Below are 72089 nucleotides of genomic sequence, written 5' to 3'. Positions count from 1 at the left end.
TTTTCCAATCTGGGCATTATATCAGACTTTGCCCTGAGCAGTTCTTGTCATTCTTTATAATACCTAGACATTTTATGTAATGGCTAACTTTCCCTATCTGGGCACCTAGACATTTTATGTAATGGCTAACTTTCCCTATCTGGGCACCTAGACATTTTATGTAATGGCTAACTTTTCCAATCTGGGCACCTAGACATTTTATGTAATGGCTAACTTTCCCTATCTGGGCACCTAGACATTTTATGTAATGGCTAACTTTTCCAATCTGGGTACCTAGACATTTTATGTAATGGCTAACTTTTAAAATCTGGGCATTATATCAGACTTTGCCTAAGCTGTTCTTGTAATTCTTTATAATATCTAGACATTTTATATAATGCCTAGGAAAAGTATAGAACAACGCAGATATTTCATACCTTGCCTGAAAATGACAGGGATTGTATACATTGCCTAGGTATTCTATAGCATGCCGGTTTTCATACAGTGCCTGTAACATATATATTTGTTGAAATCATATGCTATATGTGAATGTTCCTTCCAAATTTTAACAGGAGCCTTTATTTTCGACACAACAATACCAGGCCACATATAGCTCATGCTACGGTGAGCAGCCAATGTGGCCTTTATGTGCTAACATGGCTTGCAGAGTATCAGGACTTTCTCACATTGAGCACCAGTGGGACTTCATTGGATGGTAATTGCTAAAGGAGCTGCCAGCAGCAGATCTTGATGATTTGCATACCCAAGTGCATCCAGCGTGGCAGATCATTCCTCAGGCAATGATTTATAATCTGATTGATAGTATGCCAAATTGTGTTAGTGTGCATATTTCAGTGCGTGGCGATCATACTTGATACTGAACAAATCTAATTGTTTTGAAAATATTGTTTCCAATTGTTGCAGATCATTAAAATGGCTGACGATGCTGTGATTTCCATAACCCCATGACTTTTCCAACTTGGTGTTGAATGTATTTTTGGTGAAAAAGACAATAATGTAAAGTAAATCTTTTTGAATCAAACTGAGATGAATAAAAGCTAAATTTAAATAAGTAGAAAACAGAATGTTTATGTGCCCTTAATCTGGGAACACATGGTTTTGAAATAACATTCTCTCAACCACTTCTGGATGCACTGCCACATATTTTTAAGAAACAGGTAACGGCACCTTGTCTTGACACCTGCACTAAGAGGAAGAAAAACCTGCTTGGGTAAGTAGACGATTATGCATGGAGACATATTTTGCAGCAGCAGCTGTGCTAATCGAAATAAGGTAGTTATAAATACTCCACAAATAAACCCTTATTGCTGCAAATGCACTGAGTTTAGCTGGAAAAAGTATGTGCCATTGTAATAAATGCGCCACTGCAGGCAAAGTTAAAAATAATTGAGACTTGAATATACTGAGACATTTCTTAAATTTATATTGTAACAGTAAGGTTTTCAAATATTCACCACATCTGAGCATAGCCTAGAAACAGCATTGTGATATTTAGTATTTGCAATTGTGCCGTGACTATTTTTCTCCAGACTGTTTCTGATGTGTCTAATTTCAGTGACAAAAGCAGACAGAACAGTAACCTGATGATATTCATTTACACGTTGTCAACAGAACTCCTGTGGTGTATTGATTTCTTCCAGCAGTTTATATTATACTGCATTTTATTTATATTTCTCAGTTGCATTGTGTTATTTTCTATACTAGTGGCATGGGACAATAGCTGAAATGGAAGGAATCGAGTCATTTAATTAAGCAATTGTCTATAAAATATTGGAAGTTGTCATTGGGGAAATAAACCTTAGATACTGGCTCCTATAGTCATTTTTTCTGGTCAAACCTATTCCCTCTTTTTCATTCAGTAGCGCTAGAGCGGTATCATATCACAGCATGCAAGCAGCTGTCTAACTCCAAAATGATACTTTGTTCCTTACTGTACTTACTGTTTGAGTGTGTCTTCTATACTTGTTTTTACATTTAACTTATATATATATATATATATATATATATATATATATATACAGTCAGGGTCAGAAATATTTGGACAGTGACACAAGTTTTGTTATTTTAGCTGTTTACAAAAACATGTTCAGAAATACAATTATATATATAATATGGGCTGAAAGTGCACACTCCCAGCTACAATATGAGAGTTTTCACATCCAAATCGGAGAAAGGGTTTAGGAATCATAGCTCTGTAATGCATAGCCTCCTCTTTTTCAAGGGACCAAAAGTAATTGGACAAGGGACTCTAAGGGCTGCAATTAACTCTGAAGGCGTCTCCCTCGTTAACCTGTAATCAATGAAGTAGTTAAAAGGTCTGGGGTTGATTACAGGTGTGTGGTTTTGCATTTGGAAGCTGTTGCTGTGACCAGACAACATGCGGTCTAAGGAACTCTCAATTGAGGTGTAGCAGAACATCCTGAGGCTGAAAAAAAAGAAAAAAACCAGACATGCTTGGAGTAGCAAAATCAACAGTCGGGTACATTCTGAGAAAAAAGGAATTGACTGGTGATCTTGGGAACTCAAAAAGGCCTGGGCGTCCACGGATGACAACAGTGGTGGATGATCGCCGCATACTTTCTTTGGTGAAGAAGAACCCGTTCACAACATCAACTGAAGTCCAGAACACTCTCAGTGAAGTAGGTGTATCTGTCTCTAAGTCAACAGTAAAGAGAAGACTCCATGAAAGAAAATACAAAGGGTTCACATCTAGATGCAAACCATTCATCAATTCCAAAAATAGACAGGCCAGAGTTAAATTTGCTGAAAAACACCTCATGAAGCCAGCTCAGTTCTGGAAAAGTATTCTATGGACAGATGAGACAAAGATCAACCTGTACCAGAATGATGGGAAGAAAAAAGTTTGGAGAAGAAAGGGAACGGCACATGATCCAAGGCACACCACATCCTCTGTAAAACATGGTGGAGGCAACGTGATGGCATGGGCATGCATGGCTTTCAATGGCACTGGGTCACTTGTGTTTATTGATGACATAACAGCAGACAAGAGTAGCCGGATGAATTCTGAAGTGTACCGGGATATACTTTCAGCCCAGATTCAGCCAAATGCCGCAAAGTTGATCGGACGGCGCTTCATAGTACAGATGGACAATGACCCCAAGCATACAGCCAAAGCTACCCAGGAGTTCATGAGTGCAAAAAAGTGGAACATTCTGCAATGGCCAAGTCAATCACCAGATCTTAACCCAATTGAGCATGCATTTAACTTGCTCAAATCCAGACTTAAGACGGAAAGACCCACAAACAAGCAAGACCTGAAGGTTGCGGCTGTAAAGGCCTGGAAAAGCATTAAGAAGGAGGAAACCCAGCGTTTGGTGATGTCCATGGGTTCCAGACTTAAGGCAGTGATTGCCTCCAAAGGATTCGCAACAAAATATTGAAAATAAAAATATTTTGTTTGGGTTTGGTTTATTTGTCCAATTACTTTTGACCTCCTAAAATGTGGAGTGTTTGTAAAGAAATGTGTACAATTCCTACAATTTCTATCAGATATTTTTGTTCAAACATTCAAATTAAACGTTACAATCTGCACTTGAATTCTGTTGTAGAGGTTTCATTTCAAATCAAATGTGGTGGCATGCAGAGCCCAACTTGCGAAAATTGTGTCACTGTCCAAATATTTCTGGACCTAACTGTATATATATAAATATATATAGACTCTCAGCTTTAATTTGAGCATATTCACATCCTAATTGGAGTAAGGATTTCGGAATTACAGCTGTTATGATTCAGGGACCGAGGAGGATCAAAAAATGCGGAATCCCAAAAAGGTAACAGAGTGGCTGGAACCTTAATGGACTGGGGACCTAATCCTGACACACAACTAGAAGTAGCCATGGGATGAGCCTACGACACAGCCGGAGAACTAAATATTCTCACAGATAGAGATAAAAGAAAGCTAATCTGCCTTGGAGCAGTCCCTAAAGATAGATAGATAGTCCCCCACATGTAAAGGGTACGGTGATATAGAAAAACACAATACAAAGCTAGAAAAGACAGATTCAACAAAGGTGAGGCCCAAACTATCTTTATAGGAAAGGATAGAAAGGAGCACTGTATGCAACTGTAAAAAACGCTAATATATACCAGCACTTCTCATATGGAAAAATCCTGAGGTCACACAACCTCTCCCCCACTGTATCAGTACTCTGATGTTACTGGGATCCAAAAACACTAATACAGATGAGGGACTGAATTAATACCAAGCATGAAAAACACAATACCTTGCAGAATCATTGAGCTAAGTATATAGACACTGCCAGTAGGGAATGATCCCATTCCACCAAGAACTCCACACAGACAAAATAGGAATCAAGCATTAGTATCAAAGCAGAAAAAGCAGCAAGAAAGTGGAAAACAAATAGCAGAGGTACAAAGACCACTTATCTGAGAGGAGTTCTGGCAGTGAGCAGAGCTGGTTAAAGAATGTCCTTAACACACAGGAGACCATTGAGCACCGGCAAGTAACAAGAGAAAACTACTCAGTTAAATAGCCCAATCTGACCCTGATTGCCAGTCTTTCACAGGTGTGTGGCTTTTATTCCACAAATCAACTACACCACCAGCACTAACCACAAGAGGGACCCCCAAACTGGAAAACATATTCACAACATACAGCTCTACAGTATGTAGCTGCCTTTTTTTTCAATGGGGCAAGAGTAGTTGGACAATTACCTCAAAATATATTTAATGGGTTGCATAGGCTATTCTCTTGATAATCCATCATTAATTAAGCAGGTAAAAGGTCTGGAACTGATTCCAGGTGTGGAATGTGCATTTGGAAGCTGTGAACCCACAACATGAGGTCAAAAGAGTTCTCAGTAGAAGAGAATCAGACAAGCATTAGGCTGAAAAAAGAAGAAATACATCAGAGATATAGCAGAAATGTTAAAAGTGTGTAAATCGACAGTTTGGTATATTCTGAAAAAGAAAAAAAAAGACCACGCTGATGAGCTTGGGAACTCAAAAAGCCCTTTACGGTCACAGAAGAGAACAGTGGTGGATGATCGCAGAATTTTTTCCATGGGGAAAAAAAAACTATCACAACATCCCCCCAAGTGACAGATACTCTCCAGGAAGTAGGTATTTAAGCATCTAAATCTACCATAAAGTAAAATCTTCATGAGAACAAATACAGACGTGCACAATGAGGTATATACCATTAATCAGCCTTAAATATAGAAAGGCCAGATTAGACTTTGCCAAAAAAAAAAACCTAAAAAAATCAGCCCAGTTCTGGAAAAGCATTCTTTGTACAGGTGAAACTAACATCAACCTGTACCACATTCTCTGTAAAACATGGTGGAGGCAATGTGATGGCCAGGCATGCATGGCTTCCAATGGTCTTGGATCACTAGTGATTAATGATGATATGACTGAAGTCTTCACTTCAATTGCATCTCAGATGTTTCATTTTAAATAAGAAATAGTGGCCTGCAGACACAAATCACAAAGATCCAGTCACTGTCCAAATATTTGTGGGCCTAAAGGGGGCTTTACACGCAGCGACATCGTTAGCGATGTCGCTCGTGAAAGCACCCGGCCCCGTCGTTTGTGTGCCACGGGCAAATCACTGCCCGTGGCGCACTATATCGCTAGGAGCCGTCACACGGACTTACCCTCCCAGTGACGTTGCTATGGGCAGTGAACAGTCTCCTTTCTAAGGGGGCGGTTCGTGCAGCGTCACAGCGACGTCACTCGGCAGGTGTCCAATCAAAGCGGAGAGGCAGAGAGCAGCCGCATGAGAGTCAGGCCCACCCCGTTGCTGGAGGATGCAGGTACGGTGTTGTTCATTGTTCCTGGGGTGTTACATGTAGCGATGTGTGCTGCCTCAGGAACGATGAACAACCTGCGTCCTGCACGAGCAATGACATTTGGGAAATGAACGACGTGTCAACAATCAACGATTTGGTGAGCAATTTACATCGTTAGCGGTCGCTCTTACGTGTCACATGCAACGATGTCGCTAACGAGGCCGCATGTGCGTCACGAATTCCGTGACCCCAACGACATCTCGTTAGCGATGTCGTTGCGTGTAACGGGGCCTTAACTGTATATTTGAAGCACTGCATTGGACCCAGATATGAAAATATGAAAATATCCAGAGGTGCGATGGGTGGTTCTGTAAATTAGACTACATTATGTACAAAATTACCAGCAGCTTTCGTCCAACAATCACTAAATGAATATATCTTTTCATTTTTATTCCCAAAAGCACTAAACTCACACAAAAATAAACTGCTAAAAATATTCCATTTTCTTCCTTGTATTCTCCATCAGCCAGACAACCACTCTACCCTCTAAATTATTGCACATGTGTAGTGAGACAGGCTTAAAATGTTTCATTGAGATCACTATCTAACTTGATTATTGATCACTTATTTATTACTTATGGGGTTTTCACACCACATTTATAATCTTGAATATAGGTACGCTTGCCCAGGAGATAATCACATTTTCTATGTATGCACTGTGCGCCACATTTCATTCATAAAAACACACATATTAGACTAAGTAAGCCAGTTAAAGGCACTCACTATATTTACATTATATTTTAATTGGTAATTCCTGCAGAGATTTAGTCACAACATTCACAGGAGCAATAATATTGCTCAATAAAATAGTATTTTAGACCTCTTCACACCTCCATGTCTCCCGTTTGTCTGGTGTCCGTTATGACACATGCCAGCGGCATGTTCACTTACATATTAATTAAAGTCAATAGAGATCTTCACTCCTCAGTGTTTTCACCCAGCCTTGTGTCTCCCTGAAACACCTGTGTGTCCGGGTGAGTCACATGCAAACAAGTCAGGTTTTTTCCACCAGCACAGGTAAAATACAGAAATCACAGGGATGGCATCCATGTGACATCCATGTGGCACGTACCAGAAAAAAACGGATCTTACTATAATAATTTTTTTTTATGTGTAAAAGATGTGCAAAGCTAGAAAAATTATAGATAGATAGATAGAATACATAGGATACATAGAGTAGATAGATGTATAGATAGAGAGATACCTAGAGAGCTTGTACAGCTATTTAGCAGAATTGATGACTAATTTTAGAAAAAAATGACTTGGGGTTCCCCCAAATTTTCATATCCAGCACAGATACTGCTGTATCTGTGCTGGATATGAAAATTTGGGGGAACCCCAAGTCATTTTTTTCTAAAATTAGTCATTAATTCTGCTAAATTGCGGGCTGCAATTCTGTCAGCTGTCCCTTGGCTGGTTTTGAAAAATAGAGAGGATCCTACTGTCACTATAGTGATAACGTGACTGGGAATCAGAACTTCTAAACTGACCCTCAGGCTAGGGGAGCCCCTATCTGTCCCTTATCCCAGAGGTACGCCTGATGGTGGTGAGGTCTGGACCCCCAGTGTAACCCTAACTCCTGAGAAGCCCTGGTCTTATACTCCCTCACTCCCAGCCCGGGAGGGGGCTGGGACTGGAATGATAAATCCCCACACAAATAAACAGGTAGGAGCTAAAACTCTAACTCACAGCAGTCACTTACAGTGGCAAAGACAATATGTGCATAGGGGGAAAATAAGTAAAAGGAAGGAAATACACAACAAGGGTATCTCCAAATCACACCAAGATAGCATACAGCAGTGCTCCAAAAGCTGAATCACCATGCACCAAGAATGGTATTGCTTTTGCTATATTTGGCACGAAGGAACAGGATCAGAGGTGCAGAGGTGGCTGTGATATGTCTTCAGTAACCTGTGACCCCAGCAGAAACTCACATTCAAGCAGGAATTAACTCCTGCCAGACTGATCACCAGTGAGTAAACACTGTTTGACACCCAGCTCTGATTAACCAACACAGAAGCATCAGGTGGCATGTCCAACTCTGTAGTGTGAACTGAGTCCAAAGTCGTAATGACACCTGGTGCACACTGCATGACACTACATGACTCCCACTTAGATTTTTTTAAATTACTTGAGCAAAAAATTTAAAACAACAGCAGAGGGGCCCCCATTTTTAAAACCATCCAAGGGACAGCAAATAATTGGTGGCTGATACTTTTTGGGTGGTAAGGGCCATAGTTCTATGTTCCTTCCCAGCCTAAAAAATAGCAGCCTGCAGTTGCCCCAGACGTGGTACATCTATTAGATGCACCAAATCTGGCGCTGTACTCAGTTTTTCTTATTGCTCTGGTGCAGCTGCAAATGAGGTAATGCATAGGGTTGAGGAAATCTGTGAACTGCCAGCTGGCATCAAGCCATGGTATTAGTATTGGGTGGGCATCTATCAATCACCTCCATTACTAATCCAGTGGCAAATAAAAAAAAATGTTTTGAACAAACACTCCCCAACTACAGCCTTCCTTCACCAATCTATTAAAATGTATTTTTTTTAAAAAGTCTGCCATAATCCATTGTGATCTCCCACAACGTTCCCATGTCACTGCAGCATGTCAAGCAGTAGTGTGAGTAGCCGTGGGCAGGGACGAGCGGTGACAGCATGAGTTCACCACAGGTTGGTGCCCACGGCTCTTAATGTGAGAACAGCCATGGGAATTGAACTGAGTTGATCTCATGAGTCGGCCAAAGTTCATTGCTTTGGACTCACAGATGCCAGACGGATATCACACAGATGTGTCACATGCACATACGGACAGCACACAGATGTCACAGGGATGACACATGGATGGCACACATGGATGGTCATACAAATTTCCAAAACAGACAGTGCAAAAAGTACTCTTTTTTTACATGGATACATGAAGCAGGCCTTACACATATTCCCAGAGTACTGTACCTGTTTTCGACACAAGTCTTTTTCAGTGGGAGTGGGACAATAGCAGCAATATGGCTGCTGTGAGTGTTGAGATTCGTAAATAAGTAATTTATAAGCCAGGTGAATAGTGATTTCAATTATATATTTTAAGTCCATCCCACTACAGAGGTGAGAAAGTTGCATATCTTTACCTTATTTATTTTGGTGAGAGTTTACAAGATAGTATTTTTACAAATGATACTAAAAGTTATTTATTAATTAATACAATTTGTGGTTGATCTAAGATAGATACTTTTTTCTCCCCATTGTGGTGACACTGTCTTTTATATGGGGCTGTATGAGTGGCGCTGGTATCAGAGGGCTACATTTTGTTGATGGTATCATGAATTCTCATTTGTACTGTTCTATACTGAAAGAGACTAGATGTCCTTGGTAGACAAGCACATTTCTAACATAACATTGATTCAAAACACATATCTATTGTATTTCTGAAGAAGAACAGAGTGAAAGTGATTCATCTACCAAGTATGTCTCCTGATCTGAACTCAGAAAGACCCCTTTAGGGACTTAGGAAGAGACAAGTTTTCATCACTCTTCATCCAGCATCAAGCCTCTAAAAGCAGAAGAATGGAAAAAGATAGATGTTGCGATATGTCACCAATTTGTTCATTCAATGGCTAGAAGACTTTGTGCTGTTCTTAATGAAAAATCAGAGAGGTCATACAAAATACTTAGGGGTGGACATATCATTGGTGCAAAGCAACCTGTGCGTCCACACAGTGGCCCAAGAGGTAAGTATTACTATTTACCTAAGGCAACTAAACCCCTAAACTAAAGACTTATATATAAAATTCGATAAATTAATAATTACATAAAGTGTACTATACACACATTTAAAAACACAGTGCAGGAACAGCTCATCTAATCTCTTTATGGAGATACACAATCTTATCTCTCCTACTGTGATTATTTAATGGTCGCATAGTCTTTCTTGTAAGCAACCTTTATTAGTAAATGCTGTCCTAGCACTAGATGTTAAAATCCTAAATGTAAAGCCTCCCCAACATGTTTCAGCTATGCAGGCTTCATCAAGGGGAAATGTAAGGCTCACATGTCCCTTTGATGAAGCCTGTATAGGTGAAACATGGTAGGTTAAATTTTATTTATAGGTCTTTAGTTTAGGGGTTTAGTTGCCTTTGGCAAATAGTAATCTAGATTATCACTACGATGACTTATGAACTATCTGATAAGTCAAGAGATAAGGGGGCCCATTTGAACCTCTAAAGGAAGTGAAATTGTGCATGGGGATTAGGTATTGCACTGAAAAAGTCCCATATAATGTTTTTGTACAGGGGCCCTTTACTGTCTGTGTCCACTAGTGAAAATACTAGATGTAGTCATATTTATTGTGGGGTTTATTCATTATTGCATAACTAATTTGAGTAAAACTGATGATTTTCTATTGAAAGTTATACCTTTACTTTCATGTAATGGGATGCAAAAATGTTCTATGAAGCTCAATCTTGTCCAAATTTTAAAAAATGTTCTTAGGTTCAGCAAGATATTGAATAAATCATACCTTTCAAAGGGGGTGTACTCATTTATGCTGAGAACTATACATATAATTGAACAAATAAATATTCAAAGTTGCAAATATATTTAAAGGGGTAGTGCAGGCTTTTCACAAAACTCTGCGGTCACTCTATGTTTCACTCTATGTGAGTGCAGACTTTTGAACTCTCGCATAGCACCAGTGAGCGGTGAGAGGATTCTCCAGTACCGGCAACAAGACAAAGCGGTCATGTGACCACAAGACTGCGATATGCATACTTCCAATGAAAAAAAGAAGAAAAGTAGTATACAGATACAAGGGGATCACACCATAAATAACCATGAAATGATTTATTAACAAATATGTCAAACACAGATAATTAAAAACATTTAAAAAAAGCCAAATGGCCATAACAACATATATACCGGCCAAATTGTCTATAATAAAAATTAAGTTAAGGTGGCCCTAAATGCCTGAGCAGAGTAATTCATGTAACAGAAATATGCAAAATACAGTCAAATCAAATGCAATAAGGTGCAATAAATGTGTACAATGAAAACCAACACAGGGTATGAATGAATATGTAGACTCCATGTGGGTTTGTGATCCAATAAGCATATAATCATATACCAATGCAAACGCATATTAAACAGACAGATCTACCAGCACAGCAAAATAGGGGGGAAAAAGTAAATGGTAGGGACATGAGGAACCTATAAAATAGTGAAACAGTAAAGGGCACTTTACACACAGCGACATTGCTAGCGATGTCGCTGGTGACAGCACCTGCCCCCGTCGGTTGTGCGTCACGGGCAAATCGCTGTCCATGGCGCACAACATAGTTAACACTCATCACACATACGTCGCTGTGGCTGGCGAACCGCCTCCTTTCTAAGGGGGCGGTTCATGCGGCGTCACAGTGGCGTCACTAAGAGGCCGCCCTATAGAAGTGGAGGGCCGGAGATGAGCGGGCAAAACATCCCGCCCACCTCCTTCCTTCCTCATTGGCGAAGGCCGCAGGTACGATGTTGCTCCTTGTTCCTGTGGTGTCACACATAGCGATGTGTGCTGCCGCAGGAACGACGAACAACATCGTACTTGCTGCAGCAACGATATTTGAGATTAGAACAACGTGTTAACGATCAATGATATGGTGAGTATTTTTGATCGTTAATGGTCGTTCCTGTGTTTCACACGCAACGACATCGCTAACGAGGCCAGATGTGCATCACAAATTCCGTGACCACAACGACATGTCGTTGCATGTAAAGTGGCCTTTAGGATATAGAGGCACACCCAATGCGAGTTGCCATTACAAGAGAGGCTTCATCAGGGGCTAGGTGCTTGGTCCCAGCCAGATTCCGACTAGACGTGCACAGCCTCACTCTATTCACTTATATTGAATAGGTTAGATTGTGGCCAGAAATATGAGTATTACATTCTTGCTATTAAATGACCACATATATACCGTATGCATATATACAGCATGTCACAAAAGTGAGTACACCTCTCCCATTTTTGTAAATATTTTATTATATCTTTTCAGGGCAGTGAACGTCTTTGAGATGTATTTGGGGTTGTTATCATGTTGGAATACTGACCTGCAAAACAGTTTCTGAAGGGAGGGGCTCATATTCTGCTTCAGTATGTCACAATACAGGTTGGCTTTCATGGTTCCCTGAATGAACTGTAGCTCTCCACAGCCGGCCGCCAAACCATGACACTCCCACCACCATGCTTGATTATAAGCAAGAAACACTCGTCTTTGCACTCCTCACCTCGTTGCCCCGACACGTGCTTGTCACCATCTGAACCAAATAAGTTTATCTTGGTCTCATCATAACACAGGACATGGCGCCAGTAATCCATGGCCTTAGTTTCTTTGTCTTCAGCAAACTGTTTGCTGACTTTCTTGTGTATTATCTTTTGAAGAGGCTTCTTTCTGGGATGACAGGCATGCAGACCAATTTGTTGAGTTGCGTGGCGTATGGGCTAAAAACTGACAGGCTCACCCCCTGAACTTTTAATCTTTTCAGTAAACATAGTTGCACTCATATGGTCTACCAAGGTGGAGACTCTTCTGTGTGGAACTTGTGGTGTCTGTATGTTCTTGGCCACAATGCTTACCTTTCACAGGCCGAGTGCCCAAACTGTAGCCCTAAACCCAACTTTTTTTCCAAAGTGCCAACCAACCTTTTCATTGTGTAGTTATGTCCCCCTTCCTGGGCCCCTTCCTGGTAAACATGTCCCCCATCCTGATATATATTTACTATATTTTGGTATATTTGTCCCCATCATGGCCCCATCCTGGTAAATGTCCCCATCCTGGTAAATGTACCCCATCCTGGCATGTTCCCCATCCTGGTAAATGTACCCAATCCTGGTAAATGTACCCCATCCTGGCATGTTTCTCCATCCTTCTATGTTTATGTACCCCCATCCTGCCATGTCTCCCCCATCCTGCCATGTTTCCCCCATCCTGCCATGTTTCCCCCCATCCTGGCATGTGTCCCGCATCCTGGCATGTTTCCCACATCCTGCCATGTTTCCCCCATACTGCCATGTTTCCCCCATGCTCAGGGCCGTATTTACCATTAGGCACCTGTGGTCCCGTGCCTGGGGCGGCAGGATGCCGGGGGGCGGCACCTTCTAGCAGTAAAAAAAAAAAAATTCTTTTTTTTTTTACATATTCATTAAATCCGCTGTATTTTCGGAGGGGGGAGGGGGGAGAGGCGCACCTCCATTTATTTGTATCCGCATCAATTAAGACGCAAATGCAGACAAACTGCGGCGGCCGGGCACAGAGAGCTGATTGACCCCGGAACTGCCGGCGCCTGCACTTCCGGGGTCACAGGCGCGCCAATCAGCTCCTTCCTCTGTGCTGCGCCCAATGCTGTGTGGATTTCACATGCAGAGCTCACAGCAGGACGCCGCAGAGGACGCCGCTATGGAAGCCGGTGTCAGAAGAGGATATTCACATGAGCCAGGAAGATGACAGCGGGCCCTGGAGCAGGTAAGTGCTCGCAGAGCTGAAGATTCATAAGGAGCGTGGGGGTGTCTCTAATGCAGACTGGAGATCTGCGCATGTGGTGGGGGAGAGAGGCTGATATTGGGGGAGACTTGTGGGAAGAGAAGCTGATACTGGGGGAGGCTGGGAGGAGAGAGTCTGATGCTGGGGGAGGCTGGGAGGGGGAGGCTGATGCTGGGGGAGGCTAGGAGGGGAGAGGCTGATGCTGGGGGAGGCTGACGCTGGGGGAGGCTGGGAGGAGGGAGGCTGATGCTGGGGGAGGCTGGGAGGAGAGAGGCTGATGCTGGGGGAGGCTGATGCTGGGGAAGGCTAGGAGGAAAGAGGCTGATGCTGGGGGAGGCTGATGCTGGGGGAGGCTAAGAAGAGGGAGGCTGATTCTGGGGGAGGCTGGGAGGAGGGAGGCTGATGCTGGGGGAGGCTGGGAGGAGGGAGGCTGATGCTGTGGGAGGCTGATGCTGGGGGAGGCTGGAAGAAGAGAGGCTGATGCTGGGGGAGGCTGGGAGGAGAGAGGCTGATGCTGGGGAGGCTGGGAGGAGAGAGGCTGGGAGGAGGGAGGCTGATGCTGGGGGAGGCTGGGAGAAGAGAGGCTGATGCTGGGGGAGGCTGATGCTGGGGGAGGCTGGGAGGACAGAGGCTGATGCTGGGAGAGGCTCGGAGGGGAGAGGCTGATGCTGGGGGAGGCTGGGAGGGGGGAGGCTGGGAGGAGAGAGGCTGATGCTGGGGGAGGCTGGGTGAAGAGAGGCTGATGCTGGGGGAAGAGAGGCTGATGCTGGGGGCAGAGAGGCTGATGCTGGGGGAAGCTGGGGGAGAGAGGCTGATGCTGGGGGAAGCTGGGGGAGAGAGGCTGATGCTGGGGAAAGCTGGGGGAGAGAGGCTGAAACTGGGGGAGGCTGGGGGGAGAGAGGCTGATGCTGGGGGACGCTGGGCGGAGAGAGGTTGATGCTGGGCGGGCTGGGGAAGAGAGGCTAATGCTGGGGGAATGGGAGAGAGGGGCCAATGCTAGAGACAGAGGACAAGGGTTGAGGGATAGCGCAATGACAAAATCGATGGGGGGAGTGTAAGGACTCAGAATGAGAGGGGGGCAGCATTGGGAGCTCATTATGGAGAAGGGGCAGCATGTGTGGGCTCAGTATGGAGTGGAGCAATGTAGGGGAGTCAATATCAAGAGTGGGGTAGTGTGTGTGTGTGGGGGGGTGTCTCAGCATAAGCGTTAGTGTGGTGGTCTTAGTATGATGAATGGGGCAGCATTGAGGTGTCATTATGGAAAAGAGGAAGGCAGCATTAGGAGCTCATGGAGAGAGGCAGCATGCATGGGACATTGTGAGGAGGGGGCAGCATGCATGGGACATTGTGAGGAGGGGGCAGCATGCATGGGACATTGTGAGGAGGGGGCAGCATGCATGGGACACTGTGAGGAGGGGGCAGCATGCATGGGACATTGTGAGGAGGGGGAAGCATGCATGGGACATTGTGAGGGGAGGGCAGCATGCATGGGACATTGTGAGGAGGGGGCAGCATGCATGGGACACTGTGAGGAGGGGGCAACATGCATGGGACACTGTGAGGAGGAGGCAGCATGCATGGGACATTGTGAGGAGGGGGCAGCATGCATGGGACATTGTGAGGAGAGGGCAGCATGCATGGGACATTGTGAGAAGGGGGCAGCATGCATGGGACATTGTGAGGAGGGAGCAGCATGCATGGGACATTGTGAGGAGGGGGCAGCATGCATGGGAAACTGTGAGGAGGGGGCAGCATGCATGGGACATTGTGAGGAGGGGGCAGCATGCATGGGACATTGTGAGGAGGGGGCAGCATGCATGGGACATTGTGAGGATGGAGCAGCATGCATGGGACATTGTGAGGAGGGGGCAGCATGCATGGGACACTGTGAGGAGGGGGCAGCATGCATGGGACATTGTGAGGAGGGGGCAGCATGCATGGGACATTGTGAGGATGGAGCAGCATGCATGGGACATTGTGAGGAGGGGGCAGCATGCATGGGACATTGTGAGGAGGGGGCAGCATGCATGGGACTTTGTGAGGATGGAGCAGCATGCATGGGACATTGTGAGGAGGGGGCAGCATGCATGGGACATTGTGAGGAGGGGGCAGTATGCATGGGACATTGTGAGGAGGGGGAAGCATGCATGGGACATTGTGAGGAGGGGGCAGCATGCATAGTACATTGGGAGGAGGGGGCAGCATGCATGGGACATTGTGAGGAGGGGGCAGCATGCATGGAACATTGTGAGGAGGGGGCAGTATGCATGGGACATTGTGAGGAGGGGGCAGCATGCATGGGACATTGTGAGGAGGGGGCAGCATGCATGGGACATTGTGAGGAGGGGGCAGCATGCATGGGATATTGTGAGGAGGGGGCAACATGATGTGAGGTCAATGTGCAGATCATATTTCATAATTGAGGAAGGTGTGGTGGGTATAATTTATAAGGGAGGGCAGTGTGTAGTTTATTAGGGGCAGTGTGACAGTCACAGTATATAAGTGGGGACGGTGTGGTGGGAATATTTTATACTCATGCTATGTTTTGATGTGCCTGTGGTGATCCCCATTGGGGGGGTTAGTGCCCTTCGTTTCTCATTGATACTTTTTCAAGTGTTTTACAGAGTAGATCTGCCTTAAACAGATGTCGTGTGCGAAAACTCATAGTGTTACGTTGTCACTAAGGGGTGCGACCACTTAAAGTGCCTAGGGCAGCACGAAGGCAAGATACAGCCCTGCCCATGCTGCCATGTTTTCTACATCCTGGCATGTTCCCCCATGCTGCCATGTTTCCCCCATGGTGGCCACGTTTCCCCCATGCTGCCACGTTTCCCCCATGCTGCCATGTTTCCCCATGCTACCATGTTTCCTTCATCCTTGCATGTTTCCCCCATGCTGCGATGTTTTCCCTCATCCTTGCATGTTTTCCCTATGCTGCCATGTTTCCCCCATCCTTGCATGTTTCCCCCATGCTGCCATGATTTTATCCCATGCTGCCATGTTTTCCGCATGCTGCCATGTTTCCCCCATCTTTGCATGTTTCCCACCATCCTTGCATGTTTCTCCCATGCTGCCATGGTTTCATGCCCCACCCCCCACCTTGACAAAGCTGCACACAGCCTGCGGCCTAGGAGAGGAGTGTGACGGGGTATGCGACAGAGCAGTAAGGGACACCAGGCCGAGAAACAATCCAAAGGGCTTTATTGGAACCACAAAGACAAAGCACCAAACATGAATATAAATCCTTAAAGTCTTCAAGGAGTCCACAACAAAACAACAGATCCGGGGCGCCTCCCGGTATTCCGACGCCAGGGAAAATATGGCATTGGTCCTTACATGACTTCCTTGAGTCCAACAGAGTGAACAACAAAACACAATCCCACGTGGCCACTGATCTCCAATCTGTAACAGTCCATACACAGGCACTAGGATTTAGCCTTAGCTATAGATCCTAGTCTTTCTCCAGCCAAGATCCAACTAACTGACTAACATGGGTCTCATTATTCTCCTCTCCTGGGATCAGCCCCTTAGGTGGGCAGAAGGGCCCACCTCCCCTGGACATTTGATACATGAAAGGATGCTAGACATTCTGGCTCTATTCTGTCTACCAAGTTGTGGATTGGAGGAGCCCCATGCTGAAAGAACAAACAATCTCCCACCAGAAGCAGTACGGTCATGGCCAAAAGTTTTGAGAATGCTACAAATATTAATTTTTACAAAGTCTACTGCTTAAGTTTTTCTAATGGCAACTTCCATATACTCCAGAATGTCATAAAGAATGATCAGCTTAACAGCAATTACTTGCAAAGTCAATATTGGCTAAGAAAATGAACTTTAACCCCCAAAACACATTTCAACAGCATTGCATTCCTGCCTTAAAAGGAGCAGCTAACATTGTTTTAGTGATTGTACCATTAAGGCCCGTTTCACATGTCAGTGAAAAACACAGACGTTTTTCAATGGCGTGTAAAACACGCACATGTCCCTGCGTGTGCCGTGATTCACGGCACACGTGGGTTGTCTAAGTGTAATCCGGGCTCCGTTCTCCGTGGCCCGTGATTGCACTTAGAAAACAACTCACCTGTGCGCGCTCCTGCTGTCCATGGTGCTGATCGCTCTCGCGGTGAAGCATCCGGCCGGCGGTGACCCCCGCAGCAGCTGCTTCCGGGTCGGCTGTGTCGCGCATAATGAATATGCGCGACAATAATGAGCCGGCTCAGAAGCAGCAGGCTGCACGGGCTGCAGAGGGCATCACTGAAGCCGGGTGAGTAAAAATGATTTTTATTTTAAAAGCACGTTTTTTTCTGGCACATGTTTCACGGACCACACCACTGCGTGGTCCGTGGAACATCAGTGATGCCAGAAAAAAATGGACATGTCTCCGTGCGGCAATCACGCACACGCGGGTACGCCGCACGGAGACACGTGCAGTGAAAAATCACTGACGTGTGAGCAGACCCATTCATTATAATGGGTCTGTGTATGTCATTGATTCTGGTACGTTTTAAAAAAAGCACAAACGTACCAGAATCACTGACGTGTGAAAGGGGCCTTACACAGGTGAGGGTGTTGATGAGGACAGGGCTGGCGATCAATCAGTCATGAGTAAGTAAGAATTACACCACTGGACACTTTAAAGGGAGGATGGTGCTTGGTATCATTGTTTCTCTTCAGTTAACTATGGTTATCTCTAAAGAAACACGTGCAGCCATCATTGCTCTGCACAAAAATGGCCTAACAGGGAAGAGTATTGCAGCTACAAAGATTGCACCTCAGTCAACAATCTATCGCATCCTCAAGAACTTCAAGGAGAGAGCTTCCATTGTTGCCAAAAAGGCTCCAGGGCGACCAAGAAGGACCAGCAAACGCCAGGACCGTATCTTAAAACTGTTTCAGCTGCGGGATCGGACTACCAGCAGTGCCGAGCTAGCTCAGCAATGGCAGCAGGCTGGTGTGAGTGCTTCTGCACGCACTGTGAGGCGGAGACTCTTCGAGCAAGGCCTGTTTTCAAGGAGGGCAGCAAAGAAGCCACTTCTCTCCAGAAAAAACAGCAGGGACCGACTGATATTCTGCAAAAGGTACAGGGAGTGGACTGCTGAGGACTGGGGTAAAGTCATTTTCTCAGATTAATCTCCTTTTCGATTGTTTGGTACATCTGGAAAAAAGCTTATTAGGAGAAGAAGAGGTGAGCGCTACCACCAGTCTTGTCTCATGCCAACTGTTAAGCATCCTAAAACGATTCATGTGTGGGGTTGCTTCTCAGCCAAGGGAATCGGCTCACTCACAGTCTTGCCTAAAAACACAGCCATGAATAAAGAATGGTACCAGAATGTCCTCCAAGAGCAACTTCTCCCAACTGTCCAAGAGCAGTTTGGCGCCCAACAATGCCTTTTCCAGCATAATGGAGCACCTTGCCAAAAAGCAAAGGTGATCACTAAATGGCTCATGGAACAAAACATAGAGATTTTGGGTCCATGGCCTGGAAACTCCCCAGATCTTAACCCCATTGAGAACTTGTGGGCAATCATCAAGAGACGGGTGGACAAACAAAAACCAACAAATTCTGGCAAAATGCAAGCATTGCTTATGCAAGAATGGACAGCTATCAGTCAAGATTTGGTCCAGAAGTTGATTGAGAGCATGCCACGGAGAGTTGCAGAGGTCCTGAAGAAGAAGGGTCAACACTGCAAATATTGACTTGCTGCATTAACTCATTCTAACTGTCAATATAACCTTTTGGTACTCATAATATGATTGCAATTATATTTCTGTATGTGATGTAAACATCAGACAAACACAATTAAAAAACAGAGGGCAACAGATCATGTGAAAAAATAATTTTGGTGTCATTCTCAAAACTTTTGGCCATGACTGTACATATAGGACAATAGCTACTGATGGAGCCTGATTACAATATGGTACAGGCTGGGGGATATAATGTTACAACCAAAGAACAAAGACAGCCAAGAAACCTACATGACCCTATATAGCATAGAGTACATGAATTAAGGTCGGGGGTTGGGGAGGGACACATCGTCACAACCAGGAGAACCAGAGCGAGGAGAGCTGTCTCCTCTACTCCAACATAACTTTGAACTGCTGATGCAATCACACCAGCAGTTCAAAGTGGCTGGATGAGGCGACAGCGAGCGTGCCGACAAAAAGGGACGCGTGCCATAGGTTCGCCATCACCGGCCTAGGCTATCTATATATACAAATTATTTATTTCAGATCCTCAGAGAATTCTTTGCCATGAGGTGCCATGTTGAACTTCCAGTGACCAGTATGAGAGAATGTGAGAGCGATAACACCAAATGTAACACACCTGCTCCCCATTCACACCTGAGACCTTGTAATACTAATAAGTCACATGATACTGGGGATGGAGGATTAACCAAGGTCTTAAATTACAAACCTGGAAGGAGACCTGAATGTTTAAACATTTCCAAATGTGTTAAAAGTTTATCAAGATCAGATACTGAACTGTGAGTAAAGGTCCAGTCACACTAAGCAACTTACCAGCGATCCCAACAACGATAGGGATCGCTGGTAAGTTGCTAGGAGGTTGCTGGTGAGCTGTCACACTGCGACGCTCCAGCGATCCCACCAGCAACCTGACCTGGCAGGGATCGCTGGAGCGTGGCTACACGAGTTGCTGGTGAGCTCACCAGCAACCAGTGACCAGCCCCCAGTCTCCTAGTTACAGCACACATCAGGTTAATTAACCCGATGTGTGCTGCAGCTAAATGTGCACAGAGCAGGGAGCAGCGCACAATGCTTAGCGCTGGCTCCTTGCTCTCCTAGTTACAGCACACATCGGGTTAATTACCTGATGTGTGCTGCAGCTACATGTGCACAGAGCAGGAGCCGGCACTGACAGTGAGAGCGGAGGAGGCTGGTATCAAAGGTAAATATCGGGTAACCAAGGACAAGGCTTCTTGGTTACCCGATGTTTACATTGGTTACCAGCCTCCGCAGAAGCCGGCTCCTGCTCACTGCACATTAGTTGTTGCTGTCTCGCTGTCACACACAGCGATCTGTGCTTCACAGCGGGACAGCAACAACTAAAAAATGGCCCAGGACATTCAGCAACAACCAACGACCTCACAGCAGGGGCCAGGTTGTTGCTGGATGTCACACACAGCAACATCGCTAGCAACGTCACAAAAGTTGTTCGTTACCAGCGATGTTGCTAGCGATGTTGCTTAGTGTGACGGGGCCTTAAAGTTCAGGTATCATAAAAAACATTGCTATTCCCTCTCACTGTATAATTCAAGTATCAGTGGCTATCTAGGACATATCCAGCAATAAATGCAACACAGTGCTGCTTAAGGGCTGCCTGAGGGCCTTGTCAACTAATGGGAGCGCCGTCTACCTGGTTCATTTCACCATTTTCTTCTAAATAAAGTGCAGGTTTAAAGACACGGTTACAAACATCTCTCACTATATACTGACCAGTGACTGAATCTGCACCGTCGCCAGATATATAACTGGAAGCCGAATGCTGCCAGGAGGAATAAAGTTTGTTTACTCCCAGCAGCGGAGCTCTAAGTGCAGGTAACGGGAAGGTTTATAATGCTATTAAACTGCAGATTACTAGCGTTATTTTATATGACAGGTTCCCTTTACATAGACCAAGTGCTGCTTCATCTTTATTGATATAAATGTTCAGGTATTCACTGAATGCTGGCCCTTTTTGAGTCTTTGGCACTAGTGTTTCTTGTTATACTTTCTAATATTCTTGCTGAAGTATATAATTTTCTCTGTTTATCAACAAAGTTAGGCTTTGTTCACACCATGTCTGTGACTTCTGTAAAGCACATACGCTCAGGAGGTGTACGTCCCAAACTGTGCACAGTCAGGATGAATGCCAAGGTTTTTGTCCACCATAAGTACCAACTGTAAAAAAATGTCTACTGCATGGTATACGTTTCTTTGAAGATGTCCTCTGATTAGGAAGATAGAATATGCTATAAACTGTATATAGATAAATGATAGATCAATAGATAGATAGATAGATAGATAGGTATATGCTAAATAATTGCTAGGTAAAGATAGATAGATAGATAGATAGACAGATAGATAGATAGATAGACAGAGAGACAGACAGACAGACAGACAGACAGACAGATAGATAGATAGATAGATAGATAGATAGATAGATAGATAATTACACAGCTTGGACAGCTATTTAGCCAAATAAATAATTAAAGGAAAAAAATGATGTGAGCTCCCCCCTATTTTTCATAACCAGCACAGGTTAAAAAGCAGCTGTGGGCTGGAACCCTCAGCTGTCAGTTGTCTGATGTACCTTTTCTGGTTATCAAAAATAGAGGGGATCCCATGCAGTTTTTTTTTAATTATTTAGCTTGGGGTCACACCCATTTTTCCAAACCAGCCTTGGTAAAGCGGATCGCTGGGGGCTGGTATCATCAGGGTGGAAAGGGCCATGGTTATTTGGCCCTTTCCAGCCTAAAAATAGCAGCCCGCAGCCGCCCCAGATGTGGCACATTCACTAGATGCGTCAATTCTGACGTTGTATCTAGCTCTTCCTAATTGCCCTGGTGTGGTTGCAAATGCAGTAATGATTTATGGCGTTGATGTCAGATGTGTAGTGTCAGCTGGCATCATCTTCATAGGATGAAGCCCCAGAGTCGGGGAATGTCGTGAGACCTCCATGTGCATTATGTTAGAACTTCAAGGGTTTTATGTTTTTTTAATAAAGTGATGAATGAGAGCTAAAGTCGTGGGAGGGCATGTTTTTTAACTACAATTTTTATAGTTTTTTTTCTATTTACATCAGTTGGGTTAGCAATGGGTGTGTCTGATCGACAACTCTCCATTACTAATACCAAGGGGCTTGACAGCAGCTGACACTACACAGCTGGCATTAACTCCATAACCCATAACCCCGATTGCCATCACACCAGGGCAATGGATGTGCCCCTTCTGGGATAGGTGTGGGTTGCTATTTTAGGCTGGGAAGGGCCAAATAACCATGAGTCTTCCTGCCCTAATAATACCAGCCTCCAGCATGTGATCTCCTCTATTTTTGATAACCAGCCAAGGTATAGCAGAGAGCTGAGGGTTACAGCCTGCAGATGCTGCTGCTTTACCACTGCTGGTTATGAAAATGGGGGGCCCCACGTCATATTTTTCCTTTATTTATTTTCCTTTATTAATTCAGCTATTGATCTGTCTGTCTATCTATCTATACTAGGTATTATGTATAATTTTTCTAGCTTTGCACATCTTATACACATAAAAAACCTAATCATTTCAGTATCATGCGTTTCTTTTCCAGTATCACTTACACGGATGTCACAAGGATGTCCCACGGACATCACACACGAACGACACACGGATGACACACGGATGACATGCACATACACACAGATGGTCAAAATATACGTTTTAAACGGACGTATGAAGGAGGCCCTATACAGTTTAAAGCTGGGTTCACACATAGCGACAGCGACAACGACATCGCTGTTACGTCACCATTTTCTGTGACGTAACAGCGACCTTGTAAGTCACTGTTATGATCGCTGCTTAGCTGTCAAACACAGCGACGCAGCAGCGATCATAACGTCGCTACATGTGCAGAGAGTAGGGAGCAGCGCACACTGCTTAGCGCTAGCTTCTTGCTCTCCTAGCTACAGTACACATTGGGTTAATTAACCCGATGTGTACTGCAGCTACATGTCACAGTGCAGAGAGCAGGGAGCCGCGCACACTGCTTAGCGCTGGCTCCTTGCTCTCCTAGCTACAGTACACATCGGGTTAATTAACCCGATGTGTACTGCAGCTACATGTCACAGTGCAGAGAGCAGGGAGCCGCGCACACTGCTTAGCGCTGGCTCCTTGCTCTCCTAGCTACAGTACACATAGGGTTAATTACCCGATGCGTACAGCAGCTACATGTGCACAGAGCAGGAGCTGGCACTAGCAGCAAGAGCGGCGGAGGCTGGTAACGAAGGTAAATATCGGGTAACCAGGGAAAGGTCTTCCCTTGGTTACCCGATGTTTACAGTGGTTACAGCTTTCCGCAGCTGCCAGACGCCAGCTCCTGCTCCCTGCTCGCTTCATTTCGTCGCTCTCTCGCTGTCACACACAGCGATGTGTGCTTCACAGCGGGAGAGCGACGACGAAAAAATGAAGCAGGACATTCAGCCATGAGCAACGACCTCACAGCAGGGGCCAGCTCGTTGCTGGATGACACACACAGCGACAGCGACGGGACATCGCTGCAACGTCACAGAAAATGGTGACGTAGCAGCGACGTCGTTGTCGTCGTCGCTGTGTGTGACACCACCTTAAGGTACCCTGTCACACCAAGTAACTTTATTTACCATCAAATATAGGGTTAATCTGCAGGTACGGTAAATAGTATTAAAGAGATGCCTGGCCGCCTTATTGAAGGTGCGGTTACCAGGAGAAAATTAACTTTATTTCTGACAAGAGCAGCTACAATCACTGATCAGTGTACTGTAAGCACATCCTGGCATTTTATCTGTCAGCTATCTTTGCAGTTATACAATGCATGGCCCTCTGTCAAAGTGCTGGGCTATGCTTACAGCTGCCCCTCACAGCATACTGAGCCCCTCCGGCACAGCTCTGTAAGGCTATTTGCGCACGCTGCATTTTTAGTCGGGTTTTTGTATGTTTTTTGGGTGCAGTTTTGTTCTCAAAACTGCATGAATTTCCTTCCCCAGCAAAGTCTATGAGATTTCATTTTTGCTATCCGTACATCGCGGGGTTTTTTAGTCTGCTTCTTTGTGGTGACCAAGGTGGTCAAGTCTTTTTTAGTTTTTCACTGCGTTTTTCACCCATTGAATGCATTGGACAAAAACGCAGCAAAAAAATGCATAAAAAAACTCACAAAAACGCATGCATTTTTTATGCAGTTTGACTGTTGGTTTGTTCTTGTGCGGTTTTTTTAGGTCAAAAATGCTGTATGTTTGTGGTCAGAAAAAGATGCAGCGTGTGGACATAGCCTTACTGAAAGCCACCGGCTACTGCTACAAATATAGTTAGAGCAAAAAAAGAAAGTCCGGTGAATGGTCTCTTATGGCGCTGTTACAGTATACATCGGGAAAAGCTCCTGACTAGAGATCAGTGGTCCTGTGGAAGTTTGAGTCCGGACTTTAGGCCCCTTTCACACGTCAGTGATTCTGGTACGTTTGTGCTTTTTTTTAAACGTACCAGAATCACTGACATACGCAGACCCATTATAATGAATGGGTCTGCTCACACGTCAGTGATTTTTCACTGCACGTGTCTCCGTGCGGCGTACCCGCTTGTCCGTGATTGCCGCACGGAGACATGTCCATTTTTTTTCTGGCATCACTGATGTTCCACGGACCACGCAGTGGTGTGGTCCGTGAAACACGTGCCAGAAAAAAACGTGCTTTTAAAATAAAAAACATTTTAACTCACCCGGCGTCCAGCGATGTCCTCTGCAGCCCGTTCTCCCTGCTGCTTCTAAGCCGGCTCATTACTGTTGCGCATATTCATTATGCGCGACACAGCCGACCCGGAAGCAGCTGCTGCGGGGGTCACCTCCGGCCGGATGCTGCGTCGCGGGAGCGATCAGGACCATGGACAGCGGGAGCGGGCGCAGGTGAGTGAATCTCTAAGTGCAATCACGGGCCACGGATAACGGAGCCCGGATTGCACTTAGACAACCCACGTGTGCCGAGATTCACGGCACACCCAGGGACATGTGCGTGTTTTACACGCCAGTGAAAAACGTCTGTGTTTTTCACTGACGTGTGAAACGGGCCTTAGATAAAGTTCTCTTCTTGACCGGACTTGACCTGATCCCCATTGGAAGTCACTGATTGGAGGTTTTGCTCCCCACCCACATGCAAAGCACTTCTGGAGGTGGGTTTTTTTCATTTTGTTTTTGGTGCATACTAAATCTGTTAATGCTGATTATATGAGCCACAATAGAAGCGGCTGAGCGCTGGGCTGCGCACTGAGCGTACCTGAGCACAGCGATGCTCGCTCCATTGGTGAACATATGTAAAGCACCTGAACTCTGAACTCAAACACTGATTACTTTGTAAAGTCCATGCTCAGTACAAACACCGAACCTCGGATCTGCTCATCTCTTCTCCTGACGCATTCTGTAGGCTCAGTGCACATCCAGGTTGCCAACCATCTGCAAATTCCAGGACAGTCCTCTTTGCCATGTCCGTAAAAAAAAAAAAGATCTTTTTTAAGGCTGCAGAAACTTCTGCAGATCATTTTGTCTATAATTCTGATCATTTTCCAGTTTACAATGAATGCAGCTGATGCCTCCATGTCAGAATTATGTAGACATGAATAACTTATAATTTAGTGTATACATAAAAATATTCTATCTGTATTTTTTTCCATAAGCTGTCCTGATAAATACAGTCAGGTTGGCCACCTTGGTGCACTAACATAGCGTGCACTAAAGGGTGCTTTACACGCTGCGATATCGCTAACGATTTATCGTCGGGGTCATGGTGTTTGTGACGCACATCCGGCGTCGTTAGCGGCATCGCAGCGTGTAACATGTACGAGCGACCTTAAACGATCGCAAAAGAGACAAAAATCGTTGGTTTTGGAGAGGTCGTCCAAACACCAAAAATCGTTGTCTCGTAGTAGCGAGGTTGTTCGTCGGTCCTGCGGCACCACACATCGCTGTGTGTGACACCCCAGGAGCGATGAACATCTCCTTACCTCCGTCCACTGGCAATGAGGAAGGAAGGAGGTGGGCGGGATATTCCGCCCACTCATCTCCGCCCCTCCTCTGCTATTGGGTGGCCGCTTACTGACGCCGCAGTGACGTCGCTATTACGTCGAATGCACCTCCCCCTTGAGGGAGGGATTGTTCCGCGGTCACAGCGACGTCGCTGACCAGGTATGTGCATGTGATGTTGCCGTAGTGATAATGTTCGCTATGGCAGTGATCACCAAATGTCCCATGAGCTATCGAGCAATGGCTAGCGATGTCGCAGCGTGTAAAGTACCCCTTAGCCTAAGATGTCACAATGAGGACACCTTGACTCACAGACACCATTATTTATATACATTGGGCTTAGTTGTATAGTAATAATATTAGCTTCTATTTGTTTGCTCCAATGACAGTGGTGCCTATGTGTAATGTGACAATGCTATGGCACCACATGCAGCTGATTCTCCTCCATGGCAGTAACCTGCCTTCTCCATGTGTAAGGATCTGCACTAGGATCCAGGGGCCATCAGGCAGTAAGTGAGCTGTCTGCCGAGCTCCGCCCACAGCCCATCACATCCAGGCTCTCACCCTTGCTGCACTCCAGAATCATCTCTTTCCCTGTTCTCGGCTGTGGGCTGTTATTGCTGTGTCCCTGGTGAATGCTGATCGCCTGCGCTGACGTCTCATGGCCGGAGCCTGCTGCTCAGGGATGGCAGGAGCATCTTAGCTGTGCTGGGGAGGAATGCACAGTCTGCTGCAGCAGTCACCAGAAAGCTGCTCCTCCTCACTGGAATCTGCTGACTTCCTCTCCACACTTTTCACTATTCTTCCTCTTCTTGCATTGCTCGCATCTGTCACACATTCATTACCAGGCAGCACAGACCCGGGCTGAAGTTTCCTATCCAGGAGAGGATGCACAGTGTTCTATTACATCGCATTATTGCCCCATTTCCATCCCATCACCAGCACTGACACAAGCGATCCTCCCGAGCCTGCCCTGCCTGCTGTGGTGAGTATGGGCTTCATCTACTCTAGGGTGAAGAATTGTGTAAGATTGTGGATCACAAATAATTATGGTGTAGAGATGTGCTCGTCCTTTCTATATAATGTTTGCTGAAAGTTTACACTGAGTAATAGAATACATTAATCAATGAAATGGCTACAGAGTATACAGAATGTTTCCAAAATAAGCCGGCGTCTGAAGGGTATGGGCACACCAGGGGTGTTGGTTGCAGAATACTCTGATGATATACTCTGATGATATACTCTGATGATATACTCTGATGATATACTCTGATGGTCCTGTTCTTTTGAAGGTTGCAAAAATCTAGATGTTTGTCACTAAAATAATCCCTATCAGAGGAAGGGAAATAATTACTAAAATAATCCCTAATATTTAATTACTAAAATAATCCCTATCAGACGAAGATAACTAATTGTTAGTTGCAAATCTTAATACATCTGCAGATTGTGAGCACAGCCTGAAATGTGTCATACATGGTGCCCTGACGTGTCACCGATAGGTATTTTTAGGGTTAAACTCCTTCCAGTTCTGTCTACAGCACAGCACAATGATATGTCACATGTAGGGGACACATCTGGTGGTCCTGACTTCTCTGTGTGGTGGGTACGTAGTGACTACACCATGGCAGCCACAGTTTGGAATATATTGAATATGGGTAGGAAACCAGGGAAGGTGGGACATGGATGGATGGAAGGAAATGTACCGTATACAGACTGAGCTGCCAAGGGTCCACCAGTTACGCTGACTCTGGGGGCCACTGTTCGACCACTTTCATCTGTACTTCTATGGAATAATGCACTGGGTTGTTCGTTGAGTGAATGATGAGATGATGACTTTTTCTGTACATGGTGAGCAGTGTAATGGGGCAAAATACTGCTCATATTGGGTGGGTGAGTGGATGAATTATTCCATGTAAATGGATGCAATATACTGGGCATAACCACACAAAATGGTCTTTTAAGACCTTGAACTACTCAAAGTGAGTGATAACAACTAGCCAAAGCACACAAGTGGTGTATGTTGACTAGATTTTATCAGCTGGGGGAAGCCTGGATAGCCTAGGTGTGAGAGGGAGGGTAGATGGTGTTGAATGGCCCTGCTACCCATCCGGGGTCATAGATTCAACGTTATGTACATCAGCATCACACAGATACAGTTGGACACCATGGTGGAGAATGTATACGTTAGTCACCTGCTCTGCCTTGTTGAGGCATGCTGGGTTGGAGGGCATCATTCTGGGTGACTACCATGAAAGGAGTATTGTAGTGGGTGCAGACACACTGAGGGGCATCAGTAAGGGTAGTGGGGCAAGTAGGAGCAATTATTCGGCTGTAAAGGGACACAATTCAGACCTTAGTTATTGGGCCCCTTGATTTCTATGTATGCCACTGAAAATAACCTTTTACCTGACATCTTGATCCCCAAAAATATCCTACTACCACTGAATTGAGTAGAAAATAGCAATAGATTTAACAAATAAGTGACAAAAGGGTCAATAGCTACTTAGATACGTGGCCAAATGCAGTTAATCACTGTACAGTACACCAAGACAACACAACTCAAGATCAAATATAGAGACAAGAGCAACACCACACAAAAATGTATAAGTGATTGGTGCGAGCCGCGCAAAAAGGCCAATACATGAGAAATAAATGAAGCATTCTGTTTTTTGTTTTTTTTCAATTACACAGTTCATTATAGAAAATTACAGTCAAATCAATAAGAAAATAAAGTGTTCCTAGTCCCCCAATACAAGCGCATCACCATGCGAACCGCTACGTTTATGCCGGCACTAGTGTTGGATATGGAGACAAAGCTTCCCGAAAACAGAAAGACTACAGACTGAAAGATACTCGAATGACCAAGAATGTATTGGTACAAGGCAACGTCCCACTCAAAATGGGGAATGATGGTTATGGCAGGGAGAGCAACATTCGCCGTATATATGGCCATCACCAGATAAAAATCCGGATGGGTGATGATAAATGGAGGGTATATCTCACACCATCAACACAATGTAATGACTATGAAAATAACACCAGAAAATGGAGCATACACTCTTACATATATACCATGGTTATCTATTACATTTATTACTTAACCCCTTCAGGTCCGCACAATTTTCGTTTTTCATTTTTTCCTCCCTTTCTTACAAGACCCATAATTTTTGTATTTTTCTGTCTAAAACTAACCAAGCATTATGATTCCTCAGGTTGGTGCGGGGTCGTAGATACCAAACATGTATAGTTTTACCTTTATCTAAGTTGTGAGAAAGAAAATCCAATCCCCCCGCTAGGTGCACGTCGGCTGATCAGATCAGATCAGTCAACATGTGTGGGGAATAATGCAGGTTCACCGCACAAGCCCGCATAAGGCTATGTGTCCACGGTAGAATGTACCTGCGGATTTTTCTGCATGAAAATCCGCGACTTTCGCGGCAAATCCGCACCTTATTTTTGCCGCGGATTTGCCGCGGATTTACCGCGAATTTGCCGCGGATTTTGATGCAGATTTTTTTTTTTCCCCATTCTATACCCAAAATCCGCACCAAAATCCGCAACAATAATTGACATGCTGCAGATTTTTTCGGATCAAAATCTGCGGCAAATCCGCCACGGAAAAATCCGCAGCATGGACACAGCATTTCCAAAATGCCATTGAAATGGCTTGGAAGTGCCGCTGCTGCAGATTTTCGGAAAATCCGCAGTAAATCCGCGGCAAATCCGCAGCAAAATCCGCGGTAAATCCGCAGCGTGGGCACATAGCCTTAAAGCGACATACATGATCAAGGACGTATAGGTACATCTTTGGTCGTGAAGGGGTGAAAAAGCAAATCTAGGAGGCTAAAAATCCCGACAGTGAACATGGTGGTAAGTATGTGCACCCCTCAGAAAAACAATATTGAAGAACCTTATTTGCTACTTTCTAAAAGTTACTGGTTCAAAATTTTTCAGTTTGGCTCCTGTATTATTAAACTGATTCTGTCTCCTCAAGAATCCTGTGTCAACTAACGACACAGGTCGCTGATCATTACAAAACGATCAGGACCATTTTTTGCTCGTTGGTCTCCCGCTGTGCAGCACACATCGGCGTGTTTGACGTCGGGAGACCAACAATCTGAATGTGCAGGGAGCCGGTGTCAAGCAACCTGTAAGTGGTGGTACGCTGGTAACCATGGTACACATCGGGTAACTATGCAAAGCACTTTGCTTAGTTACCCAATGTGTACGATGGTTACCTACATACGCCGGTTACAGGCTGCCAGACGCCGGCTCCCTGCACACGTAGCCAGGGTACATCGGGTAACTATGCAAAGCACTTTGCATAATTACCCAATGTATACCCTGGCTACCAAGCACAGCATCGTTACACAGGTCGGTGGTGGCTGGTCTCTGATCGCTGTGGAGATCTGCCTAATTGACAGGTCACCAGCCACCATGTAGCAATGCTCCAGCGATCCCTGCCAGGTCGGATTGCTGGTGGGATCGCTGGAACGTCGCTATGTGTGACGGGACCCTAATTCTCTTCCATGTATATATTAGAGCACAGGTGTGGAGAAGATGGAGAAATAAATTTCTCCTTCTTCTCCATTGACAGTGTTGGTGTATATTAGACTGTCCATTGTTTTGCATATAACTATTGAATGGGTGCGCACTGTACTTTACATGCTGCCAATCGTAGTATGCATTGATTTTTTTTCTCTTGCTGAATCGGCACTTAGTATAACACTGGTCCGAGGGCTAATCGACAAAACATTAGCATACGTCCGTGTTATACGCTCCTGTGAACCCACAGTGTTCCTCTTACTCCGTCACATTAGAGCTTTCTCTCCAGACAGCCCCCACTCCAGCCAACTAAGCACTGTCAATTTACAGGGAAAGAGGCTGGACATTGTCATGAAAGGGAATCTGTCACCAGGTTTTTGCTTCTCCATCTGAGAGCAGCATAATGTAGAGACAGAGCCCCTGATTACAGCGATGTGTCACTTACTCAGCTGTTTACTGTTATTTTGATAAAATCAATGTTTTCTCTGCTGCAGATCTAGCAGTTATACAGAGCTCATGAATATGCTGGACTACCTGGTAGCACGCCAAGTAGTCCTCTAATGATAATCTACTGCTGATTAAACAGTGATTTTATCAAAACTACACTAAGTAGCTCTGTAAGTGACACATCGTTGGAATCAGGATCTCTGCCCCTACGTAATGCTGCTCTCAGATTAGGTGTCAAAAACCTGGTGACAGATTCCCTTTAAGGGAAAAAAACAGTGAGCACTTGTGGCGATGTGGAGATTGCGCACTGCTGATCTCCAGCTGCATATGAGATGAACTGCTTTTAATGCACATTAATGGCCATGTTTATTACACCCAAGGTATAATATTATAAGGGATAATTCCCCTATGTGACCATGTGGTTAGTTTAAATTGTGTATCCGAGGGGCCAGATTCCATCTAATATACTTGAGTCTACCGTCCATACTTACATCCGGTAATCTGTCTCGGCGAGATCAGTAATGTCGCCCTTGTGTTTAGAATTCTTTAGTTACAAGATGTATAAACAAGAATTATACAGATGTAAACACTCCGCTGGCTCATTCACTTCAGCAATTTTGGCATGGATAAACATTATATCAGTGTCATTTGTGATAATACATCATTAGAAATATGAATACATTGTTTAGTAAATTTCCCCTGTTTATGGTAAGAATATTATCCTTTGTAGTCCAACCAATATATCAATTGTCACAAAAAAATGACTTTTGGATTGAACCTCCGAAGCTTAGACTCGGTAGACGTGGAGCTCTGATTAAGCTGTATTTTTGTGTCTTTTCATCTCGCCGTGTCCTTCATTCAGTAATGACTGATGGCTGTCAGTGTGTACAGGAATATACATTAGCAGCTTTCAATCATGTGTCTGGAGGAGTGGGGGGAAACAGATGGGAGTGGGGAGATACGCCAGGGCCAGGAATAAAAACTTGTGACTGTATCCGCAGCACATTTTCTACTATACTAATATCTAAGTTCAACCCTTTCTTCTGTTGGGTCTAATAGATCGTCTGCTCCATTATTATAGTAAGTAGCGCTTTATTAGGATGCCATACATTCATGACGTACGCTCTTTTAGTCCTTGCTATCATTTTCTAACCAATGTCCATTGGAGGAAACTCTGGGAATAAAGGGACATTTATGAGCTGGTATTGTACTCCAAATTAGCAACTGATAACCCGAAATACAAAGATTTACTAACATTTATCTAATTTTTATAACATTTGGTGAATTTGGATCTCAGGGTTAAAGTCTGATTAGTTTACTGTCATAAAGATAAAAAGTTTCACTGTTCCCTCCCTACACCAAATTGCAATTCTATATAGTAGTTCTTGTAGTGCAAACATTTCAGTGTCAAGGTCCTAAGTCATATGAAAAGGCTTGTTGAAATTCCACTTGTGACTTTTAGGATTGCTACTGCCAATAGGTGGCGCTAGAGTTTGTCTCCTTTCCTGGAGAGACAATTTAAATAATTCCCAGAGGGGCATTGCAGCTATAAGTCCCCTTACCACTGACAGCCAGAATGGTTTGTCAGGTCTCCGTAAGGAGAATAGTCTTCCCCCGTGATCCCCCCGGGCTCTTACAATAAGCATTTCCTTAATGCAGTATGTAAGAGCTCACTGGTGGTGGCCGCAGCATATAGTGGAAAATCCTGGTGACAGGTTCCCTTTCAATATCATAGTTGGGAAAAGTGTGAACTGCTTAGTTAGTTGTATTCAGAATTAGTCACATTTATGCTTCTGATAAATACTATTCAGAATGCAGCTGCCATCATGTAAAATGATTCTGATTGGCCCCATATAAAGTTTACTTGTCTAGTAGGATTTTCCTGACATTTTCTTAGTTGCATTTTGCAGCAAGAGTCCTGATTTGTAAATAGTTTAAAGGGTCGTCTTTGTTGAAAGTTATCAGTCAGGAGAAATGAGCAAAGAACTTATAAGGGATTAAATATATCATGAAACACTCTGTCAGCATGAAGCAGCTTACCACCTTCATGACTTAGGACGTACATGTATGTCTTAAATCATGATGGGGTGATCACCGCCGGCTGCTGCATTGAGCCGCTGGTGATCCCTGCACATGTCTGCTGATTTGAACAGCAGACATGTGCAGCTAGTAGGCGCCGGTGGATCCGCAATCCACCCGTGCCTGTTAACCCCTTGGATCACACTGTCAAAATCTGACAGCGCGATTTAAAATGTTGGGGCAGGGAACACCTTTCCCCACCGCAATCGGATGTCATATGACATGATCACAGGGCGTCAATGGTTACCATGGTAGCAAAAAATTCATGTGATGACTCCTGTCACTATGATGACGTAGTTCCTGTTAGAGCTGTGCAGCTCTGATCAACAGAAATGAACAAGCGATCAGACTGCTGATCCTTATAGTCCCCTAGGGAGACTAGTAAAATTAAAAAAATATAAAAAAAATAATAAAACCTAAAAGTTCAAATCATCCCCCATTCCCACCATTGATAATGAAACAATAAAAAAAAATATACACAAATTTGGTGTCGCTCAAAAATGCCTGATCTATCAAAATATAAAATCAATTAAACTGATCAGTAAATGGCGTAGCATCAACAAAATCCAAGAGCTAGCATTACATTTTTTGTCGTTGCAAATTTGGCACAAAATGCAATAATAGGCGATAAAAACATAGTGTCTGCTCAAACTTGGTACCATTAAAAATGTCAGCTCAAGACACAAAAAATAAGCCATCACTGAGCTCCATATCCCAAAAAATGAGAACGCTACGAATCGTGGTAAATGGCACAAAAAGTGCGCCACTTTTTTGGACAAACTTCTGAATTTTTTGTAACCCCTTAGATAAAATAAATGTAGTGCGCCTGAAGCCATCAGGGAGCTACAAGGTTCTGCATCCTCACCAGGATACAGGGCCTACCCCTCTAGGGACATGGAAGACCAGTGCCGGTCCCACACAAGCACTCCAGGTAATCCCAGTTTTCCCCAACAATCCCCCATACAGGGAGGCTAGGGTCGGACCAATGGATGGTCGCTTAGAGGTGGAGCCAGTCCAGTCCACTAGTTGATTGAGTGGGAGGGGCGGACTGAGGACAGAGAGTCAGATAGTCTGAGAGGGTCGAGGAGTGAAGGTGGACAGGAGGAGACGGACTGACACGGGGTGACAGTAACCTGGTGCTAAGGAGGGTAGTTGCTGGTGGAGTACGGTGGAGTACTCCCGGAACTATGCACCGACGAGGTACAGGACCCTAGGACAGGAAGAAGCTCCAAGTCGGCCTGTTAACACCTGCACAGCGAGGCGACCATCAAGGACCTCGCTGACCCTAAGAATCCAAGACTCAGAAGCAAAGAGAGAGCTGGGGACAGGACCAGAGACTCCAACCCCATAGGGTTCACGTTACCGTCAGGCAGACAGCAGTAGAAAGAAACTCCACCGGATGGGGACCCCCAGTTGCTCTACGCCATGGGGACCCATCATCCAGAGACAGGTGCAGTGGAAGAAGACACCAGATTACGAAACTGGCACTGGGACTAAGGGAACCTGTAGGTGACACCAACCGGCTTCGGGTAACCAGTTACCACCAGCAACAGTGAGTAAAAACCCAGTTGCACTGAACTCTTGTGTGGACTACCTTCTTCCGACACCTGTCACATCACCTACCCTCTTGGACCCGGCCCTGCTTGCGGAGGGCCTACCATCCAGGCTGCCATTAACACCAGCCCCAGTAGTGGACATTGTGCAGCGGTGGCTCCATCCACATAGCCGTAACACTGCAAATGGCGTTACGTGTGAACATTATCCTAATCCTTTGTAAATATATCTCCTTTACAAAAAGGGCCCAGGGCACGGAACCGGGCAACGGCCACAAAAGTAACATTTCCCAGATATACACCCCCCGGGACCGAGTACCCCATAACCCTGGGCGCGACATAAACCTATACATGTTTGGTATCTACAAACTCATACCAACATTAAGGCATCATAACGATACATCAGTTTTACCATATAGTGAACACGGTGTATAAAATACCCCAAAACAATTGTGCTATCGCACTTTTTTTTGCAATTTTTTCGCACTTGGAATTTTTTTGCCATTTTCCAGTACATTATATGGTAAAACTCATGGTTGCATTTAAAACTACAACTTGTTCCACAAAAACCAAGTCCTCATATGGCAATATTGACGGAAAAATAAAAAAGTTACAGCTCTTGTAAGAAGGGGAGTAAACAACAAAAACGGAAATTCGCCCGGTCATGAAGGGGTTAAATTTGACACAATAATAAAATTACTTGGAACTGGACATCCCTCATCAATTGATGAAATACAAGAAGAAAATTCATCCAAGAGGTGGTAAGAGACCAAGAGCAACATTAACGGAGCTGGAGGAAGTACTATCAAGTACTGGGAGTGAACTGCATGTGAGAGTGATCTTCCCATATACCTGGCCTGTGGGGTAGGGTGTCAAGACAGGAACCTTTTCTTACAATGATTAATACCTAAGCCTAGCTATGTATTGCCAAACACCTTATCAAGTCTTAAAAACGTCTGGTCTGATGAGACGAAGGTTGAAATTTTCATCCATAATTCCAAAAGGTATATTACTAACAGCACTCTGCATCATCAAAAGAACACCATACCCCAGTGTGGTGAAGAATAGTGGAGGCAGCATTAGGCTTTTTCGAATGGTTTTTGACAGCTGGAACTGGAGCATTACTGAAAGTGGAGGGAATTATGAACCGTTCCAAATATCACTCTAAAAAGCTGAAGAGGACTTTCACCTTTTCAGCACAACAGCAACCTTAAGCATATCTCTAAATCTACAAATAAAAGGCTTTGCTAGGAGAAGATCAAAGTTATTGAATGGCCGAGCCAAAACCCAGACCTGAATCCAATTGAAAATCTGTGGGTTGCCCTGAAGAAAGCTGTACACAGGAGATGCCCGTCATAGATTTAGAGAGCTACTGCAAGGAACAGTGGGCAAAGATTGCGAATTCTAGATGTGCCATGCTGATAGACCCCTACCCAAAAAGACTGAATGCTGTCAAATATTCAAAGGAAACTTCAACACAGTATTATTTTAAGGGTGTGCATATTTATGCAACCACTTTATTTTAGTTCTTAATTTTTATTTTTCCATTCAAAAAGATTTTCAGTTTATTTTTCAATTCAATTGTAGAAATATACAGAAAAGGTGGATGAGGATATGAAATAATTTTTCTTGGTTTGATTTTTTTTTACATGACAAAAAAACTGTCATTTTAACAAGGGTGTGTAGACTTTTATACTTATGATGGATAGATAGGTAGATGATAGATAGAGAGATAGATAGATAGATAGATAGATACCCTCATTTTTCACTTATCAATTTTGGGGTGTGTGATGGTGGGATATGGGGGAGGTGTATCTTGCTGTACAGATTCCTATTTTAAGCTTGGTTCACTGTCCATTATCTGTACTGCTTCTGTGTACATTGTATTGTTTGTAAGTACTCACCCCCTATAGTGCAAGGTTATAGCCTCTTGAGGCACTTCCGTCCCTGGGTGTGGAGGGAGGTGGGCCTAGAGTCCACCTACTGTGGACTCTCTGCTTACCTGGGAGATTTGTCAGTCTGTTTGAGAACTTGCAGGAAGAAGGATTGATCGTCTGGGAGAAGCTGGGACTTCTCAGAGAGACAGGGACATTTATGCCACTACTGGATAATTTTACCCTCTGTTTTGTGGATTATGTTATGGACCATTTGATTTGCTTGGAATAAATGCTCTTTGGATTGTACAAACATCTCTCGCTCTGTTGATTGTATGATATCTGAATAGGACCCCGTCACAAGGTGCATTTATATTTCCTTTACTACTGCAAGGACATTGAATAAGAGTCCTAGGATTTGAGACTCAATTTAGTATCTGAGTGCTGCTTCAGCTCCACTTTTGCTAGATTGATTTTTTTACAGATAGCTAATGGTGGTGTTTATCCCAGAGAACATACCATAGATGCCATGGCAAGCTGTAATAGATATATCATGGGTACGTCAATGAGCACCTGGAGGGACATGCCCCCTGGTGATGAGTGTTTAATGCCGCTATCAAAGATTGACAGCAGCATTTAGTAAATTAGGGGTATGTGCACACGATCAGGAACCGCTGCATCCTGGATGCGGTGTATCCTGAACTATGGGGCTGTAAGTCTCCTCCACAGGAGAAAATAGGAGACTGCAGATGCCTGTGCCCACAATCAGCACCGACTGCATCCTGGACTCGGTGGATCCTGACCTGCGGGGCCGCAAGTCTCCTCTGCAAGAGACTGCAGCGGCCCGTGCCCATGATCAGGGTTCAGGACACTGTGGTCTTTCACTTGTGTTCTCCCTACGGAGGAATTGACATGCTTGTGACTCAGAAAGCCGCACCGCAAGTCAGTTTTCGATGCACAGTGGGCACGAGATTTCTATAAATCTTATCCACTGAGCTTGTACTTTACAACGCAGCGTTTTGGACGCAGTGAAACCACTCTACATCCAAAACGCTGCAAACACTGATCGTGGGCATGCAGCCTAATAGCCACAGGCAAAGCTCCGCTTTCTCTGTGGCTGTTAAAGGCACATGATGTCTGAATAAATTTGCCATCATCTGCTGGGAAACGTTAGGGCTCAGCATGTGAATCAAAGGCAGGGACACGACATATGATGTAACAGTATGTCATATGTCGTAAGGTGGCTTACTTTACATTGCCTAGGCTAGTAAAAAAATAAAAATGTATACTTTCTTTACTTTTATATACTTTAGCGTCTTTCTTTTTTAAATCAGGTTCATTTTTATTTAACAGCAAAGTTATACAACTCATATAAAACATTTTCCCATAAAAAACTTTAGCAGCTTTCTACTCTGGATAAACATGTTGAGGTTCTTCCTTATATGCCCAAAAAGCAAACGTTTTATGAATATCCTTTTCTTATCAGACTGTTTTTTTAAATAGGGAGTGGATAATGCTGAAAGATGCATTACTGGCTTGATAAAATTGTAAATCTTTTTTTTTCACAATGGTCTGTTATGTGGACAGTATCTTCTGACCTTGACTACTGTGTTGCAAGTCACAGAGGCTTACACATATGGTAACCAGCTTATGACTATGCTACGCTGAACTGATATTTGATGCATAAGCGAAGAGCACTGGATTTATGGGTTGGAATGTGAGTGCTTATCTCCTTTTGATACACATTTTGAATTTATGTGATTTATGCAATCTCACTTTTTTGTACTGTAATTACTACCTTTTGGATTATACCTCTAATACAAAAATGTATTAGAAATATACATTAGTGGCTTTCAATCACTGCTGGTGGTCGGGAGTAGGAAGACCAGAAATAGGTGGAGAGAAGCTCCAGGTGAAGAATATGGACTCACTATTCTGAGTGCTCTGCATATTTTCTGGGCTACTCAATAATGAGTTCAATATTTTTTTATGGTTTGGTCTAATAACTAGTAATAATATTCAATTATTAATGCAGAATAAATTGACAGATCTTATTTTACAATGGTTTCACAGGTCCAATAGATTACTCATTTGATGGAAAAAATGCTGTCATTTTCAATATAATTTTCTTTAAAGAGAACCTGTCAGCAGGGCTTACTATCACAAACCAAACACATCTGTCAGGTCGCTGAATGTCAGAATCCATCCATACCTTAGTTTTTGTAATCCTTCTTTGAGCTCCAATTAATGAGTCCCAAGTGCAGGAGGCTTGAAGCTGCACGTTGAGCTGTCAGTCCTTTTTCGAATTTTCCCTGCCCATCGCCATCCCTTCTTGCTGAACAGGTAACTCTTGTGTAATGCTTGTCTCTACCTTACTGGGTTGAATGAACTGAAGGGTAGTCAGGAGAGCTGGGTTCTGGTAATAAGATAATTATAAGGGATAAACAGAGACGTAGTCAGGGCACAATCCGAGGGTCACAATACCAGGAGAGCATGTAGTAGTAAAAGGGAGTGAGCAAAGATGTAGTCAGATAACGGTCCGGGGTCCAAGACAGGAATGTACGACAGAAATAGGGAGCGGTCAGAAGGAAGTCCAATAACAGTCCGGGATCAGAATACCAAGATCAGAATACTAGCAGACACACAAACTATGGCAACGCAGAAGAGCTAGAGAATACAACTGGCAGAGCTCTGGAGGGCATGCTCAGTAAAGAAGCCTTAGCAATTACCCAGAGGAGGGAACTGCTGAGTAACCAGCACATCGCAGAACCAACCTGGACTCCAGTATAGTGACCAAGCTAATAGTTCATTATCAAGGATGGCACCGCAGAGCATCTCAAAGGTCAAGATGCTCTGCACAAAGGAATAGACCCACTACAAGAGCTGCAGAGCATCTCCAAAGGCACTGAGCCACTGTGGTGGCACGGTGGCTCAGCGGTTTGCACTGCAGCCTTGCAGCGCGGGAGTCCTGGGTTCAAATCCCACCAAGGACAACATCTGCAACGAGTTTGTATGTTCTCCCCATATTTGCATGGGTTTCTTCTGGGTACTCCGGTTTCCTCCCACACTCCAAAGATATACAAATAGGGAATTTAGATTGTGAGCCCCTATGGGGACAGTGTCCCTAATGTATGTGAAGTGCTGCAGAATATGTTAGCGCTATATAAAAATAAAGATTTATTTATTATTTATTAAGATGCTCTGCACAAGGAATTGACACACTCTCAGATCTGTAAGTGCCACAGAGCATCTCACCATCTGTAATATGCTCTTCATAAAGAATCATGACATCTTGTGTTTGTGACCTGCCTAACCGATGGAAATCTCACACTGGCATCATCACTCCTGGAAGTGGTGCATGTGTAGCAAAGTCCTGATGATGCAGCAAGATCAGGACTATGTATGTGGGCATGCGTCCCCCCTTTGGGAAGATGATCATCATAGTAAATTAAATTGTGTAGGGGAGACAGTCACTTAGATAAGTCACTCGTCAATTGGTGCAAAGGATAATGGCTGATGGGGAAAGTGGGAAAAAAGGACTGAAAACTGTAAGGGTAGCGCCAAGTCCCTTGCATTTGTGGCTGATTAGAATAAAAATTGAATAAACATTTATTTAGGAACACAGTGGATTACAAAAGCAAAAGTATGGATTGATACTAGATTTCAGTGACCTAACATAGATGTGTTTGGTTTGTTGTAGTAAATGTATGGACAGGTTTCCTTTAATAATGATCAACATTTTTCAGTTTTGGGGATTGTCATTTTAAATATTAGCATTTATCTTTTATGAAATGAATGACTATAGACATCAGTTACCTGGCCTGGCTAGTATGGTACCCCAATATGTCAGTATGTGTTACCACGCCTGTACAGCTCAGCTGATTGTTCCGTAGATAGAAGGAGATAAAAGGCTGTGAATATTCCTTGTATCTAGAACCCATTAAAGACAGAAAGATTTCCTAACACTTAGTGGCATTAGTTTAAAAAGGATCTCTGATTACAAAGCAATTAGTTTACACTACTTTTGATCTAGAAATTTTACTGGACTTATTATTGTTTGCCTATTGCAATAAAGCCAAATAGATACATTGTTTCTGCTCTACAGCATAGTACAATTAATTATAGTTGTATTTAGCTGAATAACACCTCCATAATGTTTTACTGCAGAAGTAATGGCTTCAGGGGTATACAGTATGGAGATATCCCTGAAGACACAGCTCTATAAAAGTAATATAATAATAGATTCTGTATACAATGGGGAGTCAAAACTCATTTTCACCCACACTGTGGCCTAAAGGGGGCTTTACACGCTACGATATCGCTAATGCTGAGTCGTTGGGGTCACGGAATTTGTGACGCACATCCGGCCGCATTAGCGATGTTGTTGCGTGTGACACCGATGAGCGATTTTGCATCGTCGCAAAAACGTGCAAAATCGCTCATCGGTGACATGGGGGTCCATTCTCAAAAATCGTTGCAGTAACGAGGTTGTTCCTCGTTCCTGCGGCAGCACACATCGCTCCGTGTGACACCGCAGGAACAAGGAACCTCTCCTTACCTGCCTCCCGGCCGCTATGCGGAAGGCAGGAGGTGGGCGGGATGTTACATCCCGCTCATCTCCGCCCCTCCGCTTCTATTGGGCGGCCGCTCAGTGACGTCGCTGTGACGCCGCACGGACCGCCCCCTTAGAAAGGAGGCGGTTCGCCGGTCACAGCGACGTCGCCGGGAAGGTAAGTATGTGTGACGGGTCTGGGCGATGTTGTGCGGCACGGGCAGCGATTTGCCTGTGTCGCACAACAGATGGGGGCGGGTACCCACACTAGCGATATCGGGACCGATATCGCAGTGTGTAAAGCGGCCTTTACTTAGATCAGACAGCTTTATCCTAAGAGTAAGTATTCACCATTAAAACATCGGCTTATGAGGTCTGAAAAGCAAACACAGATCTTTATGAATTTTGAGAAACCCCAGGTCATAAAAAGGAACATTCAAAATTAAATGCAAATCAATTTTTTGGGAAGATTTGGCTGGGTCAACAAATTCGAAAACCAGGTGATCCACTCATTATTACTAGTGTTGATGTCATGTCAACCATGTCACCGCCCTGACCTGTCACTAAACTCCGTGCTCATTCACAGAGGGTAATGGCACAGGACTTTGACACTTAAGGCCCCTTTACACACTGAGACTTTCTAGCGATCCCACCAGCGATCCTAACCTGGCCGGGATCGCTACAAAGTCTCTGGTGATTCGCTAGTGAGCTGTCAAACAGGCAAACCTGGAAAACGCAACAGCGATACGGACCTGCAGAACGACCTAGCTAGTCATTGGGGACGTTGCTCAGTGCTGCCGAATTCAGTGATTGGTTAGAGCGGTCACCCATGCTGTTGATGTGATGACCCTTTTATTAAATTGCTCATTTCTAATGTTAAGTTGCAATATTTTGTATAAGTGTTTTATACCATCTGGGAATGGATTTTTAATATAAGTACACCATGTCTTTTAGATCTATTTAATTGAATGAAGTTTGTATTGTGATATCTGGGACAGATTCTTTTTACTAGTCACATGATTAACCTGAGATTGCTTTAAAGGGGTTGTCTGGTCTAAAATAATGTCTTCAGTCACTTTACATGACTACAAACTTATGAATTATCCTAGCACACACTGTTTGATGCAAGGATTCAGCGGATTCTGATCATGACTGCAATTGAGCGATATTTATGTTCCTGGCCAGAACCAAACTAATTGGCGTGGCTTTGCTCAATAGAGAAGTGTATGAAGTGGGCACATCTGGCTAGTGGGCATGGCCTTTCCAATACATTTATATTGAGTGTGGCACACCCACTAGTCGGGTTCTGGCTGAGAACATGCATATTACACAATTGCGGTCAGCTGACCATTGTTCCTGGCTCAGAAACCTGCGAATCCTCGCAGCGCACTATTCTTAAGTCTGCAGTCTCATAGAGTGAAAGCAGACTTGTCATTTTAGACCAGACAAACCCTTTGAAGGGAACTTGTCACCAGAATTTTACTGCAGCCAGCCCCAGTCAGCTCTTTTATACAGCATTTTAGAATACTGTATATAAGTGACTTTTATTATACTCACCTAAGGTGCAGTCGGGTCCAATGGGTATCACTGGTCTCGGTTCGGAACCTCATCTCTTCTGTCCATTGCTGTTCTCCTTCTTAGCTCTGTGTGGATGATACATCCTACGTCATTCACACAGAGGTCTCTATGGCGCTCCTGTGCAAGCTCACTTTTATCTGCCCTGCTGAGTATTGTAGTGCGCATGCACGGGCGGTCTTTGGCCTTTCCTCGCACCTGCGCATTACAGTACACAGGTGCCATAGAGGTCTCTGTGTGGATGATGTAGGACACATCATACACATGGAGCTGGGAAGGAGGATGGACAATGGATGGAAGAGAGGAGGTACCAGACTCAAGAACAGTGATGCCCTATGGACCAGACTGCATCCTAGGTGAGTATAGTAAAGGTCTTTTTTACATTCTACAGGCTGTGCTCTTATATACAGCATTTTAGAATCTGTATCTGTCCAGATTCTGGTGCCCATACAAGTCTATGGGGACCATAATCTGGCTATTAAAATGGTGGTAGAAGGGATAGGGGAATAGGAGCAGGTGCGTTATACTTACCAAGGCTTCGGGTCACCTGTAACTGCTTTGAGTGCTGCCCATTCACATTCCAGGGATGCTCATTACCTTCATTGCATATGCACTGCTTTTGCTGTCCACCGGCATCTCTGATTGGTTGCAGTCAGATGCTCTCCAACCCTGAGTGACAGCATGTCACCTGACTGCTTCCAAATCACAGACACTATGTGCGTCTATCATGGTATAAAAATAATAGTAAATAAAATTTACATGAGTGATGTCACCTCTGATCTTAGCTCAGTCTCTGCCTGCAATTACAGCGTGCAGACATAATAATAAAAAATGGTGCATGCGGTTACTCTTATTTTGATACACAGCCAATATAAGCACACGGCTGGGGGCTGTAGCTGTGGGCTTTATCTGTACTGGAAATCATAACATAGGGGAACCCTACACCAATTTTTTTATTTATTTATTTTTACTGTACGATATAGACCCGCAGGCCAGGTCTGTAATTGAAAGTGTCAGACACGCTGTCACTCAACGTGGGGGCACGTCTGACTACAAGCAATCACAGATGATGATGGACGGGGAAGGTAGTGAATATGCATGAGCCTAATGAGCGGCCACAGAAGAAAAATGAGAGGCCCTGGGAACAGTTACAGCTACACCAGAGGCTTGTTAAATATAGCGCCGCTTGCTTTTTTTTTCTTTATGTTTCCTTCATTTTTTTGTATTACCTGAGTGCCGGAGTCACATCATTATCCGAAATTCACGTACCCGGGCCCAGCACTCAGATACGTTTGAAATTGCACGGATCCGGACTTTGTACGGGTCTGCACATCACTAGTTGTGGCAGTATCCATATCTTTTCTGACTGGGGTTTCAGGTATATGAGAAAACAGCCATTCGTACCAATACCATGTTAAGACACAAATGCACACCAAGATGTAGCACGCCCCCATGATAAAGATGGGGGACAACACAGGTAAAAAATACTAATGAAACAACCACTTACTAACACACCATACATCCGTGGGGTGGTTGCCCGGTATTCTAAATTCTCACATGTCTGTATAGGGTGCCATTCACACCATTATTTGAGATGCACCACTGTCTGGATAACAACCTATTACCAATGTCCCTCTTTGGTAGCAATATTTCCTGAGTAGACAAATACAGTTAGGTCCAGAAATATTTGGACAGTGACACAAGTTTTGTTATTTTAGCTGTTTACAAAAACATGTTCAGAAATACAATTATATATATATTATGGGCTGAAAGTGCACACTCCCAGCTGCAATATGAGAGTTTTCACATCCAAATCGGAGAAAGGGTTTAGGAATCATAGCTCTGTAATGCATAGCCTCCTCTTTTTCAAGGGACCAAAAGTAATTGGACAAGGGACTCTAAGGGCTGCAATTAACTCTGAAGGTGTTTCCCTCGTTAACCTGTAATCAATGAAGTAGTTAAAAGGTCTGGGGTTGATTACAGGTGTGTGGTTTTGCATTTGGAAGCTGTTGCTGTGACCAGACAACATGCGGTCTAAGGAACTCTCAATTGAGGTGAAGCAGAACATCCTGAGGCTGAAAAAAAAGAAAAAATCCATCATAGAGATAGTAGACATGCTTGGAGTAGCAAAATCAACAGTCGGGTACATTCTGAGAAAAAAGGAATTGACTGGTGAGCTTGGGAACTCAAAAAGGCCTGGGCGTCCACGGATGACAACAGTGGTGGATGATTGCCGCATACTTTCTTTGGTGAAGAAGAACCCGTTCACAACATCAACTGAAGTCCAGAACACTCTCAGTGAAGTAGGTGTATCTGTCTCTAAGTCAACAGTAAAGAGAAGACTCCATGAAAGTAAATACAAAAGGTTCACATCTAGATGCAAACCATTCATCAATTCCAAAAATAGACAGGCCAGAGTTAAATTTACTGAAAAACACCTCATGAAGCCAGCTCAGTCCTGGAAAAGTATTCTATGGACAGATGAGACAAAGATCAACCTGTACCAGAATGATGGGAAGAAAAAAGTTTGGAGAAGAAAGGGAACGGCACATGATCCAAGGCACACCACATCCTCTGTAAAACATGGTGGAGGCAACGTGATGGCATGGGCATGCATGGCTTTCAGTGGCACTGGGTCACTTGTGTTTATTGATGACATAACAGCAGACAAGAGGAGCCGGATGAATTCTGAAGTGTACCAGGATATACTTTCAGCCCATATTCAGCCAAATGCCGCAAAGTTGATCGGACAGCGCTTCATAGTACAGATGGACAATGACCCCAAGCATACAGTCAAAGCTACCCAGGAGTTCATGAGTGCAAAAAAGTGGAACATTCTGCAATGGCCAAGTCAATCACCAGATCTTAACCCAATTGAGCATGCATTTCACTTGCTCAAATCCAGACTTAAGACGGAAAGACCCACAAACAAGCAAGACCTGAAGGCTGCGGCTGTAAAGGCCTGGCAAAGCATTAAGAAGGAGGAAACCCAGCGTTTGGTGATGTCCATGGGTTCCAGACTTAAGGCAGTGATTGCCTCCAAAGGATTCGCAACAAAATATTGAAAATAAAAATATTTTGTTTGGGTTTGGTTTATTTGTCCAATTACTTTTGACCTCCTAAAATGTGGAGTGTTTGTAAAGAAATGTGTACAATTCCTACAATTTCTATCAGATATTTTTGTTCAAACCTTCAAATTAAACGTTACAATCTGCACTTGAATTCTGTTGTAGAGGTTTCATTTCAAATCCAATGTGGTGGCATGCAGAGCCCAACTCGCGAAAATTGTGTCACTGTCCAAATATTTCTGGCCCTAACTGTATGTTGTGCCACTTTCCTCCTTGCTCACATAGGAAACATGTTTTATGAGAATCCATTTCTTTTCTGACTTGGCTTTAAGGTAGGGAGTGGATAATGCTCAAACATTCATTGCTGGCTTGTTAGAATTGTAAACCTTTTACCTATATCATACTGGGTTGTTATAAAGGCCGTATCTTCTGACTGTGACTATTGTGTTAAAGTCATAAAGGCTTACAAATGTGCTGGTTACCGATTTATGGCTATGCTGCACTGAACTGACATCAGACGCATGAACGGAGAGCAGATTCAAGGGCTGGATTGTGAGTGTTATATGTTTTGAATGCATGTGACCTCATTTTTTCATTATTATTACTACTGTATGTTGGGTGAATGTATCACAACTTACTGCTTTACTTAATTAAAGCTGATCTTTAAACCAAGCGCTAAATTAAAAGTTAGCAAAAATTAGAAAGGATTTAGTCTTTTGTTCATAGAAACCCAATTTCTGAACCGTTTTATTATTTTTTAAGTCATACTCCATAATTTTCCTTTTTTGTTTTATTTCTTTTTTTTTTCAGATTTTTAGTATTTTGTTTGGAGTTGAGAACATTTACTCCTTCACTTTGCCTGCTTTTTTTCTGTTTTATACACTCCAATTGTTATCCATTTAATTGAATACTAACTATAATGTTCATTAATAGCATTTAAGGGAAACAGTATCAGTATCTTCTTGCAGAAACAGTACTTTCTTGGCAAATTCCATAACTGAAGTAAAAATTCATTGGTACATGCAGACCTTCTCATTACTTTTTTATAGCAAGCACTAAAACAGTGCAATTATACATTTTGTTTTTACTTTTTCTTCCATGAAAAGGTCACCCCATTTCTCCGCAGTCATTTCTTTGAAAAGAACTTCTCTTGGCCCTGTGAGCAAAGCTATATTTATCTAGCTGTTAAAATATTCTTTGTGTTCTACCATTTTAGTTGTGTAGGCACACATTCAGTACCAAAACAGCCGCATAAATAATTCAGGACATTTCTGTTTTATAGTGAATAAGATTACTGTGTTCTCTTCTTTAATACTGGGGGAATGTTTCTCCTTGTGGAGAATGTCAAATCGGGATAAGGAGACTTAAAAGTCATACGATGCCCCTCTGGAAATTTAAATATGAAAATAGCCTCTTCAGAGAGAAAGAGGACTAGAACTCTTGTGTCATCTATTGGGGGTACCAATTCTAAAAGTCAATATTGACCCTTTAATGAGTCTTGCCAAATTACTTAGTATACAAAGTCATTTGCAGACACTCTGCTTACATACATGCTTTGGTGTGTTTGCTCCTCATCGTTAGAAATATGGAGATCTAATTTGGGCGAGATTCCTCTGACAAAGTGTTTAAGGAGGATATTCTCCTTGTGGAGAGTGCCAAGCTAGGGTAAGGAGACTTATAAGCCATACAATGTTCCTCTGGGAATTTAGAAAGGATGTCTGAAACGAACATTTATTTTAATTCAAAATGTCTGTCTATTAACTATAATAATCTAATCTGTTTTCTAATATATTTTAATGATAAAGTCCTTATAATGTTTCTCTACTCTAACTGCTTTAATTTTTTCTTTACGCACCCCCTACATGGCTACATCATTACCATTTATGGCAGGCAATCCCCACATGTTTATTGGCTAAAGGCCTCGTTACACGCATCGATTTTTCGTGTGATCGCATGTGCGATCGCACCCGCACCCATCGTTTGTGCGTCACGGGCAATTTGTTGCCCGTGTCGCTCAAAGTTGGTCACCCCTATCACACGTACTTACCTCCCAAACGACCTCGCTGTGGGTGGCGAACATCCTCTTCCTGAAGGGGGAGGGACGTTTGGCGTCACAGCGACGTCACACAGCGGCCGCCCAATAGAAGCGGAGATGAGCGGGACATAAAATCCCGCCCACTTCCTTCCTCATTGCCGGCGGGACGCAGGTAAGCTGTGTTCGTCTTTCCTGAGGTGTCACACAGAGCGATGTGTGCTGCCTCAGGAACGACGAACAACCTGCATCCAGGAATGTGACCGATATTTTGAAAATGAAGACGTGTCAATGAGCAACGATAAGGTGAGTATTTTTGCTCGTTAACAGTCGCTCGTAGCTGTCACACGCTACAATATTTCAAACGATGATGGATGTGCATCATGGAAACCGTGACCCCGACGACATATTGCCCGATATATCGTAGCGTGTAACGGGGCCTTTACAGTTGAGAAACATGCGTAGCAGGGACTCAATCATGGCACTCGAGCACTCGCGATACTCAATGGAGTATCTACAGTGCTGAGCACACTCGCTCATCATTAATCTATAATAAAAAGTTAAGGAACTTTGTTATTTTGAAAATAAAATTTAGTTTTGTGCCTTTTGATCCTATATAGGCCTATATGTTCACAAGATTACAGACTGTAGAACTTTTTTTATCAATACTATTTGCAAAACTGTCTCAGTTTTGTTCTAGATGTATTAGAGGAAAAAAAGGCTGAAAAGTTACAGTCTGGAACTTAACCTTTATAGTGGATGTGTCACCTAATTATACTGCCGTGTTTTATGGCAACATAAAAAGTAAACTTATTCATAAGGACCCTTTACCTGGAAATCACTGCTCATGAGAAAACTGTTTTTCAACTGGATAAGGTGGACAGGTCTGGTCACATACTGCTTTATGGACAGTAGAGCTATGCAGTCTGTGAATAAGGCGCAACTATTAAGTGCAAGAGCAGAACCTGTAATACTTGTTTATTAGTTACTGAAAGAATAATATTCCTAACACATTTGTTAAAATATAGATAAGCTTGACAACCCCTTTAAGGAATTTTTCTTGTTTTTCTCATGTTACTCTTTATTGTCTTACTGCAGTGCGCCTACACATTGTGGTTTTTATTCTAGATTATATTTATTTTTTCTACATAATCTGCAAATCTCCTTCTGATCTGAGTATGTGAGCAATTATTTTTAACCTTTATGAAACATTTAAAAAAATGGTTAATTTTTAGCATCCATGAATCTGATCTGTGATTCTAAGATAATCAATTGATTTATCAATATTATTCTCCCTCTTACACACATTAGTCGTTACAACAGTTGTTATTAATTAATTTTATTAGTATGGTCTTAATTTCCGTACAAGAAGGAATCCATTTTCCATCTACTGTATGCATTAAATTCATCTGCTATGTGACGTCTAAAAGGCAAAATATAGCATTATTCTCCAGCTATCAGATTTTATACTGTAACAGAAAAACAAGATAAAAGATGATTAGAGAACAGATGGTTACAATGTGTTTATCTCTTTTCATGATATTTTGGTAGGATATAAATAATAGATACATAAACTCATCTGTTTCTTTTTAAACCACAAGTTAGGAGATTTTCGTGCAGTTTCCAAATTTGCTTTTCTATACTAAAGTGTTTTTCAATTGAAATCAAACTGTAAAACCCCCAATAATACACCAGCTTTGTGTGAATTGGTGTGCTGAATAAGTATTGACTTTGGTTGATGGGGATGGGCTCCCTAATCTGCAGCCTTACTGCAATGCATGACCAAAATTCAATACCGAGCCCAAGCCCTAGAAAATATCAAATATTTTCAATGAGTAATTGTAGTATACCTGTTATAGCTGATGTTATAAAAGCATGAAGATCGACTTGTAAAAGATACATTTTTGCTTTTTACTAGTGATGAGCAAATATATTCTGCTCCATTTGTTACTCACACGAATATTAAGGTATTCAGGATATTCGTCACTCATTGAGTATTTTGGTATTCACCTGTCACGGGGTATATGGAGACAGGACAGGGGCCCCTAGACAGACCCTAAAATTTGTGATCCTGAGCTGTCCCTTGTCTCGAAGGTATGTTTGATGGTAACCAGATTTGAGCCCCCAGTGTGACCCCAACTCCTTTCGGGACCCTTATCTTACTCCCTCTTTCCCACACCCTCGGGGCGGGCTAGAAAGCACAAAAGACAAAACCCCACAAAATGAGCTAAACATTGCATGACATAGCCTCATGAGTTTTAAGTCCCTCCCCACATGTTTGGCTCCTAATTTTAAGCCACTAAACATTCGGGGATTGCCTGCCAATCACAGTAATGTTGTAGCCATCTTATCTACTGGCATTACTGCGATTGGCAAGCACAGTGAAGAATAAAAAAAAAAAGAAATGGAGTTTGTAATGACCAGGTAAAGTAGAGACCTGTAGGCTGCAGCCCCCAGCTGTGTATTTTATCTTGGCTGCTTATCAAAAATAGAAGATCGCCAAATTTTTTTTTTAATTATTTAAATAAATAATAAAAGAAAAAAACAGCTTCCCCACAATTGGAGCATCTAATAGATATACCAATTCTAGGGTGGCTGCAATATGCAATTTTACGCTGAGAATGGCCCAACAACCATAGACATCACCAGACTGAAAATACCAGTCCCGGCTGTCTGCTGTATCTGCCCTGGTTATCAAAAAATGGCCAGACGCTCACATCACTTTTATTATTTTTTTAAATAATTAAAGAAAAACCATTGTAAGGAGCCTCTATTTTTAATAACCAGCCACAATAAAGCACACAGCTGGGGGTTGCAGCCCACAGTTGTCTCCTTTACTTGCGCTGGTTATTACAAATAAAATATTGTTTCTAGAAGCAGCCTGTGTTTAAAAGATGCATGCAGACATCTCCATGCTGTTCCCATTCAACTTCAGAACTTTTTGATCCATATTACCGTTTTTACAGCCCCGCCAGACATGCCGGGAGGATCCGCCTTGAAAATTATTCGAATTTCCCATTGACTTGCATTAGATTCATTATTTGTTACGAATACACAAATAAAACAAAATATTTGAGATGAATAATCCAAAGTAGAATATTTTAGTATTTGCCCATCACTACTTTTCACCACTGAATTCTTAAACATATTAGTGTTTAGGACATTTGCCAGTTACCATTATTTTGTTTCTCCCTCATCATGAATGTTAGGCGGGCTTTGCACGCTGCGACATCGCAAGCCGATGCTTTTGATGCCGAGCGCGATAGTCCCCGCCCCCGTCGCAGCAGCGATATCTAGTGATAGCTGCCGTGGCGAACATTATCGCTACGGCAGCTTCACATGCACTCACCTGTCCTGCGACGTCGCTCTGGACGGCGACCCGCCTCCTGCCTAAGGGGGTGGGCCGTCCGGCGTCATAGCGACATCACACGGCAGGCGGCCAATAGCAGCGGAGGGGCGGAGATGAGCAAACTGTAAACATCCCGCCCACCTCCGTCCTTCCTCATTGCAGCCGGGACGCAGGCAGGAGATGTTCCTCACTCCTGCGGCTTCACACACAGCGATGTGTGCTGCCGCAGGAACGAGGAACAACATCGTACCTGTCGCTGCACCGGCATTATGGAAATGTCGGACCCTGCACCGATGATACGATAACGACGCTTTTGCGCTTGTTAATCGTATCAAACAGGATTTGCACACTACGATATCGACTGCGACGCCGGATGTGCGTCACTTTCGATTTGACCCCATCGACATCGCACGTGCGATGTCGTAGTGTGCAAAGCCACCCTTAGTCTTCTCTTCTCTCTTCTTCATTGCGGTGACCACTTGGAAACCAGGATATATTTCTTTAGTAGCACCCATGCAATATTTAGTTATATACAACAAAAGTCAGGCAGTTTCATATCAAAATGTGTTAGACTAAATGCACACTTCACCTCTGCACTTAACTTTTTCTGACGTATACTTTTACATTGCTTCATTCCAACATTGACCAGACTTGGGCCAAAAGTGGGGTTTTTGGCCCCCAATTTCCCAGTCTAAATACCTTTTATTTAACTGTAAAAGAAGGCACAGTACAATCCAAGTTACCGTGGTCTATTACAATGGCTCCCTATATGCGTTGATGGCCTTGGCATCTTTTCTAAACGTGCAGTTTGTCTCTAGTATAGAAAACATTTTTTTTCTTCATATTTTGCCGAAAGTTGTCTATATTTTTCAAACCTTTGCTTAAAATTACTTTAAACCAATAAAGTACATTTACTTTACTCCATCATATTACTATAGTAATCTACATAATTCAGAGCCTGGAAAAAGAAAGAAATTGTTCAGCCTGTCATAACTTGGAACACCCAAGAGAAAAACAAAAATGAGCAAATACCCTAAACTAAGTAAATAAATAATAATAGTGCATGTAAATAAAATGTTAACTAAGTACTCTTTTATTTACATGCACTATTGTTATTTATTGACTTATTTTAAGGTATTTGCTCATTTTTGCTTTTCTCTTAGGTGTTGCTGTTGTGTGATCAGTGTGAACATGCTCCTACACATTGCATCCAATCTATGCAGGCTTTTATCCCACTTTATTTTTTATTCTCTGTCATAACTTGGGTTGGGCATATTTTTTAAAAGTAGATTAAATTAATAAATGTTTTAAAAATATTTATTGTATACAGTGTGTCCACCCATATCCTGTCCACCGCCATTAACTTGAGAACGGCGGCAGATATAGGCATAGAAGTGGTGTCTAGTTATAGAAAAGTAGCCATGCACTACGCAATGAAACCACCTATAGCGCCACCTGGTGGATAACAACGGAGTTAGCATTTTTATCTCGAAAACGGAACGAGATAGAGAAAAAAAGTGAATTGCAAAGTTGTAGGGCATTATCAATTTAATACATATCGACATCTTGCATACAGAAATGCTATGATTAGAACGTGTAAAACTCACAAGGCTGCGGACGGGAACCGATACCTCATGGAGACCTTCCTACAAGTCATTTTGTATGGTAGCTGCGTGGAGTGGCCTCCACGCTCACCTGATCTGACCCCATTGGACTTCTTTCTGTGAGGTCACATCAAACAGCCGGTGTATGCGACCCCTCCACCAACATTGCAGGACCTACGACGGCGTATCAGAGATGCTTGTGCAAACGTGTCACCTACCATATTGCACAATGTGCAGCAAGATACAGTATGCTGTCCAGAGTGCAGATATGCATTGCAGCTGACGGTGGCCACTTTGAGCATCAAAGTTTATGAGCGCTATATGCGTCACCAGCATTCAATGTTTTGGGGGTCATGGGTTTCATATCATAGCATTTCTGTATGCAAGGTGTCGATTCGTATTGAACTGATGAGGCCCGACAATGTTTTAATTCACTTTTTTTCTCTATCTCGTTGCGTTTTCGAGATAAAAATGCTAACTCCGTTGTTTTCCACCAGGTGGTGCAATAGGTTGCTTCATTGCGTAGCGCATAGCTACTTTACTACACCTAAACACCACTTCTATGCCTATAGCTGCCACCGTTCTCAGGATATGGGTGGACACACTGTATACAGTGAGTTGATATGTTATTTGCGTCACTTTATTCTCTACTTATTGGATATTATTTTCAATTAATGAGGAGGAAAGGGATAGCTTCATTGTTTAGTATACTTTAGTCATTATGTAAACCATTGCTTACCAGTGTACTTTGCGTTTTAAGCATACATTTAGCAGCTGCTTGCATTTTGGCTAAGTTCTGTGCCTCGTTCTGGTGCCTTACTATGTGCTCTGTGCACATCCGGATCTATGATATTGTAATTAGGGATGATTGAATACCCTAATATTCGCTTCACCGACTATCCGGTGAATACGTCACCGCTATTCAACTATTTGCGAATATTCGGCACCCAATGTAAGCCTATGGGAAACCAGAATAATTTCACGTTAGACCTAACGTTGAGCTGTGGTGACTGAGGAAAAGGCTGAAATGGATGGGAAAAGGCTAAAATGGATGGGAAAAAGGCAGCAACAGTATGGGCACAGTCAGTCTCTCTCTCCCCCGCCAAAGCAGTGAGACAGCTGTGCAGCCCCGCGTCAGTGATCTCTGAGTATGAAAGAGAGAAGGAGAGACCGACTGACCAGAATGCCCGCTGGCCTTATATAGCCCCTATGGCGCTGTGCGGCCAAGCCAATCACAGTAACACCACAACAAAGATGGCTGCGGCGTTGCTGTGAGGACAAGCAACATCGGATGTGTTTATTGGCTGCAAAACAGGTGCCAGGAAGTCATAAATGAGACTGAAAGTATCGGAGCGGATACTATTTTATTCGTCAGATAGTGCATAGTGCGAATACCCCATTATCTGTCGGATACCGAATAGTGGCGAATACATTCGCTCATCCCTAATTGTAATTCCTATCATGCACAGTGCCTAAAAATAAGTAGGTCAATACACACAGGATTAACTTGTAGACAAATTTCCTGAAGTTCGTTATTCCAAGTGAATACGAACACTTTGAGATGAACTGTATCCAAACTGCTTTGGCTGGTGAAATTGGAGAATCCTGACAGTGTGTGGTGCAAGCACCGTAAGGATTCACATAGTGACTGCAAACTTTTAGCAGAATACTGGATATCCCCTTTAATAGAACTTCTAATAAACACTAAACCAAGATAGTTTTACTGTGTGCAGCCCTTGTTTTGCCAGTACCTTTATGTCTTTTGCAAATGCATTTTTTCCTAAAGAATATCCTAAAGGAATGACAGATTTTATTTAATTTTGATGACATACCACTTTGCATTTTCCCTTTAAATATTTAAACTCATGACTCTTTTACTATTAAAGTAGTTCATTTTCATGAATAAAATCATGGACTATTATTCCATGATTTTACACAGCCAAATATATCAGGTAATGGATTTGTGGGAGTCCATCATTTGGTAAAGTAATTACCAGAACTCATAAAAAAGAGAAATGTTCATGCACCATGAGAGTCATGATATATTTTGCCAAGCAAAGTTTGGCAGAACATTTTATGGCTGTTTTATTTATGACAGAATTACTGCAGAATTTAAGACATTTGGCCCATTATGAGAATTTTACTAAACCCCTGGTTAATATTTTACATATTAGAGACTTAACAAGCTAGAAGTAATTTGGAAAGAATAAATGACAAGAAACAAAAATATATTTACTCTTGTAAACTAATTATGTAATGCAAATGAGATGTCTGTTTATTTCTCTATGATAATAATAATAATAATAATAATAATAATAATAATAATAATAATAAGATATTATATCACATTTATTAAAAATATTTTTATTCAGTTCAAATTTCTTTTTAGTTTATCAGATTTTTAAATTAGGACACACATATATACACATATATATGCACACACACACACACACACACACACACACACCTACAGGTGTACATACAGAGTGATACTATATGTCTGTTGTCTAAATGTTTTTCTCTTTTTTGGTAGCTTTCTGCTCAAATCAAAGTTTAGTTAGGATATATATCTTTTTCCAACCCACTTTTTATAGCAGTGTCAAATCTAGTAGAGGTATTGTGTTACTTTCCAATCACATCTCAATATTTTTTGAATTCCAAGAATGTGGACTTCACCAAAAGTATAATTGTACCATTAGTGAGTAATACTTCAAGGGGTTGACAGGGACAAAACAATTGATGACCTATTTATATGATTGAGGAGGGGTGGTAACACCCGGAAATTTAACTTATCAGTTGAAATTTTCTCCCAATAGTTGCCAGATATAAGCATTTTTTCAGGCAGAACACTTTATTGAGTATGTCCTAACTGAATTCCGAATACCCTTAAAATATATTTTGTTGACCTAGTTATAGATATCTAGTGCTCTTGAGACATAAGCAATCTGCTACAAACGATGGTTGAAGATGCGAGATTTCAAATTCCCCTTTACTGGTAACAAGCTGTATTTATAGATCCACTCCTCCTTGGGCTCCTTGGGACTCTTATGCACATTTCAAATTCTTTAAAACATGGAAAAATTGAGAGATTTCAGAATGGTACAAAGATCCAGTGCCTTATGTAACATCTATGTCGTTGCCTGCCCTCCCTGTTTCCACTCCCATCACCATGTGGCGCCACACTTTCCTTGCAGGTGATATGGGATAACAATTTTAGTATTGTGTTCTCTGATTCTTGTAGTATGCCTCATGGTGGGAGCTCGGTAGTTAACTATTATTATTGTTTGTTCCCTGCTCTTTAGTTTGGACTGGGCTGCAATCTATTGACTCTTTTGAAGTCTCTGAAATCTTTCAGTCTACTGTCAGTTATAGTTTTACTAGATCAGGTAATTTTTTTGTGTTTTAACGCCTGTGTTTTCAGAGGATATTTTGTATTCTCACCTTGGCTCATTTTCTGATGATTTTCTTGTCTGATGATTTTTTTCTCTACTATATCTCTTAGTTCCGTCCAGGCTACCTGAGCATTCTATCTGCCAGCCTTCACCACCAGCCAGCATCTTCTCTGAGAGCTTAAGCGGGCTTTACACGCAACGACATCTCTAACGAGATGTCGTTAGAGATCACAAAATTCGTGACGCACATCCGGCATCGTTAGCGGCGTCGTTGCGTGTGAAACGCACGAACGACTGTTAACGATCAAAATTACTCACCTGATCATTGATCGTTGACACGTCATTCTAATCCCGATTATTGTTGCTGTTGCAGGACGCAGGTTGTTCGTCGTTCCTGCGGCAGCACACATCGCTATGTGTGACACCGCAGGAACGTGGAACATAACCGTACCTGCGGCCGCCCGCAATGAGGAAGGAAGGAGGTAGGCGGGATGTTCGGCCCGCTCATCTACGCCCCTCCGCTTCTATTGGGCGGCCACTTAGTGACGCCGCTGTGCCACCGAACGAACCGCCCCCTCAGAAAGGAGGCAGTTCACCGGCCACAGCGACGTCGCTAGGCAGGTAAGTACATGTGATGGGTGTTAGCCCACTTTAGCCCAGGGTTCTTGTGTAATTCCACATCACTGGGGTTAAAGGTAGATGGCTGGGGTTCAAACTTGATAGTTTATGTTGCCAGCTCAAAGCCAGCAAACAGCATACCCATAATTGCCCTTTTTGAGCTGCCAGGTGATCACTAAAAGTGCTCCCACGTAACACCTTGCTGTTAAAATATTTGTACACAGCCCCTTAATATAACTGTACTATTATTTTCCATATCATTTCTGTACTATCATGATCTTGTATAAATCACTTCTGAGCAATAGGTTTGGCATCACAAGAAATCTAAGCAAAAAAAAAAATTACTTTCTACCATATGGAACCTCTTTGCCAATCCTTCTTATCATTGTCCTTAACTTGCTCCACAGAAATTGTTTCTTTACTGTATATTGCAAAATTAAATTTTACAACTGTTTATGAGTCATGAGATTCAATTTTTTCATAAAGAAATCTATCAGGATAAACCCTCCGAAGCTGTTTACATGGGTATGCAGATCTTGGAAAATGAATAAAATACCTTGATATCTCTGATGTGATGTCTTAATCTGGAAGCAGATTCATACAGATCATGTCCTGCCCATAGGTCTTACAAAATGCTGGAAAAGACAAAAAGGCGCAAATAGAGTTTTATCCTTGTGGTACCAGAATCATTTTGGGGAATTACTCACCTGGGGGAGATGTGAGATTCACAACTATTGAAAGAGCAAGAAATCAAAACCACAATGGCTGCTGCAGACCCTAAAGATGGATCAGTTTACGAGTGGAAGAAGGAACAGCGTTAACTTGCGCTGCCATGTGGAGTAGGAAGATGATCACTTGAGGATAAAAACTTGATTTATTAATAAACGCGTTTCAAAGTCTTGAAAACGCCTTCAGGAATCAAAATCACTGATGTACATCAAGAGCCAGTATAGAAATAACCCTTATATAAAGGGCGCTGAGATTTGAAAAATGGCGCGCAGGTAAGCATTACCTGTATATCAGTGATTTTGATTTCTGAAGAATGAATTTTCAAGACTCTGAAACGCGTTGAATAATAAATCATGTTTTTATCCTCAAGTGATCATCTTCCTATTCCACATGGCAGAGGGGGTTAACCCTTATCCTTCTTCCCCTCGCACATTGCCTATAGGTCTTAACAAGTCATTTACATATGATTTCCACAGAACAAAAACACGAATCGACGATATCGAGGTAACATTTTATTCATCTATCAATAACCATCATGCCCATATAGACGGATTGTAAGGGTTTTTAACTACCCACAGATTGCCTTTAAATAATTTTTATTTCTACAGAAAGTAAAAAATAAATGAATTAGTAGAAAACGACGCACATACCGGTCTATTTTTTTGTATAAGCATTTATGAATCATAACATTTATTGAACTAAATTGAAAATAGTTTTGTTTTCCAGCATGCATTTGTGCCAATTTTTGGCATTCTTTCATGAGACTTTGTTTCTCTCCTTAGGCCATCCAAACCTAACACAGCTGAAGATGGGAAATTGAAATAACTGAAAAGGCAGATGTTGAATTTCTCAGATTATCTCTACTTTAACAGCAAAAGAAACAAAAGAAAAACAGCAAAGAAGAACAATATTTGACTGATTTAACAAGGCAAAATGAAAGCTTTTCTTCATCGTGTTAGGCTTTTTTAATTGCTGACAACGGGAAAATGAATTAATGGCACAAAACCCTTTTCATGTATGCTTTTTGGCAGTCACTCAAGACATGACTCATAAAAAGCCGAGCAAAGTGGCTGTTGTGCTCAATAGTTATTTAAGTGAGCAAGTATGTATAAACTTCACAAAGACCCAGTATGCTACCATTGTACTGTTCAGGCATATAGCAAAGTATCCATAGCAATCACAGACTGTCTTAAAACTAACGTGCATAATGTATATGTCTTATTGTATTCCAGTATTAAAAACATAACCATTACTCTCAAAGAAAAGCCATCAAATGGATATTGCAATTTGTAATCAATATATCCGAAATGTGAAGTCTCTGAAATGAATTTATTAATCTACATTAAATGCAAGCATCCAAATATCCAAAGATTCCAAGGGTTATCTAAGACATCGGAAGAAAATAATAAGACGCATGTTGATTTATAGCCAAATGGAACATGGCTTTAAATGTTGTAGGACACTCTGTTTTGTCAATGATGCTAATTTTTTTGTCACCCGTCTGTTGCAGAAATTTTACTGATGATTGGATGACACTAAAAGCAGATATCACTCCATACAACAGATTTTTTCAAGATACCGCTAGTGTCAAGCAGAAAAACATTCATACACATCCAAGATTATATTTTGATGGTGCAGATGTTCAAGGACTAAGATTAAAGTCCCACACCACTCATCTACATTTATTTAGAGCCATTAGAAATGCAGTTAACAAGATGCTGGCTAATCCATCTTACTTCTTGCCCCCTCTAAAGCATGCTGACTTTGCAGCTAAATGGAATGAGATTTATGGGAATAATTTGCCACCATTGGCTTTATATTGTGTGCTGTTTCCAGATGATAAAACGGCAATCACTTTTGCTCTGGAATATATGGACAGAATGGTCAATTACAAAGACTGGCTGGTTCAAAATGCACCTGGTGATGAGGTGCCCCTTGCACACTCTTTGACAGGTTTCGCCACAGCTTTTGACTTTTTATACCGGTTTCTTGACAGTGATAGAAGACAAAAGTATTTGGAGAAAATTGAGACTATTAGTAATGAATTGTATGAATGTTCCAAAGTGCGTGCATGGGGAAAGCAATTCCTCCACAACCACCAAACCACTAATATGCTTGCCCTCCTTACAGGAGCTCTAGTTATGGAAGAGCACAAATTAAAACAAGCAAATATGTGGAAACAAACTGTCGTTGACGTGATGGAAAAAACAATGTTTCTCCTAAATCACATTGTGGATGGATCTCTTGACGAAGGAGTTGCCTATGGAAGTTATACAGCAAAATCAATCACACAATATGTTTTTTTAGCAAAACGCCATTTTGGTATGAATCATTTTGACAACAATTGGCTGAGAATGCACTTCTGGTTTTACTTTGCTACTTTGTTGCCAGGTTATCAGAGAACTGTTGGAATAGCAGATTCTAATTACAATTGGTTCTATGGACCAGAAAGCCAGTTGGTGTTTCTAGATACTTTCATTTTGAAGAATGGAGCTGGAAACTGGTTGGCCAGTCAAATCCGAAAACACAGACCAAAAGACGGGCCAATGGTACAATCCACAGCTCAGAGGTGGAGCACACTTCACACTGAATATTTGTGGTATAATCCTGAAATTACTTCACGTCCTCCAGTTGATTATGATTCACCAAAAATGTATGTATTTCCTAATTGGGGCGTTGTGACATATGGTGCTGGTTTGCCCAATACCCAAACAAATACATTTCTTTCATTCAAGTCTGGAAAACTTGGTGGCCGAGCAGTCTATGATGTTGTTCATTTTCAGCCATATTCCTGGATAGATGGATGGAGAAGTTTCAATCCTGGTCATGAACATCCTGATCAAAATTCTTTCACATTTGCCCCTAATGGACAAGTCTTTGTTTCAGAGGCTCTTTACGGACCAAAACTAAGTCATCTAAATAATATTTTAGTTTTTGCTCCTTCCCCTACAAGTCAGTGCAATAAACCATGGGAAGGTCAACTTGGTGAATGCTCACAATGGCTAAAATGGACAACAAATGAATCAGGAGATGCAGCTGGTGAAGTTATTACAGCAAGTCAGCAAGGGGAGACACTATTTGTAAGTGGCGAAGCAGTGTCTGCCTACTCGTCTTCCATGAAGCTAAAAAGTGTTTACCGTTCCTTGCTACTTATAAATCAGCAGACACTACTTGTAGTCGATCACATTGAAAAGCATGAAGATTCTCCACTCTCTCTCGTCAGTGCCTTTTTTCATAATCTAGATATCGATTTTAAGTATGTTCCATTTAGGTTTCTTAATAAATTTAATGGTGCTATGATGGATATATGGGATGCACATTACAAAATGATCTGGATAGATCAAGATGGAAATAGTCCATTAGGCAGGATTCAGGAAGCCGAGCAGACAGCAGAATTCAAAAAGCGCTGGACACAATTTGTAAATGTTACTTTTCCTTTAAACCAAAAAATATCAAGGATTGCTTATGTATTTAATGGACCATATGTTAATGTATCAGATCTAAAATTCTTAGTCAATAACAACCATGGTGTTAAAATATCTGTTAAAGTTAATAATACAGAAAATATAGTGTCTATAGTAACAGCTTATACTGACCTCGAGGTCAGATTCAGTTTTCTTGGCTTTGGGGGATATGCAAAGTTAGAAGATCTGAACAAAATAGTACGATTTGGCTTGGGCATTGAACATATTAAGAAGGCAACTAAATTAATTGGTATGAATGTTTTTCATTTTGGCCTCAAAGTCAATTTGGTTGTAGGTTTAATATTGTGTGCTGGCTTGGGAATTTTAGCATTTCATTGGAGATTCTATATTCCTTTTGGTAAGTTGATGCGTTGGATCCTAGTCTTGATCATAACACTGTGGGTTTTTGAATTAGTAGATGTGTGGACAGCATGTACTCAACCTATTTGTTCTAAGTGGAGTAGTGATGGACAAGAAGCAGATGGTGTTAAGAAAAGTGATGTTCAGTCTGAGCTGCCTACTGTAGTAATTACATCCCTACCAGGTTCGGGAGCTGACATTTTAAGGCAACTCTTTTTCAACAGTTCAGATTTTGTGTATATTAAGGTTCCTACAACTTACATTGAAATTCCAGATGGAGAATATAAAATTGATTCATTTGTGGATCCATGTGAATGGACTAGAGCTGACGTGGCTGATGGACATTATCAACTTATTCAAGGTTGGCTTCAGTCATTGCTTCAGAACACAAAACTTCATTTACAGAATATTGATTTACAAGAACCCGTAAAGCCTAAGCTTTTTCACCATTTAACAGTTAACAGGGATAAAAAAAGACGATATAAGAGACGAGACCCATTTTCCGAGCAAAGAACTAGATACAAAGGATATTATGACAGAGATGCTGACTATGTTAGACAACTTCGCAAACACCTAGCATTGTTTCCCAAAGCTCAGCCAGTGCTTGGTTTAAGCAGTGGTAGCTGGACTTTAAAGCTTCCATTCATTGAAAAACTTATTGGACCTCAGCTAAGGGCATTATTTGTTGTACGAGACCCACGTGCTTGGGTTTATTCAATGTTGTATAAAAGCAGTCCAAGTCTCTTCTCCATGAAGAATGTTGACCAGCATTTAATATCCATGTTCAAGGATGAAGAAAAGGAAAAATGTCGGTCAATTGCCGGCTATGCCCCTGAATTTGACTCCTTACAGGAAGAGCTTACTAATCCTAAATCACTTGCTCTGACCAAACTTTCCCATGTATGGCTTGCCAATACTGCAGCAGCGATTAGAATAAATACCGATTTACAATCAAAAAGCTACCTTTTGGTTAAATTTGAGGACATTGTCAATTTCCCTGAAGATACTACTCAGAAAATATATAATTTTTTTGGCATTCCTCTTTCTCCTGCAAATTTAAATCAAATCATGTTTGCAAGTTTAACAAACTTATTTTATCTCCCCCATGAAGGGGAAATTTCACCTGCAAATATAAACACATGGAGGTTAAACATGGCGCGAGAAGATATTGGAATGATTGAGGACATATGCTGGGCACAAATGAATAAACTTGGATATGCAAGATTTAGAGATTAAGACTAAGCCAAATATTATTATTATTATTATTATTAGTAATGAGTATGAGAACAATAGCCCTTTACGCTGCAGGTCAGCAGTCATTTGCACTAGATACTGTATCTCAATATTCCATATGACGTCAATCAAAATAAAGAAATATATTGTTTATTCTTGTATATCGCCTTAATTGGTTCTGAAAAAAATTAATTGCATGGTCAGTTCAAGTTCTATCAAATGTCTCTTCATAAACATTGTTTTTATTTTTGAATTTGTTATTTTCTAGGTTTTAATTTGTTTACAATTTTTTTATTGAAAATTTTCTAAATAGAGTGGTATTTTGTGAGATTTGACATCAGCTTTCCTTCGATATATATTTCATTTGTATTCGGACTTGATTCCACTATAGAGCCTTGTAGTAAAGTGTCATCTGGGATCAAATCTAACTAGGCACTTGGTCCGAGACAAAAAGTTGAGCACCTATTAAAGGGAATCTGTCACCAGGTTTTTACTACTTCATTTGAGAGAAGCATAATCTAAGAAAAGAAACCCGGATTTCAGAGATGTATCACTTAGATTACTGGGTGCAACAGCAACCACTGCAGCAGTGACCATGTACCAGCAAGGTAAGTGACCTGGTGCCTCACAACACCCATGCTGCAAGGCAGAGTCTCCATGACTCCAGGCCATACCACCCCACTGACACAAAACCACTCCCAAGGTTGCGGTGCCGCACTTTTAAGGCATAAATTATGGACCTAGTCAGAGGTTTGCCGTGACGTGCAAGTGGGCTTCATAGATTCTGATCAGAATGTTAAACTAAGAACCTCATGTTCTAGTACTTAATTTTTGCCTACAGGCTTTAGATCGAAGTATGATTTTGGGATGTGTGATTCATATCTTTTTCTTCAGGTGTGCTATCTGCATTATAAGTAAACAACAGCACACAGCCTGATAAGTGAAATTAGTGAATTTGGTGTTTAAACTACTTCATCATGCTGTCCTCAGATTACATAGCAAAAATCTGCGGATCTATTCCCTTTAAAGTGCGGCTTGATTCTTTACAATTGTTTGCTAGCATGTCAGTGCCAGACTGAAGAAAGCTCCCATTAATCACAAGAGAAGGATACTATGTCTAGTGCGAATGGGTGAATGGAATATGCACTCCTACTGTACCAAAACAATGACTTCTGGTGAGATTGCTCACTATTACTCCATTCATATGACATAGAACCCCTTTTCTCATGATCAATAGCACTTATTGTATGCAGACATGATAAATGTTCAATGGACAACCCCTTCAAGCGCCTCAGTAAAGCTACTTAGAAATGGTTATAAATTGACATCTTATCACTATTTGCCTCAAAATTAGGGATGAGCAAGTTGGGAAATACACGGACTTGCTATACTCGTAACGAGTAGGTCTTAATACTCGGGTACTCGTTACGAGTAGCGAGTCCAATGCAAGTCAATGACAAATGCGAGTAATTGTCTGCTGGACCCTACAAAGCGGTCTGGGAGCTGAGTAAAAGACTGAAATGGATCCATGATTGTTTAAAAGCCGGGCAGTAAAAAGCCGCCGGCTTTTTTAAACAATCAGCTGATGCACGCTCTCCACCCGGGGTCGTTCGCTCCCAGGTGCTACGCTCCCCACTGCCCTGTGCTTCGCTCCCCGCTGCCCGGTGCTGCTCTCCCCACTGCCCTATGCTTCGCTCCCTAGTGCTGCGCTCCCCGGCCGGTCCTAATATAGGATCGGGTGGGAGGCGGCGGGGGTGTGAAGCACCGGGCAGTAGAGAGAGAAGCACCAGGCAGGGGAGCGAGGCAGCGGGAGGCGAAGGACCTGGGCGGGGAGCGTGCATCAATTGATTGTTTAAAAAAGCCAGCAGCTTTTTTCCGCCCAACTTTTAAACAATTATGCATCCTTTTCAGAATTTTACTCAGCCCCAGACCGCTTTGTAGGGTCCAGCAGACAATCACTCCCATTTCCCATTGACGTACGTTGGACTCGCTACTCCTAATGAGTAATTACAAGGATGCTCGCGGAGTAACGAGTAGCATGAATACTGTACTACTCGGCGTGTACCGAGTAGTAACGAGTATACTCGCTCATCCCTACTCAAAATGTAAAAATCACTCCTTGCATCAATTATTTAGTATTTGTTCTCTGTACATTGTTGAAACCCAAAATTCTGTTCTCACTATAGATACTGATGGCATTGCCATCTTTATTAAGTTTGCTCACCATAAAAAAACCTCTCCGATCATGTATACTACTAAATTACAAAATTTAAGGGAAACCAGCTCATCACATATAACCTTAGTTGGTCTTGTCTTTGAAAGAGCTACATACACAGAGAAATAGTTTGGAAGGTGAAATCCTGCTGACACATTTCCTTTAAATAATAAGGGTTATCTCATAAAGTCAAGCCCATTTTATATGCTCCACCCTGGTAGATAAACATTATAGTGACAAATACCTCTCCAATAACATAGCCATTGTAGTCTCTAGGATAATTTCAACTTTAGGCTCAGAGTATAAAATCAACATTGTAGGAGAAATATCATTCAAAGAAAAGAAACATCCCCTTAAATATATCAATTTAAAAAGATCTCTAGCACAAAATATATCAATATCTGATGAGTTTTCAAGCTAATTTAAGAAAGTTAATAACATTTAAATATATTTCACAGCAAATGAACAGTTGGTAAGTAACATTCATGTTTTGGAAGCAAAAATGTAGGTAAGAGTAAGGAAGTAAGGATCTGTGTGGTGCACCACATTGTGGTGTCTAAAATTAGAGCATCTACTAAAATGCAAATCTTGTAGGATGTTCCTGGAAGGACAAAGTGGTGCACTCAGGACAGTAACATGGGGCACCAAAAACTAATTGATGTATGTGAGAAGCGAACTCTAGACATTATAGCTAGTGTAAAAGTCCAGCTCTGCCAGGTTTAAAAGTACCTGAGCACCAACCCTGGGTCCGGAGATCTCAGAAAATTCCGGGTAACGATATGGCAACTCTGATAATTAAAAAAAAATTAAAAATTAAGAATAAAAGGAGGAAAGCAGGCACATTATACTTACCAGTCTCTGGGCAGCTATAATACTGCTTCTGGGCCACTCATACTACTTTTAGTGCCACTCATTATCCTTCATACATATGCTCTGCTTCCGCCGCCCACTAGCAGTCCTGTTGTCTCTGATTGGTTTCAGTCAATAGTGCCCTGACCCTGTGTGACAGCGTGTCTGACTGTTTTCAATCACAGGTGCTGTGTGTGTCCCTATATTGGTGTTAAAAATAAATAAATAAAAAAATTGGTGTAGGGCACCCCATATTATGATACCCAGCACAGATAAAGCATATGGCTACAGGCTGCAGCCCCCAGCCATGTGCTTATCATGGCTGTGTATCAAAACAAGAAAGACCGCATGTGGCTTTTTAAAAATATTTAAAAATAAATAAGTTACAAAACCAATATGAGGTCCCCTTCCCCCCCAATTTGAATACCCAGCCATGATAAAGCCAACAGCTGGGGGCTGGTATTCTCAGGCTGAAGAGGCCGAGGTTATCCCCTCCATCCTAAATGTAGCAGCCTGCAGCCACCCGGAATTGTTGCATCCATTAGATGTGACAATTCTGATACTTTACCCGCCTCATCTCGATTGCCCTGGTGTGGTGGCAATCGAGGTAATATCAGGGCTTTATGACAGCTCACAGCTGCCACTAAGCCCTATATTAGTATTTGGAGGCATCTATGTGACCCTCCCCCCATTACTAATCTGTGAAAAGAAATAAACACAAACTCCAAAAAATGCTTTATTTGAAATAAAATACAAAAATCCCTCTCTTTCACCCCTTTATGAACCCCTGCGGGTCCGACGTAATCCACATGAGGTCTCACAAGGATTTTAGCTCTTCTACATACATACTGGAGAACGTCATGTGGATTAGGTGGGACCTTCAGGGGTGTTTTGGGGGTTAATAAAGGGATGAAAGGGTGTTTTTGTATTTCATTTCAAGTAAAGAATGTTTTCAGTGTTTGTGTTTCTTTCTTTTCACTTACAGATTATTAATGGGAGAGGGGTCTTACAGACGCCTCCCATTATGAATCTAGGGCTTAGTGGCAGCTGTGAGCTGTCACTAACCTGTTATCTCGATTACCACGGCACGAGAGCAATCAGGATGAGCTGGGTAAATTTCCAGGATTGTCATCTATTGGATGTGACAATTCTGGCCAAATACAGGCTGATATATTTAGGCTGGGGAGCCCAATAATCATGGGTCTCCCCAGCCTGAGGATACCAGCCCCAGCTGTCAGCTATACCATGGCTACTTATCAGAATTAAGGGGGACAGCATGCCAATTTTTAATTTATTTTTACACCACAATATGGATGCACACAGCGCCTGTGATTGAAAGCAGTCTGACACGCAGTCACACAGGGTGGGGGCATTATCTGACTGCAACCAATCAGAGATGCCGGTACTGCAGGTGGAAGGGAAGCAGTGCATATATGTGAAGGATAATGAGTGGCCTCGGAAGTTGTATGAGAGGCCCAGAAGAAGTGTTTCAGCGGCATGGGAGACTCGGTTAGTATAACGCTCCTGCTCTACCCCTTTCTACTACCATTTTAAAGCACCTGATTTGGGTCTCCAGAGACTTATATGGGGGTCGCCAGATATCCAGGATCAATTCTGGGCTGGATCCGTGTTTTTGTAAAAAACCCGGTTGGACCCGCCGATCTCGGGTGTCTGCAGGCCCACCCATTATTAATTCTTGCTCATATTGGTTACTGTTTACATTTGGTAAAGCATAACAGTTTGCATTATAGTGTGGAAAAAAATCTGACTTGTCAGAGAGTCCAGGTTGACAACTGTCTGCCAATGAAAACATCTACAATGTATACATGAGTTTCAGAACTGGTGTATGAATATGCATTAGCTGTAAGAGTCTGCATTTTTGTTTATCATATACTTAATAAGCGGGCTTTACACGCTGCGAGATCACTAGCAATTGCTAGCAATGTCGAGCGCGATAACACCCGCCCCTGTCGTACGGCCGATATGTGGTGATCGCTGCCGTAACGAACATTGTCACTATGGCAGCGTCACACGCACATACCTTCTCTGCGATGTCGCTCTGACAGGCGAACCACCTCCTTTCTAATTAGGCGGGTCGTGCGGCGTCACCGCAACGTCACACGCCAGCCGTCCAATAGAAGCGGAGGGGCGGAGATGAGCGGGATGTAAACATCCCGCCCACCTCCTTCCTTCCGCATTGCCGGTGGAGGCAGGTAAGGAGATGTTTGTCACTCCTGCGGTGTCACACATAGCGATGTGTGCTGCCGCAGGAATTACAAACAACATTGCTAAAAAGCAGAAAACGATTTTTTATTTCAGGACGACCTCTCCGCTGCAAACGATTTTGCCCTCTTTTGCGATTGTTTCAGATCGCTCTTAGGTTTTACACACTGCTATATCGTTAATGACGCCGGATGTGCGTCACAAACAACGTGACCCCAACGATAATTCATTAACAATATCGTAGCGTGTAAAGCCCGCTTTAAAGGGAATTTGTCATCAAGTTTTGGCTATGTAATCTAAGAGCAGCATGAGGTAGGGGCTGAGTTCCTGATTCCAACAGTGTGTCATTTGGTGCTCTGCATGCAGTCATTTTGATACAGTCACTGCAGATTTTAGCATAGCTTAGAATGCTACCATGCTACCCGGCTTTCCCGCGGTCCTCCTTGTGGTCATTCACTGCTTACCACTTTGGAAGTGCTGCTAGGGCGTGCGTGCGCACCACTGCCCTTCTCTTAGAGGGCCAGCATGTCATTTCCTGGAAGTGCCTCTCAGCCCATTGCTGAGAGGCACTGGGTACTTAAGTCACTCTCCCACTAGGGGAGGTGCCTGTTCAATATGATTAGTTAGTGGTTTATTCCCTAGCCAGCTAGTTGTCAGGTCTCTTTGTCCACTGTGCTTCCCGTTACAGTGTACAGTGTCCTTGCCTGTCTCCCTGTCCCGTCTGTACACCGGTGTCAATCCTTCCTAGCTGTGCCATCTGCCTCAGCTACCCCGGTTGTCTCAGCTTTACCATTGACTGTGTCCATCTACTTTGTCTATTCCATTTGCCTCAGCTAGTCCGGTGGTCCCAGCTTTACTAGTGACTATGTCCGTCCACCCTGGCCGTGCCATCTGCCTCAGCTACTCCGGTGGTCACAACTTTATTAGTGACTCTGCCCATCCGCCCTGGCTGTGCTATCTGCCTCAGTCTTCTCGGTGGTCCCTGTCTGCACTTGTGTCCGTCCCTGCCCTGGGGGTCATTTGTCACAGTCCTAGTCTCTGCCCTGGGAGTGGTACTGGCATCTGCCTCACGGGGGCGCTTAGTCAAGCCACTTCCACTAAAGGGTAAGCACACGGTCCCCCGTGGTCCAGTGGGTCCACTCCTGTTTGCCACTTTACCATCTCCAGCGCTGAACGTTATGTTTTGATCGGGCCCAGTGGTCCCAGCTTTACTAGTGACTGTGTCGATCCATCCTGGCCATGCCATGTTCCTCAGCTACCCCAGTGGTCCCAGCTTTCCTAATGATTGTGTCCGTCCACGCCGACCGTGCCTTCTGCCTCAACTACTCAAGTGATCACAGCTTTACTAGTGACTCTGACTGTCTGTCCTGGCCATGCTATCTGCCTTAGCCATCCTGGGATCCCTGTCTACACTAGAGACTCTGCGTGTCTGCACCTATGTCCATCCGTGCCCTTGGTGTCAGTTGCCACAGTCTCGTTCTCTCTTACAGTAGCATTTGCAAAAAGTTACTCTGACCTGATAGACATATAAAAGTTGATGTGGCTTGAATGGTGCGACTTCTCTTTTTACATATCTAAATTTGCAACAAACAAATATGTGTGAGCCCCCACCAATAACTAAAATAGGTGTCCTGAGTCTTTTTAAAAAAGGTTGTCCAGTTTAAGGGTATGGGCATCTTTTTTAGGTGGAATCCGTCTGAAAAAGTACCACAAAATTCCCCTATAAAAACTACATAATTTTCAGCAATGTCAAAATGATATTGCTGTGCATGTGTTTCATCTTATATCACTTGTATTTCATTACATCAAGAATTCCTGAAGTGGTTAAAATAAGTGACATGCTCCTCACCCGAGTGGCTTCTGCCAGGAAAGCTGCCGGCTCTATATAATTAATATCATACAGTGAAAGCTGCTGTTTTTAAAAAATAACTGCAAAACTGTAGGTGATGCCACATCAGAAAAACAAATGCCAGCATTCTCCATGACTGTCTACTTGCAGTCAGATGTTGATATGCCAACTAGTCTCATCCAGCTTCTCTAAATAGAAGTGAATAGAGAAAAATATAAGAAGCTAGTTGATACTTGACCGTAAGTATACAAGTTGTATACATGTGACCATGTAACTTCCTACTTGCACAGTAAATACAGGGGAATTGAGACAGCATGCACATCACAGACTGTCAGGATTTTGCAGTCTTGTTTACTTTACACACAACGATATCGCTAACGATATATCGTCGGGGTCACGGTGTTTGTGACACACATCCGGCTCCGTTAGCGATTTCGCTGTGTGTGACTAAAAAGAGCAACGATCGCAAAAATGTCAAAAATCGTTGATCGTTGACACGTCGCTCCTTATCATAATATCGTTGGTGGTGCATGCCGCTGGTTGTTCGTCGTTCCTCCGGCATCACACATCGCTATGTGTTACACCGCAGGAACGACGAACATCTCCTTACCTGCGTCCACCGGCAATGAGGAAGGAAGGAGGTGGGCGGCATGTTCCGGACACTCATCTCCGCCCCTCCTCTGCTATTGGTTGGCCGCTTAGTGACGCCGCTGTGACGCCACACGAACCTCCCCCTTAAAGGAGAGATTGTTCGGTGTCTCCAGCGACGTTGCTAAGCAGGTATGTGCGTGTGACGCTGCCGTAGCAATATTGTTCGCTACGGCAGCGATCACCCCCATGACAAAACAGCGACATGGGTGGGTGCTATCGCGCATGACATCGCTCGCTATCACTAGCGATGTCGCAGCGTGTAAAGCACCCTTTAGACTGAGCAAACCCTTTAAGGAATAGAATCCAAAACTCCATTTATACGCTATGATTATATATAGCTCAGAATGGTTTTATTAAATTATACTGCTTGCCCTTAAAAAAGGAGACATTAATATACTTTGCAGAACATGATAAAATTATAATTGGTGAGCAGCAGTAACCAATAAAAATTCCTGCATTGTAAATGCCAAATTTGCTGCATCTTACAGGGTTAAGGTGATTGTTGTGCACAAAGCCGTTACAGCCTGGTCAAGTTGCACATTTTTTACCATGCAGTCCCAATTTTCTATTGGCTAGAGCTCTGAAGATGTTATTCATGTCGAAGGATTAAAACGTTCATTTAGAATTCCATTAAATAATACTTATGACATTTCGTTTTTATGTTTGCATATCTCTCTTTCACCTCTCTTATAGCTTTATATAAAATGTCATATTAAATGTCACATGGCTGCTCTTCAGGATACTGAAATGTCAGCAGTTAACAGTAGCAGGTGTTTTATGCACAAGAGAAGAGTAAAGGAAAATCTTGAAGTTGACCTACTCCTTATGGATTTTTTATTTCATTTTCTTTCGTGAGCAGCATGGGTAAAATCACAGTTTGACTTTGTGAGTTACATAGTCCAGGGAACACTATCCATCCAATGCAGGATATTGGCTTCCATGTCTTCTAATCTGATGCAGGAGAGTATTAGGCTAAGGTCACACATAATGAACATTTTCCAAAATGGATTTTCCTAGTGTATTAATGGCAATTTTGCAGTACAATCTGCTTTTGAAACAATAGAGTTTTTTCATTGGATCGTGCTGCAGGTTAAAGGGAACCAATCACCAGGATTTTCGTATATAACCTAAAGCCAGTGCTATACCTGCACTATTATACTGATTCTATATATTTGACTTTTTTCATTATAGATTGAGGTTGATATATGGATGTGATATAGTATAGAGAAGCCATGTCGACAATCTTGTAAAGCATCCCTACTCTGTCATTCCTCTCCAGTTAAAGAGGTGGTTCACCCTTTTTCATTACTGGCCACATCGATATTACGTATGTTGAGAAACAATGTTTCTCTCAAATACCTTGTATTGCCATTAGTGCTTTTGAGCATTGCTATTGCAGTCCTATCACCCCCTTTGCGTGACCCCCGGGCATCGTAAGCTCTGATATCCGGTGATGTCACTTCAAGTGAAGCAGGCCGCAGTTGCCCTGAGTGACTAAGCTATGGGCATATGGGCAGCGTTTCACCGCTCAGTACAGCCCAGCGTCACAACCCATCATCTCCCTGCTGCATCCTCCTTCACTTCAGAGGACAAAAGCAGGAGAGGCACTGACCTGTGACAAGTGGTGAAATGCCACCCACAGCTCAGTCACTCACAGAGACTGGGGCTGGTCGCGGGGATGTCAATTTAACTGGAAGCTGATGAGACAACACCAGACGTCAGAGGTCACGGACCCCGGGGGGGTCA

The 72089-nt window shown here is 42.9% G+C and overlaps 1 protein-coding gene across 1 annotated transcript; it reads left to right on the top strand.

Annotated features, from left to right (window-relative positions):
• Positions 1-26608: 26608 nt before the first annotated feature.
• DSEL (dermatan sulfate epimerase like) lies at positions 26609-62693 on the top strand. The gene is made up of 2 exons (XM_075314606.1): positions 26609-27067; positions 58282-62693. Exon 2 carries the CDS (start codon positions 58939-58941, stop codon positions 62557-62559), a length of 3621 nt encoding a protein of 1206 aa, XP_075170721.1. The 5' UTR covers positions 26609-27067; positions 58282-58938; the 3' UTR covers positions 62560-62693.
• The last annotated feature ends 9396 nt before the right edge of the window (positions 62694-72089 follow it).

Source organism: Anomaloglossus baeobatrachus, chromosome 6, assembly GCF_048569485.1.
Source record: "Anomaloglossus baeobatrachus isolate aAnoBae1 chromosome 6, aAnoBae1.hap1, whole genome shotgun sequence".
NCBI classification, from domain to species: domain Eukaryota; kingdom Metazoa; phylum Chordata; class Amphibia; order Anura; family Aromobatidae; genus Anomaloglossus; species Anomaloglossus baeobatrachus.
The sequence above is the reverse complement of the archived record's forward strand: the minus strand, read 5'-3'. Positions and strand labels throughout refer to the sequence as shown.

Bases quoted from the DNA above. Each gene is read 5' to 3' on its own strand.
- DSEL (XM_075314606.1), top strand. From the start codon at position 58,939: ATGGCTTTAAATGTTGTAGGACACTCTGTTTTGTCAATGATGCTAATT.